The 72089-nt window shown below is 39.2% G+C and overlaps 1 long non-coding RNA gene across 1 annotated transcript; it reads left to right on the top strand.

Moving 5' to 3' along the window:
• Nucleotides 1-11811: 11811 nt before the first annotated feature.
• Nucleotides 11812-39189, top strand: LOC119851608. The gene is made up of 5 exons (XR_006278757.1): nucleotides 11812-11931; nucleotides 15774-15868; nucleotides 18514-18715; nucleotides 21947-22056; nucleotides 35932-39189. It is a non-coding gene; the product is annotated as an uncharacterized LOC119851608 (long non-coding RNA).
• Nucleotides 39190-72089: the final 32900 nt, after the last annotated feature.

Genomic DNA, 72089 nt, shown 5'->3' with positions numbered 1-72089 from the left:
GACCTGCCTCTAAGAAGCATACAATATGCAGACAAATGCACCACACCTATATTTCTCTACCAGCTTATTTCAGAGAAGAATGTATGTTAATGAACAATGCACAGATCGCTCCGAGTATATTATGAAAATATTTTAAATGAAAATTTATTCTGTATCAGTGTTCGTGTAAGGAAAAAAAGAGAGAGAAAGAAAACCAACCAACCAAACAAACCTTAGTTTTGTGACTAAACAGAAAAATAAAGGTTACACAAATTGTTTACATATACAGTTGCTTACTGCTGTCCTAAATTTTAATAAATCATACACTCTTTTTAAAAATATTTTAATTTTTTTTTTGCTGAATAACATGCATTTCTGACTAAATTATCCTCACAATACAATAACTGTTTCTTCTCGAATAGAACTCCCATTCAGGAATGCAATAGTTAGAGAAGCTATAATATGTGGCTTGCTCTGTTAAAATCATTTTAAAACTAACCTTACGTCAGAATTCCATATTTTTTCCTAGAATCTTGTTCAATATAGAGTAGAACCTTATTGTGAGTAAAACTATCACTAATCACAGATGAACAAAGATGTGTCCAAACATATTAAGAGCAGAAGCAGAGATATCCCAATGCTCAGATAATGAATTTTAGCTCTCTCTAGAGGAAAAGTTTTCCTGTCTATATTCTGGCAATGTTCCAAGACCGAAGAGAAAATAGTAACTCCATATGGATACTGAAAATAAGCTAGTGATGATTTAAACCAACAAGAAAAGAGAGACAGTTCATTTTTTTTTCGTTGTGCCAAAAAGTGTGAAGTGCAGCATTTAGATTTCTGCAAGGTTGTTGATATTTATAAAATACAACAAGGTAAAGAATTTGTAAGAATTTTTAAACAAAATTTGGAGGGTGGGCTTTACATTTTTTTAAAAATTAATCAACTAAGCCATTTAAAATGGGGGGTTTTGCCTTTCCTGAGACAAAATAAATAAAGATTGATTTTTTTAGGTTGTGAATTTATGTTGCATGACAACCCAAATCCATTTAAAAATAGAGATTACTGGATAAAGCAAAATAAGTCACATTTCTCAATATTTATTTTTGTGTCCATGTTTTTCACAGGTGCTCTTATACCCTGGAGAGCCATTTAGGTTGCCAAAAGAATATGAGATTTGGTATTCTTATGGTATACTGTAGCTCTGGCACCCATAAACTGAAATACCATTAGAAAACCAGATCTCACATTATTTCTCTCCAATGAATGGCTCACCAAGGCATTAAAAAAGCCTGTGAGGATCATAAACACAAGTATATTAGACCTTGTACACCTCCCTGTATTTTCATGATATTATAGTAGCAAGTGTTTTAATCAAGACTATAATATGCTAAATAGGTGTGGTGTTGTAAATCACTTTTAAATATGTAAATGTATATTAAAATACAGCTAAGGATTTTGGCATCTGATTCACAGTTTCTTGTACTGGTACTCTGTCTTTCATGCATGTTTTTTAAGTACAGAAAATTTTGGAGGCTGGATGTGTATGAAAATATTCAACTAGATTCAAGTCCTAAATAAAATTTTCAGTATTGTTATTTATATTGACACAGCACCCCAAATGTACTAATTTTTTTCCATGCTATGGTGCATTACCCTATAGTGCAGACACAGCCTAGACCAGGGTGCGCAAACTTTTTGGCCTGCGGGCCACATCTGGGTATGGATATTGTATGGTGGGCCATGAATGCTCATGAAACTGGGGGTTGGGGTGCAGGAGAGAGTGAGGGCACTGGCTTGGGGTGCGGCTAGAAATGAGTGGGGCCAGAAATGAGTTCCAAGTGCAGGAGGGGGCTCCGGGCTGGGAATTGAGGTGTGGGGGGCAGGGTTGAGGGCTCCAGCTGGTGATGCAGGCCCTGGGATGGGGCTGGGGATGAGGGTTGGGGGTGCAGGAGAGTGCTCCGGGATGGGACCAAGGAGTTTGGAGGGCGGGAGATGGATTACGGCTGGGTCAGGGGGTTGGGGCACAGGACGGGGTGAGGGGTGTGGGATCTGGGTGGCGCTTACCTCAAGCAGCTCCCAGAAGCAGCGGCATGTTCTCCCTTCAGCTCCTACGTGCTGCCCTGTCTAGGTGCCGCCCCTGCAGCTCCTTTTGGCTGTGGTTCCTGGTCAATGGGAGGTGCAGGGTGACACTTGGAGTGAGAGCAACGTTGTGAGCCCCCTGGTTGCCCCTATGCATAGGAGCTGGACAGGGGACATGCTGCTGCTTCTGGGAGCCACAGCACACACGGAGCGGGGCAAGCCCACAACCCCACTCCCTAGTGGAAGCTGAAGGGCTGAATTAAAATGTCCTAAGGGCCAGATGCGGCCCCCGGGCTGTAGTTTGCCCACCCCGGCCTAGACTGACAGAAGGGGTTTCTCCACTGATGTAGGAACACGCCTCTGATCAACATAGTTAGCTTGAACCTAAATTTTAAATGTAGACCATGCCACAGCAAAGTCACAGCTTCTGCTCTGCAGAATATACATTCTAAAAATTGATATGAGTGGGCTTGATTTGGTTATTGAAACAACTGAACTGAAAAATTTTCTTCCCCTTATTACAGTGGTCACTTCTAAAATCTAATTGGTCTTTGCAACTAAATCAAATTGCCACGATATTTGCACATGGTATAGGGAATACCAAGAATAACACATTAATGATATCTGGTTACGCCTTTCAAGGGGAAAACTGGAACGTTAAGGGCAACCAACTGTATTTTAGAAGTAACTAATTTTCCTTCTGTAAGAAAGGAATCCCTGATATGCTTGATGCTTCCTACATATAGGATGATGGCTTCTTTTGAATATATTACTATTGATTACATTTTAGGAGATCAAAATCAGTTAAATAATAAATGTGCCCAGTACACAACATAACATACTGTAAGTAAAATTTATAGCATGCTGCTGCTTACTTGATACAGATTTGTGACGAGACAAATCATATCATGTAGAGGGCCAGTATAGTGCTATATTACAGCATGGTTCCAATTACAAAGTAAATTGTAACTCTGCAGTGGCCATTTTATTCTGCTAGTGCACTGGATGTGTGAGGAGGTGGGGCAAATCTCTGCCTTGACCCCAGCCCTACTCACCCTGCTGTTGTGGGGGATGGGGATGGCTGGTCGGCCAACTGGGGGGTATGAACTCACTAGTCAGAGATGCCATCTGCCATTGTTGGGTCTGATCAGAGCTGATTCTCTCCTCTGTCAAGCAGAGACAAGCATTTCTGTCCAACAGAAGACACTATTGCTTTCATTCAATCTGCAACCTTTATATAGTTTTGGTCCATTGGCATCTAAAAGCATTGAGATATTAGCTGGTGTAGGACATGGTTTTTGCAGACTTTCTGACATCCACTGAGTTACAGCTAACTCTTTCTTGGGGTTGAGAAGGAATTTTTTCTTGACCCTTGTGGGTAGGTTTGGTGCAATTTTGTTTTGTTTTGTTTGTTGTTGGTTGACCTTCTCTGGAGCATTTGGCATGTATTGCTAGAATAATAGGCCAAAGGGTGCCATAGTGGGTGTTTCAGTTGATGTTGCATTGCTTAATTGTGGGCAGCATTCAACTTTGTAGGAGTCCTGCAGTGGTAATGGTCTAAGATGTAGCCATAGTTTATGCCAAAAACAGAGTACGGACTTAGGGGATGGAAGGATGTGGAAGGCCCTTCCGTACTAGGCATAGGATGGTGTATCCTTAGTTTGTGCCAAATTCTTCAACGGAGGAAGAGACTGAGGGATTTTAGTTACAAGTCTTATACCATTGCATTCAGCCCATCTGAGATCATTGTTTGTTTTATGGGTGTGTTATAGGAACATTGTGAGGAGATAACTACATTGGACTAGTCTGACTATTGGGCAATGGGTGTTGAAATTTTGTTTTTGTTTAAGTAGATAATAAAAGTTACAGCCAGCTACTTATCTCATCATCTGTGTAGAGTATTTATTTGCTGACCTCAGCTAATACATTAAAATTTACCCAGAAAAACAGCCATGAATGTATTAAAGACCTTTTGAGTAAAGAAGAGCAGTTGGTATTATCACAAACAAAATTATGAACTCTCTGAGGCAAGATGAGACAAGGCACTAAAAGAGGTGTGATATTACTAGAACTGTTAAAACCACCAGATAGCTACAAATGCATAAAACCTAGGAAAGGATTCCAGTAAACCAGACTGCTAACTGCCTACCTCTTATTCTTTCACTTTTGAATTTAAATGTATAACCACACCTAGGCAAACATGAAAAGATAGAGAAAAGACTTTGCCTTAAAAGAAGTTTTTTTACCCCATAACAGAAATTGTAGTAGATACCATGGAAAAGAAATGCAAGAAAAAGCAGATGCCATGTGTCACTTTTACAGTTGTTGACATAAAGTAGCAGTTTGAGTCCATCGAGATTCAGTATTGTATGTTTATTTAAATGGTTATAATGGTATATTTTTGTTTCCTTAAATATTTTATTATTCATGGCATTTATGTTTTAGAATTCTACTCTTATGTCTTTTGTAATGTTTGATTTTTAATAGATTTATTTGTTTTAAGATGAACACAAATTGCACCTTTATACCACAGTTGACAGAAAGAAAAAATAATAGAGGAGGGAAGAATAAAATATGTTCCCTAGATGAGTAAATGCTGACTGCCAGCACCCTTTGGAGGAAGGTAGGCCTGGCACATGTCTACTCAGTTTGTTTTCTTCATAGGACTGCTTTTTTGCTTTGCTACATAAAAGCTATTGAATTGTCTGTGCTGCCTTGGCCAGGCCTGCAGGGCCTAATGAGACTGTTGCAGTGAATCCTGCCCGGGGGTGTGGGGGAACTGCCTCAATAAATACCGTGGACTTCTGCACCCTTCTTGAGTCTGACTTATCATTTGTCTTGGAAACTGAACAGTATGGTCACAGTGGGTATGACTTAATGAGATCTTATATTCTCCTATTATTGCAGCATATTCTCATATAGACCAAGTATGGAAACCTATGCCATGTCTAATGTTTTTATACAGACCAACATAATTTTTGTGTCACTTTTAATAAATTAGGTGAAAGATTTTATTTACAGCATTTTTTGTAAATTAAAAATACACTTTTGTAACCAGTGCCAGAATGAATTCTGCTGAAACAGAGTTCCAGCTGGGTGCCATAGGACTCAAGATACCCAGGGAAGCTGAAACTGTTTCTAAGCATTCTTTGGAAAATAGAGCAGGTGAACACTGCAGTGCAGTGCTGAACAGCTAGCCAAATGGTGAATCTCGTAAATGCTGAAAAAGTTGGGCTCTAATTTGTAGTTGTCAGGGTTCCCTCCCCACTCTGAACTCTAGGGTACAGACGTGGGGAACCACATGAAAGACCTTATAAGCTTATTTCTACCAGCTTAGGTTAAAAACTCCCCAGGCACAAATTCTCCCTTGTACCTTGGGTTTAAGTAATGCTGCCACCACCAAGTGATTTAACAAAGAACCAGGTAAAAGGACCACTTGGCGTTCCTCTTCCCCCAGCAATCCCCCCAAGCCCTTACACCCCCTTTCCTGGGGAGGCTTGAGAATAATATCCTAACCAGTTGGTTACAAAATGATCAAAGACCCAAACCCCTGGGTCTTGGAACAATGGAAAAATCAGTCAGGTTCTTAAAAGAAGGATTTTATTTAAAGGAAAGGTAAAAGAATCACCTCTGTAAAATCAGGATGGTAAATACTTTACAGGGTATTCAGATTCAAAACACAGAGGATTCCCCTCTGGGCAAAACCTTAAAGTTACAGAAAACAGGAATAAACCTCCCTCTTAACACAGGGAAAATTCACAAGCAAAACAAAACATAAACTATTCCGCCTTGCCTGGCTTACCTATACTAGTTGCAATATTGGAGACTTGGATTAGGATGGGTTGGAGAAGATGGATTTCTGTCTGGGCCCTCTCAATCCCAAGAAAGAACACACACACATAAACAAACAAAAAGCACAAAAACCCCTCCCCCCCAAGATTTGAAAGTATCTTCTTTCCCCATTGGTCCAATTGGTCAGGTGCTAACCCGGTTATCTGAGCTTCTTAACCCCTTACAGGTAAGGAGGAATTCTAGGCTACCCTTAGCTGTATGTTTATGACAGTAGTATCTAACATTGCCTCCTTGGCACCATCCCACAGTGGTGAACTGCCGTATGGCAGTCCGATTTGACATAGTCATGGCCTCCATCCCTGGGGAAGGACTGGACTGTTGAATAACAGTCAGTAACTGTTACCTGACTGCCTTAGCGGGGGATCTTGTAGATTACATGAAGATCCTCAGGATTCATGTTAGTTTTTCCAGCTTCAGAACCTAGATGTGCTACGAAGGTTCTAGGGGCTCAGATACAGACGTAGGCATTTGCTTCATAATACTCACTTAAAATAACTTTTAATATGAGATATTGGATGCCTTAACACTACATTTAAACAGTAAAGCACCACTACTTTCCTTTTATACACAAGAGAGTACTATTTTCAAAGAACTTCAACAATTTAACTAAGCATATTTTTAATGTGTATGTCATACTACTTGATGTAATGGTAGGGTTGCCAACTTTCCAATCACACAAAACCAAACACCCTTGCCCCACCTCCTATCCCTTCCCTTCCTGACACCCAACCCCTGCCCATTCTCTGAGGCCCCACCTCCTGCTCCCTCCTTTGCTCACTCTCCCCCACCCTCAATCACTTTCACTGGGCTGGGGCAGGGGGTTGGAGTGCAGGAGAGAGTGAGGGCTCCAGCTGGGGGGGTCCTAGGCTCTGGGGTGGAGCTGGGGATGAGGGTTTTAGGGTGCAGGAGGAGGAGAGTGAGGTGATTGGCAGGCTCCAGGAGGAAGTTTGGGTGTGGGAGGCAGTGTGGACTCTGGGGTGAGGCTGTGGATGAGGGATTTGGGATCCAGGCGGGAGCTCTGGGCTGGGGAAGGGGTACAGGCTCTGCCTGGGGGTGTGGACTCTGGGGTGAGGCTGCAGATGAGGGGTTTGGGGTGCAGAAGGGGGCTCCGGGAGGGAGTTTGGGTGTCAGAGGGGGCTCAGGGCTGGAGCAAGGGTTTGTGGTGTGGGAGGGGATGAGGGCTCTGGCTGGGGGGTGTAGTCTCTGGGGTGATGCTGGGGATGAAGAGTTTAGGGTTTAGGAGGGGACTCTGGTTTGGGGCCAAGTGGTTTGGAGTGCGGAAGTGGGTTAGGGTGTGTCATAAATGTAAAGGGAAGGTTAAACACCTTTAAATCCCTCCTGGCCAGAGGAAAAACCCTTTCACCTGTAAAGGGTTAAGAAGCTAAAATAACCTCACTGGCACCTGGCCAAAATGACCAATGAAGAGACAAGATACTTTCAAAGCTGGGGGGGGGGGAACAAATCTCTGTCTGTGTGATGCTTTTGCTGGGACCAGAGCAGGAATGCAATTCAGAACTCCTGTAAAGAGTTAGTTCAAGCAATCTAGTTAGATATGTGTTAGATTCTGTTTTGTTTAAATGGCTGATAAAATAAGTTGTGCTGAATGGAATGTATATTCCTGTTCTGGTAACTTAAGGTTTTGCCTAGAGGGATTCTCTATGTTTTGAATCTGATTACCCTAAGGTATTTACCATCCTGATTTTACAGAGGTGATTCTTTTACTTTTTCTTTAATTAAAATTCTTCTTTTAAGAACCTGATTGCTTTTTCATTGTTCTTAAGATCCAAGGGTTTGGGTGTGTGTTCACCTATGCAAATTGGTGAGGATTTTTATCAAGCATTCCCCAGGAAAGGGGATGTAGTGCTTGGGGGGATATTTTTTGGGGGGAGACGTTTCCAAGTGGGCACTTCCCTGTTATTTTTGTTAGACACTTCTGTGGTGGCAGCATAAGGTCTAGGGACATAAGGTAAAACAGTTTATACCTTGGGGAAGTTTAACCTAAGCTGGTAAAAATAAAGCTTAGGGGGTCTTTCATGCAGGTCCCCACATCTGTACCCGAGAGTTCAGAGTGGGGAAGGAACCTTGACAGGATGTGTGGAGGGGAGTGGGCTCCAGGAGACAGTTTGGGTGCAGGATGGGGCCCAGGGTTGGGGTAGGGGCTTGGGATGTAGGAGAGGGAGCGGGCTCCAGGAGGGGGTTCTGACCTGGGGCCGGGGATTGCGGTGGGGGTTTAAGCATGGCTGGTGCTTACCTCACGTAGCTCCCAGTCAGTGGTGCAGTGGGGTGAAGGGCGACTCCCTTCCTGCCCTGGCTCCACGTGGCTCCCGGAAGTGGCTGGCATGTCCAACTCCTAGGCGCAGAGGTGGGCAGGCAGCTCTGCACAATGCATGCTGCCTCGGCCTTCAGGTAACACACCTGCAGTTCCCATTGGCTGAAATTTCCATCCAATGGGAGCTGTGGAGCTGGTGCTTGGGGTTGGGGCAATGCTTGGTGCTTCCATGATTGCACCTGTGCCTAGGGGCTGCAGGAACATACCGGCCACTTCTGGGAGCCATGCAGAGCTAGGACAGGCAGCAAGCCTGCCTTAGCCCTGCTGCACCGCCGTCCAGAATTTTAACAGCCTGCTCAGCAGTGCTGACCAGAGCCTCCAGTTCTTGTTAAAAACCAAATGCCTGGCAACCCATGTAATAGGGAGTGGAGACTGGTAATTTACTAGTGTCTTATCTCCATTTTTGTGGCGCAACATACTGTGCTTGTTTGGTTTTAATACAATATGTGGTTAACGTGTTAGTAAGTGATCAGTGAATGCAATAAAAACAGGTTAAATACTAATCATATACAGTGTTTGTGTTTGAAATGTTCTGCTTGTTTAAAAGCTTTTTCTAGTTTGCGAGAGAAAGAGAATTTTTCTATACATATAATGGGGAATATTGGTAAAAACTCTCAAAATGGAAGAAACGTTTTAAGTCCATCTACATTTCAAAATATATACCAAAAAAAAAGGCTTCAACCAGCCCTGCAGAATAGTAAGCAGCCTAATTCTCAACAAATCTCTCTTTCAGGACCAATGCTGTATATAAAGGATGTGAGCTCTGACCCTAACTGACATATGTTTGCTTGCTGCATCATACAGCTCTCAATTGAACAATAAATGCATGTTCATCATTTTCTTATCCTTACAACGTGTCATAAAAATACTCCTAAAAATCATTTTGTTCATTTCTTTTCTTATATGGACTTCACAATTCATTAATATATTTTGCACTGTATGGACTCTGTACTTGGTCTGCCTTAAATGTCCTATCTTCTTTTACATAAAGGCCACGGCAAACCTGGTGCCTGAACTTTGTGACTTTGTCCTCGCCCATAACTATTTCACATTGGGGAGAATGTATATCTTCAAATCAGCGGCACTGCGATGGGTACCCGCATGGCCCCACAGTATGCCAACATTTTTATGGCTGACTTAGAACAACGCTTCCTCAGATCTTGTCCCCTAATGCCCCTACTCTACTTGCGCTACATTGATGACATCTTCATCATCTGGAACCATGGAAAAGAAGCCCTTGAGTAATTCCATCATGATTTCAACAATTTCCATCCCACCATCAACCTCAGCCTGAACCAGTCCACACAAGACATCCACTTCCAGGACACTACGGTGCTAATAAGCGATGGTCACATAAACACCACTCTATACCGGAAACTACTGACAACTATGCTTACCTACATGCCTCCAGCTTTCATCCAGACCACACCACATGATCCATTTTCTATAGCCTAGCTCTACGATACAACCGCATTTGCTTCAACCCCTCAGACAGAGACAAACACCTACAAGTTCTCTATCAAGCATTCTTACAACTACAATACCCACCTTCTGAAATGAAGAAACAGATTGACAGAGCCAGAAGAGTACCCAGAAGTTACCTACTACAGGACAGGCCCAACAAAGAAAATAACAGAACGCCACTTCAGCCCCAAACTAAAACCTCTCCAGCACATCATCAAGGATCTACAACCTATCCTGAAGGACGACCCATCATTCTCACAGATCTTGGGAGACAAACCAGTCCTTGCTTACAGAGAGCCCCCCAATCTGAAGCAAATACTCATCAGCAACCACACACCACACAGCAAAACCACTAACCCAGGAACCTATCCTTGCAACAAAGCCCGTTGCCAACTGTGTCCACATATCTATTCAGGACACACCATCATAGGGCCTAATCACATCAGCCACCCTATCAGAGGCTCGTTCACCTGCACATCTACCAATGTGATATATGCCATCATATGCCAGCAATGCCCCTCTGCCATGTACATTGGACAAACTGGACAGTCTCTACGTAAAAGAATAAATGGACACAAATCAGACGTCAAGAATTATAACATTCAAAAACCAGTCAGAGAATACTTCAATCTCTCCGGTCACTCGATTACAGACCTGAGGGTGGCTATCCTTCAACAAAAAAACTTCAAAAACATACTCCAACAAGAGACTGCTGAATTGGAATTAATTTGCAAACTGGATACAATTAACTTAGGCTTGAATAAAGACTGGGAGTGGATGTGCCATTACACAAAGTAAAACTATTTCCCCATGTTTATTCCCCTCCCTCCCCCCCCCCCCCCGCCGCTGTTCCTCACATATTTTTGTCAGCTGCTGGAGATGGCCCACCTTGATTATCACTACAAAAGTTTTTAGGGTTTTTTTTCTCTCCCGCTGGTAATAGCTCACCTTACCTAATCACTCTTGTTACAGTATGTATGGTAACACCCATTGTTTCATGTTCTTTGTGTATATAAAATCTCCCCACTGTATTTTCTACTGCATGCATCTGATGAAGTGAGCTGTAGCTCACGAAAGCTTATGCTCAAATAAATTTGTTAGTCTCTAAGATGCCACAAGTACTCCTTTTCTTCTTCCATACCAGAGGACCTGACCCTTGACCTAAGAAGTTCAACTATAAGTGATTAGGCTTCCTACAGGAACTTCTGTGTGAAACTGGAATGTCAGACTACATTATCACACTGGCTCCTTTTGTCTAGCAAGCTACGACTCCATAAAGCCCCACCATCTTTTAGGATTTTTTTTAACACATTGCTATTTCTTTATCCTCTAATTCTATACTGATATTGCTTAAGCATCAAATCTTTCTTTTAACATATTTCTACTATGGCCATCTTTTATCAGCTCTTTTAAGTTAATTGAAATATCCTCTCCAGTTAAGCCTGAAAGTGCCTTTTCTTTTACTAATTATTCTTTTCACTTCACAAATCTTATAGTATTGCAATTTGTTTTCAACTCATCCTCCTCAGCCAAATCTCATTTTAAAAGACTTCTGCATATTGCTCCTTTATATCCTTACTTAGACACATTGGTCTCTCTCTTGTCATTATACTTATATAGTCTTAATGCACATGAATATTAAATATTGTCTTCAATTGTTTCTTGAATATTTTCTCCTTTTCAGAAGTAAATTTCTCAAACAGAATAGAAATTATCAAAATTCCTTAGATAAAATGCTTTGGATCAACACAAACTAGCTATCCTTAAGTAAAAAAATCTACTTGGTTTCATTAATACTGGCTGCCATTTCTACTGCAGATTTCATTATAGAATGATCACTACATCCTAACATGATTTCTAAATTTAATATTGTATTATCACATTTCTAAGGATTAGGTCTGAAATATATTCTGGAAAAGTCAGCTGTTTAACAAACCATATAATCAAGAAATCTAATTTACTGTTAGAAATGTTGTGTTTCCCTTTTTAGTTTTCACAAATTTATCTAATTCATTACCATTGAAGTTAAAATTTTCTGATGACAAGAGTACTGGCCCACTTCCAGATTTCTGATAAATGTTAGGTATGTATTGATCTATTTTCTATATCTTTGCAGTTCATTGAGCTCTATTATATGGTTCAAAGCCATCCTTGTCTTCGTTACAGGGGTGAAGCCTGTAAAGTTCCAAACCTGCAAATTGCTCCATGTGGGAGGGAGAGCCTAGGTGAGTACAGGTCACAGCATACAATTCCCCATCTTGATTCAGATGACCTGACCCATAGTCTGTGTGGGCCACATGTCTGTATTAATGATGAGGGATGCTGAGAATTGTTCCATTACATGTAAAATATGTGAAATCCTTCTGCTCCTGGGAAATTTCTAATGCGGACCTTAGGTGGGCAAGTATCGGGCACCCCAAGCTGCATCAAAACTATACAATACACCTTGGATCCTTTTATTGTTTTAGCTACTAGCCATATTGTCTGTGCTATGGTAGCCAAAGCATTTATTAAATTTCTGTTTGCAGACTCAAAATGATGGCTTATTATTTGTATTCCTTGATGTGTTCTGTCTTTCTTTAGTCTCACCATGTGGTAAACTCTGGATCTATAGTATATATGTTTGTTACTTGCAGGAACATTTTGAACTTTTGAAACATTTCCAGTGCTTTTTGTTTTACTTACTAACTCCCCTTATTTCTCTGTATGGTAAGTAAATAGATGCAATCCACCTGTTTTAGGTGTTAACTTAGTTGTAGTGTTAGTTTTTTAAAGGTATAGTTTGGAGCTGGAAAACAGTGTTCCTATCCAGTGACATTTTTCAAGATTTCAAAAAAATTTCCTGTCCTGAATTGGGGTGAAAAGTAGAAACTGCACAAATTTGCATGAACTAAAAATCCAGAAAAAAAATGGACCAGGCCAATAAAATATTTGTTTCAATACTTTAAAAATGTTTTTTTTTCAATGTTCATATTTTTATGTATTTTCAACCTTTATTAAAACTGTAAATCAACTTAAATTTCAAAACAAAAAGGGGGGGCTGTTTTGAAAATTTCAGAACTTTAATAAAAATATTTTTAATACAGGAAATTTGTTGAAACCACCTCTATCCTGCAAACAGTTTTGATTTTGACAAATTCACACTTTTTAAACAAAGTTTATTTAGAAAACTCCCAACATGCTCTGGTATATGACTGCTGAATGTTTTCTCTAGATATATTTGTTAGACATGCTGAAACAATATTTGATTTAAAATTTTCTCACTTCTTGTAGATGCAGGTTTATAAAATATAATTGTAGTATTCCTCCACTTATCAGTGGTGATGTGCATCTATAATTCTTGTGTTTTGCACCCACAGCATGACTTTGCTGTGGAAGGTTTCAGAGTAGCAGCCATGTTAGTCTGTATTTGCAAAAAGAAAAGGAGTACTTGTGGCACCTTAGAGACTAACAAATTTATTTGGGCATAAGCTGTATTTTCCACTGAATGCATCCGATGAAGTGAGCTGTAGCTCATGAAAGCTTATGCTCAAATAAATTTGTTAGTCTCTAAGGTGCCACAATGTACTCCTTTTCTTTTTTGCTGTGGAAGTCTTTTAGGCAAGGTAAGTATAGTAATGCATTATGGATTTGTTGAAACATGAATTAGAAATTGTGCTTTTTGCAGTGACCTTAGAGGACAGCCTGGGATCCTGGATTTTATTATTTTCATCTTTATTCCCCAAAGCACAGCAGCAAAGAAAAACTTCAATAATTAAGGGGAAAACACACAGCATGGGTTTGTACAAGCAACATAATAACCCCCGTTCCAAATCTCCTTTCTCAGTTCCCATAGTTCTTCTTCAAGTGATTGCACATGTCCATTCCACTGTAGGTGTGTGCAGGCCTCGTGCACAGTTGTTGGAGATTTTTTCCTCTGCAGTACCCATTGGGGCAGTGTGAGTGCCCTCTGGTGCCTCGCACTGCTGCACACCTTGCCCCTGAACCCCCTCACTGTTTTCTATTGTCAGTAACAGTTGGAGCTGCAATCTCTGTATTTACATATCTTCCCTCCATTAGTGTACATAGTACCTGTAATGTTAGTTTTTAGTCTTGTATAGTATATCTGTAAATAGTTAGAATATGTTTTTAGAATATTATTTTTTAGCATAGTGTAATCAGTGCCTGGTTGGGTACTGGTCTTGATACTGGTCTAATGTCCCATTCTTCTGACTTCAAAGCCTGTCGTTCAGTAACAGGTCTATACCAAAAAAGAAAAGGAGGACTTGTGGCACCTTTGAGACTAACAAATTTATTTGAACATAAGCTTTCATGAGCTACAGCTCACTTCATCGGATGCATTCAGTGGAAAGATTTATATACACAGAGAACATGAAACAATGGGTGTTACCATACACACTGTAACGAGAGTGATCAGAAAAGGTGAGCTATTACCAGCAGGAGTGAATACCAGTGAGTGAACCACATCCCAGCTGCCTTAAGTGTCCGGGAGAGATGTAACAGTTGTAGAGTGTTCAAACCCTGCTATGAAAGTGACAGGGCTGCCAGACTTAAGTGCCTGCTTATGGAGTCTGTGTTTCATCCACTGTTGGAACCTTCCTACTCTGAATGGGTACTGAGCATGTCCGAGTTGGTTAAGAGTGGTGCCCCAGTTATGACTGAGTCCACAGGCAGGTCCACATTGGTGGTGCTTAAGAAGAGACTGCATAAGTCTCTTAAAGATTCAATACTTGGCACTGAGTGGACACAAGGACTCCGAGAGGCACTTAAAGAAATCTTACCAGGAGCTGTGGACAGCCGTGTCTGTGGACGGTCAATGTAAACAACCTGTCTCACGGTCCACCAGGGGATTACCCTGACAGGCCCCGTGCAGCCCACCACTGCATTACAGTCTTTAAAAAATGGCACACTCTTTAGAAATGATAAATTTGAGCTAGTTTTTGAAAAAATATCACTTCAGTAAGTAATGAATTACTAATTCCACAATTACTTTATGTGGGACTAGTAATACATTGCTTGTGATTTAAAGTAAGTAATTACTTCAGTCAAAATTCATTACTGAGTTATGTAATTCCTTACAGGCCATACTTTAAAATTCAAGTCATTTTTTTTGTTCGCTGTAATAAAGTAATTCTGGAATTGGTTATACATTTGTCACTCCTAAAAATAGCTATTTTTATTAAAAGTAGTTTTAAAAAGAGATTTTTGGCCATTTTTTTCAAAACTGGTTAGTGATTTTTTGGGTATCCACTCTGACCCTCTTGAAACGTGGAGGGCAGGAGCTAAACATTATCTGAAAACTGTGCCCTTTGAGATACATCAAGTTGAACAACTAAAAACGGAGGCACCCAAAATCATTAGTGACTTTTCAATATCTTGTCCTTTTTTTAGTATATTTGGTATGAGAGGGGAAGAGACACCCTTAAGGCCAGATGGCATCTGGCTCTAACATGGTGATGCAGTGGAATAGGAGGGAGTAAGGGCTCATTTATACAGAGACTTAGTGCACAGCAAGCCAGGGTGTAAATCTACAGCACCCTAGCCTGCCATGCTATAACTGGCCATGTGGACCCTGCTGCCACACAGGAGAAGTTCCATCGTGCTCTTTGACATAGTTCTATTTCAAATAGCAGTGAGTCAGAATGCACTACAGAACTTTTAATGCTCAGCAGCAAGGTCCACAATGGCCTTTTACAGCACAGCAGGCTAGTGGATTGTAGATTTACACCCCAGTTTCCTGTGTGCTAAGTCTCCATATAGACAAGCCCTAAGCTTTCCCATCATAGAATTTCCCACACCTTGGTTAGGAGCCCTCAATTCCTCTAGCCAGTGTAGTAACCAAATATATAAAGAAAAGTGTTGGTGAATAGCAGTGCTGTCACTTCGTGGCCCTTTCCCTTTCGGTGCATCACTTAATAGAGTTATAATAGAGGGATACTCACTTTCTTTACCTAAAAGGGATTGCATTACTACACTTTTTTTCTCGTCTAATATATTGACCAATATACCATTTTATGACCTCCATTGGCTCTTCCTCTTTATAAGACAGTATGCTCTCCACCTACAGGAAATTGGGAAGTGAAGAGAAGAATCCTCCATAGCATGCCAGAGGCCTTGGTGGCTGCAGACTATCTATGCTTTCTTTAGCATAGTGTAAATGAGGTGAGTGGTGTCCTCTGCATATTTAAAGAGTAAATGTTTTTCTCTTCTCTAAAGATACCTATTGTCATAACTAAGGCCCAGTCTTATAAATGAAAAAGCTCCAGTGTCTCTGTAAAAAACAAAACACAAAACTAGATCAGTGAGAATCATAGACAAGGACACTATACTTTGAACAATATTTTTTTTTAAATTGCAGGCAGGGCAGGATTAAGGCATAAGCACCCATGCCTAGGGTCCTAGCTCCTTGAGTCATATGATTACATCAGAATCTAAGCTTTTGTCTGAAAAAGTAAATTTCTACCACTCATGGTTGCAAATAAAAGGGCTCATCTACATTGGAAAGTTATATTGATATAACTGGTTAAACTTTCCTATGTAAGAAAGCCCTGAGTATAATCAAAGCAGCAATATCTGCCTGAATCTGCAGACAGCCTGAAACAATAGCTCTGAGATGTGTGAACTGTCCTGTATCTCAAAATGTACTGCTCCAGTGGGCCTTGCTAACACCCTCCCAATAAAGTACTCTGTGGAGAAGAAGAGTGCAGTGGTCCCAGCCCACTCAAGCAGATATACCTTAACTGTTGAGTTAAGTGTTAGTGGGGAGGAGGCTGCTGCCATCCCCACTTTTCTGGGGCCCCTATTTTTCCTGAGGAAGACACTGCCACCCTGGCAGAGTTAGGGGGCCTCCCTGCCACTGGAATGCCATGTGTGGGGTGGCTCATTATGTGGGTGCAGGGCTGTAAGTGTAAAACCAAGAAGGACCCTGTGTCATGGTGTTACTAGGACTCATTTTACCTTAATGATTGGATACAATTTAACTCTTAATTATTCAGAGATGCATAGCTTTTTTGGCCAAAATGGATCAGTGTGACATCTGGTCTGACCTCCTGCATAACACTGGCCACAGAACTTAAACCAGTGATTCCTACCTTCAGCATGTTGAATTCTAGATGAGTTAGAGCATATTTTTGAAAGACATACAGTGAGATTTAAAGATTTCAAGTGATAGAGAATCTACCACTTATTGTTCTCTGAAGATGTACATCACAACAGATCACCACTCACCCTCCTCACCACAGATTTGAAGATTCTGTAATTTTCAAATCTCTCTATAATTACATTTCTTTTTATTTGTATGTTAGAGATTTTATCTTCCTCTTTGAAAGGATTTGGTAGTTGAAGTACATCTGTGGCATGCGTTAAGATGAAACTGTCTGCTTGAACAAGTGATTTTGACAATATGTAAGCTAAGTAGTTTTTCCTCCACTACATTCAGTGGTGTAAGCGTGGATGGTGGTCTTTTGTGATATCTAGCTACAGACAAAAACAATTACAGGTAATTAATTCTTATTCTTTCTGATAAATGTTTTGACTTTGTTTATCTCAAGAGCATTAAAGTGTTAATTCAAATGTAATGTCAGCAGAAAGGTTGCAATGTCATAGAATCATAGAATGATAGAAGATTAGGGTTGGAAGAGACCTCAGGAGGTCATCTAGTCCAACCGTCTGCTCAAAGCAGGACCAACACCAACTAAATCATCCCAACCAGGGCTTTGTCAAGCCAGGCCTTAAAAACCTCTAAGGATGAAGATTCCACCACCTCCTTAGGTAACCAATTCCAGTGCATCACCACTCTCAAAGCCAGTGCTCCACATGAGGCTTGAACTCACAACCTCAGCACATCTGTCCAGGTACTCCTTCTCCATTGAACTGCAACTCTTCTGTACTAAAGAATCCTGCACTTCTGTAATCAATCCTCAGTCATAAATAGATAACTTGTTAGAGACACAAGTGCTACTTAATTATTGTGACTAAATATGAAAAAATATACTCTAAGGAAAAATCCTACATTGAAAGGAGATGAGTTGAACAAAATGACCTAATACAGGTTTTTCCATCTGTTGTTTCTATAATTATCATATTTAATAAGCTACTTCTGCAGTTGCATAACAATAACTTTTTCTACAACTCTTTTTTCAAAAGAAAGGTTTAAGAAGAAAGATCAGAGATTAAACAGGATTTTTGAATGGTATATGGTTACATGTTTGGAGTGTAAATTTTTAGGGGTAATTAGAGCACCATCAGTTAATGTCCACTCTCATCTTTTTTCTGGGGTTTGACTTTATTGGTAACTCAAAAACAGTAATACAACATTAATCTCAGCCTAACCTTCCTCTCTGTGTGTTTGTCATTAGGATTTCCCACCCTGTCCAACCTCCTTAGTTGTACCTACATTTCTTACATCCCATGTAAAGTTAACAAACCTCCTGTGCTATAATGAATCTGCAAAACATCAGGAGCTTTATGCAGGGTTCTAACACCCACTGAAAGGGTGGATCAAGAGAAGAAGGCCCAGCCACCCTGTTCAATGTAGTAACTATCACTATTACTAATGTTAATACCCCTTGGCATTAAGAACTATCCAGGAAAGACTTAGTTTCTACCCTAATGGAGAATAACACAGGAATTAACCTGAACTATTCAGTTTGAATACTTCTAGTTGTATTCATCCCAAGAAGGCACAGACTCACAGCAGATGACAACATAATTTCTGTAATTAAATTGTGGAGGATAGTCCATCAATCTTCAATAAGAAAAAAAGTTAAAAAAAAAGTTTAATTTTGCTGCTCATCTTTTCCACACAGGGCAGACACACTATAGATATAAAAACCTAAGCAACCATAAGTGGAAGTTTATTTCAAGAAGCCATGATTCTGGAAGGTGCTGAAATGACATAAAATTCAAGACTTTGGAATAGTTCAAAATCGGGCTTCCTGGAAATAATGGCAACTCATATTGAAGTCTGCATCAAAACTCAGTGATGAATTCTGGAAGACATGTAAAAATGTAAGTTGCAGTTAGGTAACTGATAAAGCAGTGTATTCTGCACCAATGTGACATTCAGTAGGTATGCAAAACAATACCATCCCTCTCCAATTAGTTGGTTTTCCTTGTACCCACACTTTCTGCCATCTCATCAGGCAAGTTTGCACATCCATTGAATACCATCTTTGTTGTTGTTGTGATGCATTACCAACTGTACACATCTTCCAATATACTTGATTGATTATGTAACTTACCCCACCATGGATACCACTGCATTTGGCCAGATATGTTGTCTTTGGACTGTTCGGTCACACTCTAGATGGGAAGGCCTTTGTTAATGCCCTACCTTTTTATTCTGTTACTTTGATTGAATAAGTCAAATTTCAATCATGGCAACTATTGTGAGTCAAAAACTGAGTGGTGATGAGAGCCTACTACATTGGTCCACAAACCTATATAATCATTAAATGCCAGAGCTGCTCTCCAGCTACACGTAACCTATCCTTCAGGAAAAAAAAATCTTAAAATCTGACAGGATTCTAAATGTATAGTATTGAACAGTTTCAGTTGTCGTGGGAACCCAGTCTTCAGTCCCTGCAGTGAAATGGCTAAAGTATTTGAAATTACTGCCAAAGTATTTGAAATGTGAAGCACCACATGTTGCAAAATGTGAGCCTTAGATTCGGCATGAACAGTTGTCAACTAAGATTGAGCCTTCTTTTTTTAAACTAAATTTGAATACCATGGAAGGAGAGAGGACCTATGTGCAGAGGGCTAATTTCAAAGTTCAAATTCTCTTAGGATGCAATTGAAAATGAATTTGATGTTTTAATCCTATTCCTCAGTTTATGTACATCAAAAGGGAATAGACTGTGTGTTCTTTTTTAGTATTCTATATCTTTGAAATAGGCAGTGTGTAGCTGAATTGGTCCAGGAGCAGTCCTTCTCTGTTCCACCTTGTTCCAGGGGGAAGTAATGTGCATTTTGCCTGTATAGATTGCTGAGCTCCCCCTACATCAGCTCAATTCCACTGGCACATTAGGGGTGGTGCAATCGGGACTCCACTTATTCTATCTCCCACTGTCCACTCACTTCCTCACAGTTGGGAGAGGTGACCCTGAAGAGCCTGATCTGTGCTGCGCACCCTGAGTGACAATTCAGGAAGGTCACATGCCAAGGGGGAGGAAAAAGTGTTTACTCCCAGTTACATCCCTGCATGGTACGGCTTGGTCCAAAGTTGCTACACAATACCACAGAACTTGTAATCTCTGCTTTACTAACCCAAGGGTTAGGATTGAGGTACAATGACAAAGAGAGGCTCGTAGCCATGTCTTGTGATAGGGTTTGCTCAAATCTCTATTATAAATCCTTCATTTTTGAGCTCCAAATTTACTCACAATTTTTTAACAAAGAAAACATTAGAGCACTGCCAAGGATTGTATTTCAAAAGTCTAAGTACAAATGTTTAAGATCATGCAACCCCTCAGTCTACTCCCAATGGAGAATTATTTTGTTTTCCATATCAGCTGGTGTTCTTTGTCTCTTTTTAGGCAGGACACTTCCTGCCTAAATATATTTACAATAACGTTTGACACAGCAAGTAGAGAGCAAGTAAGCATATTTTACGTTAAGCTAATTTCCCTTTTACATTTTAAAAATTTGTATTTGTAACCATTTTCCAACCTAGCAAATCACTGTATTTGTGTCAACATCAGTTTGACATATCTCCTTTGTCAGTACCTCAGGTAATCATAAATTGTCAGATACTAAGCCCTCTTTTCAAATTTCACATAATTACGAAAGCAACTAGAAATAAATCGTGTGGTTTAATCATACATGATAATGTTTTAAAAATCTTTAAATAAATAAGTAAATTGCTTCTGCAGCATTAGTGTAATCTATTATATAGTATTAATATGCATAACAGATAGCTCTCAGAAGAGTAAGAGGATATTATTTTGATTTGATTTTAATTAGATATATATTGTTTCTTCCATTATATATTATCCACACTAATATTGTAAGAGGCTTTTATGCATATTTAGAGATTTATTGCACTCAATACTTTTAAGCATCATTGGTGTAATACTATTATTTTGAACAATGTTCACAAAGCCATCATAATTTTTGGAGGAAATTTGTGTTGGTTTTAAAAATGATAAAATTGTATTCCCTGTTGAAGAAAGCCATGGTTTTAAGTGTGTACTGTCATATGAGTAAGTATATTGTTCTTAAAGAGCTGCAGATGGTTTGGTATTGAAACCATTTCTTTATATGGTTAATATAAATTATTAATTCTATTATAGCCAACTAGATTGTAAAGACCAATACTTTCTTTCACTTATTCTTCATATAAGCTTTAATATAGTGATCTGATGTATAATATGTTTCTTAATGAAGAATTTTATTACTAATCTAGATCTTTTTAAAAATTTTTTGTCTTCAGGACTAAAGGCTCAATGCTGCACCATTGAAATCATTGGGAGGTTTAGCCATTAATTTCAATAGCAGTTGGATCAGACCTAAATTCTCCACCTCTAGGAGTGAGAGGGACAGTGAACAAATTTGATAGCTGACTCTTTCAAGAGTCTGCCAGCAAGGATACCAATAGTGGTGTTTCTGTGATCTGAATACATAGCGATTAGGCACTGAACTGAGATTACCAATTCCTTTTACATAGGCTTCAAATATCTAGCAAATGGTCATGACTTTTGGTCCCTACTGACCTGAGTTTGATTCAAACTGATGATATAAAGGGAAATGGCTTGACATCCTGTTCCCAATCGCTGAGCCATCCAGTCCCATAGTATTCTAGATTTTATGTTCTGTTGCACTGTGCTAAAATACTTCTATGCTTTGGCATTCTTTGTTTTCTAAATGCTATGAACTAGCTTTAAAGAAAAACATAATAAAATATATAAAAAGTAAAAAGAATACAGGATTTAAACGGAAACATAACAAGCTGTAAACTTTCCATTCGTATAAAATAAACCTGATTTCAATTAAAACAACCTCTGGAGGTAGACTAATGTATGTTATAATAAACGGGTAAATGTAAGGCGTGGGAAAAGTTCAGACATTCCTTCCAGCATATTGAATCAATTAATAGCATGTACAAGGAAACCCTGATTATTTGAAGGAGTGGAGAAAAATGACTTGATTCTTTACAACTAGTACAGACTATTATTAGTATTCCAGATAGAGTGTGTTCTAGGGAGTCCATCATAAGCTTTGATCTGTCTGCATCCACAGCTGGAAACTTTGCACCAGGCTCTGGAAGCAGCACGAACTGACAACAGTCGCCTCCATGAGGAAAGTGAGTTAGTGGTTGCAAATGTTAATCAGTGGATCAAAGAACAAAAGTGAGTAAAATTGGGCCTTTTTTAAAAATCTGATTTCATTTCCTATGGACCCAAACAGTTAAAGCATTCATAAGAACACTCTTCTCAACTTACTCTTATACCTTTTATCTGGAGCTGTGCAATAGTTCTTTATATGTGTGCTACCTTTTTTTTTTTCATCGTGACTTTTATGTGCTTGAGAATTAACATAAATGGTCAAAATAACAAATAAATTATCTGTAAAACAGACCCCCAATTTTCAGTGTTGTTAATAACAAATGACAAAGTATAATAAGAAATATGTAGATAAGAAAAATCTATATATTCTTAGATTTTAGGAGTTTCTCACAGATTTTGCTTATCTCCAGAATTGAAGCTTCCATTTTTTTTAAAGTGAATTTTCTATCCCTTATGCTTCTGAAGTTAGCTTTGACAATGCAAACTGATGTGCTGTTGTCTTAAGTCTGCAAACAAATGAAAAAATGGTATAAAGTAGAAGTATAAACTTCACACATCAGCTTCATAGATATTTATGTAGTTGTATTTCTGAATATGCATAACAGTTTAAAATTAGACTGAGTATTCTTTAGATTATTTGAATAATGTAAATATCTGCCACTGTCTTCAAAAGTAAATTTAAAAGGCATCTGTAGTGCATACTTGTCAGGTATAATATGCAGTGTTGTTGTAGCCTTATCAGGCACAGGATATTAGAGAGACAAGGTGGGTGAGGTAATATCTTTTATTGGACCAACATCTGTTAATGAGAGAGACAAGCTTTCAAACAACTTAGAACTCTTCTTATGGTTGGGAAGAGTACTCAGCGAGGAACAACTAAATAATTAAATAGCTAAATAATTAATAATGGGTCACTTCACCTTGAAGGGTCCCTTAGAATATGTGCTTACTATTTATGCTAAACTATCTGTTGGATCTTGTATTTAGCTGACAATCGGGCCAAATTTACACTTACTGGGGATCGACGCTTCTGCGATCAATTCAGCGGGGGTCGATTTAGTGGACCAACCACAGATTGTTCTCCCATCGACACAGTGTGGTGTAGACACTGCAGTAAGTCGACCTCAGCTATGTAGCTGGAGTAGCATAACTTAGGTCAACTTACCCCAGAAGTGTAGACAAGGCCTCTGAGTACCTTTCCCAGACTTAAAGAAGAGCTCTGTTAGCTTGAAAGCTTGTCTCTTTCACCAACAGAAGTTGGTCCAATAAAAGATGCTACTTCACCCACCTTGTCTCAGATAAAACATAACCAGTTACTTTAGTGCAGTTCATGGCTTGTTGTGAGTTTCCATGCAAGTTTATCCAGAAACAGGAACACTGATCACTTTAACAAGCTAATTGAATAACCCTAGTTTTTCTTAAAATGATATCTAGTACTTGAAAGGATGAATAAGCCCATATAAGGAATAGAACTCTCAGTAGAAATTTCACATATTTGGAGAAAGTTTTTTGGAAAATCTTGTTTATGTTAATGCCTTGCCCACGAAGATTGGAAGATATCATGAGCACCTATGCAGTTTTTGGGAGGATTCTTGGCATAAATGTAACTCTTGACATGTGGAGCCAGGATTTGTCATACCCCTAGCAGTCACCAACTACCATACTGTAGTTTCTGTAGTATTTAAGAAATGTACATTTTAAGTAAGAAAATGGGAAAAATACAGTTTTCCAGAAAGTAGGCTAAAATGGCATTTCATGTAATGTCCTGTAAAATGTAGTGCTTCACTTTCACTAAACTTTCTTAACTGAATTTGAGTGTGTTCTAAGAGTAGAAAAGGCTTCCACTTCCCATTTTTATTGTATATTTGAAATAAACATCTCAGAGTAATACTGCTATTAAGCAAAAAACAGCAACCATTTGAAGGCATCATTAATACTAGCCTACTATCTTTACTGTTGTCAATCTCTCAGCTCCATCCAGCTAGTCCCAAACTTCTTATCATCCAATGATTTCTTTTAGACTTATTCATGCTACACATTATAATCCAAACACATACTCAGAAAGGTACAATTTCAAAAGTCATTTTCAAACAGATAGAGTCAAACTCTTCAGCATGCTGTGGCTGCTTTGCACTTTTCCAGTGATGCAAAGCAGTCTCAAGGTGCAGAGCAGTTGAAACAGATCTGTGCATTTGGTCCACAATCGTGGTGCTCTTTCTTATGCTAGGAAAGGAGCCTTCTGCCTCCCTTATCCTTTTTTTTCTTTTGATTGAGATTTCTTCCTCTTTTGCCTTTCCTATTTCTCCCCAAAACATATTCTTTGTGCTTAAAAATAAAACAGATACTTCATCTTTGAGTCCTGGTCCCTATGCATATTCCACATATGGGTACACATGCCGACCATGCACCTGAGATCAGAGATTTATATCAGATAGTGTCTGTTGGTCCATGTCTGCACAATTGTTCTCCTTGTGCTCTGAACCAAGGGTATAAAGGGCAGTTCCTTCTGCATGGCCTGAGTCAGAACCCTCTGTGTCCAGAGATTTTCTCTGTGCTTCCTTCTTCTTCAAACCTGTAAATAGTTTTTAGTATTTTAGTATAGTTAGAGTTTTTAATCTTAGTATAGTATAGCATATAATTTAGGGCAGGTCTACACCATGGGGCTAAATCCACCTAAATTACGTAACTCCAGCTACATGAATAACTGTACCTTAGGGCGACTTATTGCAGGGTCCACACCATGCTGGGTCAAAGGGAGAAACTCTCCCGTCAACTTACCTTATGATTCTCCTTCCAGTGGACTACCAGAGTTGAGTGGGTCTTCACTACCCCTGATGGATTGATCACCACACGTCGATCTCCTGATAAGTGGAGACAAGCCTTTAGTTTCTGCCCACCTCAGGGAGTGACACCTTGTGGATAGATATTATTTCCAGAGACCAAGGTTTAAGAATTATACATCCTGCTTCGTCTCCTCAGTGACAAGCACCAAAGCCACTATTGTCTGGGAATATTTGTTGCTCATCTCCCTCTCAAACCCTTAAGATATGAGAGCTCTGGCTGAGAAAATATCTTATGAGAAGGTTATGAGTCTGATTTGGGCAAGGGAGACCTCTCTGGATATCAGCCTTAACTGATGAGCAATGCCCCCGTGAACACAAGCTCAGGAGTGCAAGCTAAAGATAACCACGCCCAAGGAGTTGTCATTCAGGTCTTTTAATGAGAGTAAGAGGCATTCTGATACGCATAAGGACAGATCTCCTTCCAGGTCTGTTTCCAAAAGAAGGCATCCCTCCCAACTGCATCCAAGTTGGGTGAGTCCTCATATTCAGGACAAAAGGACTAATGCTCACTTAAACCCTCCTGAGGCCAATGTGCAAAGGAGAAAGAATCTGCCAGAACTGACATCAGCTCTAATTCATAAGCCTATGTACTGATGCCTACCAACATCATCTAAGAGCTCCCAGGTAGTCTCTTCATGAGTACCAACCTGTCCCCATAAAGGCCTGCCATCCATGATGACCGTGGATGCCAAGGTTCCATCAGTCCTGACTATTGGAATGCCCTGGACCCAAGAACAAACCAAAACTTACACTTCATTGGAGGATATGTTCTCCCTTCCTTATCTTCAGTCTCTTCTTCTTTTGGTTAGAAATTCCTGAGAGACACTGTGACAACAGAAAAGGAAACTAATTTGAAGAGACAGGAATGTTTCTCTCTTCATTCTATAGACAGGAGCTTTTACCCACTGGTACTGACAGCTCTGCTGATTGAGCATGAACTGACCTTCTCTTTGGAGGAGTCAGAGGCTCCAAATATTCCTTCACTCCCATGTAGGGAGGCAAGTTCGGACAGAGACTCAAGAAGATCTGGGATCCATCCTCCACCTAGATATGACTACCTAAGACGGTACCTGATGCTGTGGGGTTCCCCTCAACCAGTCGACCCTTCATATTGGCTTTACTGGGGCTCCTGTGATCCCTATGACAGACGTCCTGGTTCCATCCATAAGTCCCAACGTACCTCTCCCACACAACACCTACCAGTTCCATTGCAGTCAGAGGGAGAAGAGACCAACCTGGATCAACAGGTACCAATGGTTTCATCTTCCTCACCCGACGAGGCAGTTACCCCATCTTTGCCATCCCTGCCTGATGACGACAATAAGTATCAGGAGCCTATGGAGAGAGTGGCAAATTACCTCCAGGTACACTAGAGAATGTCCAGGATCCTCAGTATCAACTCCTTGACATTTTATAACAATCTGGTCCCAGTAGAGTAGCCCTTCCAGTAAACGAGGACATCATGGAACCAGCCAGGGTATCATGGAACCAGCCAGGGTATTCTGGCACAGTCAGGCCTCCTATGCCCCAACTCCAAAAAGAGCTACCAGGCTCTAGTTTGTATCAGCCAAAGAAGCAAAGTTCCCCTTCACATACCCAGCACCCAACTCCCATGTGGTGCAAGCAACCGCTGAAAGGTCTGGATTACAGCATCCCAAGGCTACACCAGCAGACAAGGAATCTAAGCAACTTGACCTTCTACAGAGGAAGGTGTTATCTTCAGTTTCATATTGCTAACTACCAAGTTTTGTTAGCAAGTTTGAACTTCAAGGACAAACTCCCTTAGGGGTCAGGGCCTAATTCCAAGTCCTCACTGACAAAGGCATACTAGTGCCCCACATGTCCCCTCGGGATTCAGTGGATGCAGCAGACACTGCAATTAAAGGATTACCATGGGATTAGTCATGAGGAGTGAGTCTTGGCTGCCCAAGGAGATTCAAAATATCATAGAGGGCTTGCCTTTCAATGAGTCTAATTTATTTAATGAGAAGACTGATGAGTCTCTACACACAATTAAAGACTCTCTAGAATAACCCTCTGCTCCCTGAGCATTTACACCCCAGCTCCAAACAGAAAACATCATAAACAGGTGTATAAGCCAAGACCTCTTCTCCAACTTTCTGTTAGCTTTTCAGACTGCCACCTCACTTTGAGGAGATGGTTTCAGAGAACTGTCCACAATGGCTCCAAGATTTCTTGCTTGACTGATAACAGCTAATTTAGACCCCATCATTTTGAATGTATAGTTGGGATTATTTTTTCCAATGTGCGTTACGTTGCACTTATCAACATTGAATTTCATCTGCCATTTTGTTGCCCAGTCACTCAGCTTAGTGAGATCCTCAGTAACTCTTTGCAGTCAGCTTTGCACTTAGCTATGTTGAATGATTTTGTATTATCTGCATATTTTGCCACCTAATTTTCCACTCTCTTTTCCAGATCATTGAACAGCACAGGTCACAGTACAGATCCTTGGGGGACCCCACTATTTGCCTCTCTCAATTGTGAAAACTGACCATTCATTCCTACCCTTTGTTTCCTATCTTTAACCACCTTTGAACCATAGAACAAGTGCCACCTTAGAACTTAGGGAAAGTGTTTTACCCTCCCTATTGCATAGTCTCCAAGAAAAATAGAGGATGGAGACCCATTCTTGATCTTTGGCAATTAAACATTTTTATTTGCAAATCTAAATTCTGAATGGTTATACTGGTATCAATAACCCACTCCCTACAGGAGGGAATGTGTTTCATAGCTGTTGACCTGAAAGACACTTATTTCCATATGAATATTCATCTGTCCCACAGAAGGTTCCTCAGGTTTCTGGTAGGACAAGCACACTACCAGTTCAGAATACTGTTGTTATAATTGGGCTTCCAAATTTACTTTAATTGTGAGCTCAACTGTACAAAGTATGTGAAAGCTCATAAGATGTCACAATAACAACAAATGTTGATAGGAAAAGGTACAAAAACGAGACAAAAAAACCTGAACTAGTCTAAACAAAAAGGCACTTAATTCACGGACTGTGTTAAGATCATGCTTGTTAAACAAGAAAATGTGGGTCTGCTAATGAATGAATTACCAAAATTGGTGTGTCTGAAACTAGGCCTAATTGGTGGACAAAGTAATAATAGGTTGGGCAATTCCACCCATCACTCCCTTTTGGGTCCCTAAAGAAAGAGACTTTGGGGCGGAAAATATGGAAGAACATATAAAGGTTACTTGAGTGAGCTTCACAATCAAGGATGCCACGTCCTCCATTTCCTAGTATCCCAGACCTTCTTCCCTAATCCTGTGGGACATCCTGACCAGATTGGACCAGAGAGAGGGACTCAGGTGATATTGCCACCACTACCAGCTACAGCTGAATGTTAAACACCACCTGAGTTGAAACAGGATCAGACTTTAACAGCCGTAGCAACAACAACTGCTCCAGCTTATCTCAGCTAACTTCTCTTCCCTTCCCTCCAAAAGAAGACAGTTATTACCAAAAAAGACAGACAAACAGGATTTGTTTGTTTCTCTAAAAACTCTCCAGCTAAAGGGAAAGGAAACAAGTGATATTGTTAAAATGAAAACCTTATTGAGTATGTTGCATTTTAAATGCTTAACTGGTTTTTCTTCTTTTGTTTATTGTTAATAAAATGTTAAAAGGATGTTTTATGGTGTGTTTGCCATGTTACTAAGCTGGCTGAGGTCTCTGTACACCAAACTGTGGACCTTGTTTAACATTGTTTAATGTTGGACAGTGACTGAGTTATGTTAATGCTTTTGGCCCCTTTATTCCATCTAAATTAATACAAGAGTATTCCCCATCAGGCTAGCAAGAGCACCCAGGGTCTTCATGAAGGTCTTCTAAGTTGCAGTAGCACAAATGAGATGTCATGGCTACACAGTCTTTCTGTATCTGGATCAGTGACTCCTAATGGGTTGCTCCAGTCAGGAGGTCCAGTTGGCAACTCTGTTCTTGGTCCATATTCCATTAGCCTTGGTTATCTGTGTCAACAAAGAAAAGTCCACTTTGACTCCCAAGGACTATAGACTTTATAGGAGCGACCCTAGGTTCAATCTCAGCAAAGGCCTATCTCCCTTTGAAAAGATTTTAGACCATGAACAATTTGATAAGTTTCTTTCCACAAACCACTTTCAAGGTCTGCCTTTCCCTACTAGACCACATGGCATCATGTATTTATGTAACATCATTCACAAAGCTTCACCTGTGTTGCCTACCGGCTCTGACCCATTTAGTCACCAGACAGAGACCACATGAACACCAGAGTAACAATTCCCACCAAGGTTCTCTTGCCTGGTGAATGAATCTAAAACAAGTATGTGTGGAAGTTCCCTTCATCACACCCATCTCCAATGTGACCATTGCCTCAGATGAATAAAGGATTGGATGGAGATCTCATCGGGACAACGACACTCCACAAGGCACTTGACCTCCTCAGAAGGCAAGGATACATATCAACCTAGTAGAGTTTAGAGCAGTCCATCTAACCTGCAATGCTTTGCTCTCACTGAATCGAACCTGCCATGTCCAAATAATGTCAAACAACATGACAACTGTCTTTTATATAAACAAACAATGTGGAGTATTGTTTCCTCTCTGTAGAAGCAGTCCTTTCCTCTCTGTACAAGCAGTCAATTTATGGAATTGGTGCATCAAAAACCACATAATTTTCTGGGCTACATACCTACCAGGCACACAGAATTCCTTAGCAGATAATCTCAGTAGGTACTTCTCCAAAAATCATGAATGGGAGATACACAGTCCTATCCTGAATGAGATCTTTACACAATGGAGAACACAATACTGGGAACCATTTGCATTCTAAATGAATAAGAAGTTCACCCTTTGTTGCTCCAGGCCAGCCCTGGTCTATGGCTCCAGGGGTGATGCCTTTCTGTTATCAGACATGCCTTTTCTTCCAGCCCTCTGTTACCACAAGTTCTGCAGAAGATTTGTTACAATAAATCTCACAGCATCCAACTGGCTCAGACAGTTCTGGTTTCGGGGTTTTCTATGAATGTCAATCCATCTTCCCATCAGCATCTGACTCTTCCCAGATCTATTAACTCAGGGTAACAGCAAGACCAGACAACCCAACCCAGACCCCCTTCATCTCATGGTCTGGTATTTGGAAAGGCCACAGATCTAGAACATTCATGCTTAAAGGCTGTTCAGTCTATTCTAAATCAAAGTATGAATGCCTCCATCAGAAAATGTTATCTAGCTAAATGCAGGCAGTAGTTTCACTGGGTGCAACATAACCAGTCATCTCCAGAATTTGCAGTAATCCCTGCTATGTTAGATTATCTCCTGTCGCTGAAAATTTCAGGGATTTCAATTAGAGTAGGCCTTCGGATCTGTCTAGAAGCAATCAGTGCCTTCCATCCTCCGGTATAAGGGCACTCTATTTTTACTCACCCAACAATAATTAGATTTTTGAAGGGTCTATTTAGGACCTTTCCACCAGCAGTGACACCTGCACTATAAAGAGACCTCATTGTGATACTGTCAATACTTACTAGACCACTATTTGAAACACTGACCACATGTTCTATAACCAATCTTCACATGGAAGTCACTTTTTTAGCTGCCATTACATCACCTAGAAGGGTGATTGAACTGGGAGCACCCATGGAGGACTGACATTATCCTATTATACATAGGGAGAAGGTTTCCCTTTGCCTTTAGCTGAAATTCATCCCAAAATAATTTTTGAGTTTCACAAAAAGCAACCTATCCAATTACAGGTCTTCTTACTGAAACCTCATGCTTCCAGTGAGGAGAGGACACTTTTTCCTCTCTGGATGTTAGACAAACTCTGGCATTCTATCTACAAAGGATGAACTTGACTAGAAAATAACCCAGACTATTTGTCTCTATTGTGAAATGATGGTGATGACATACATTATCTGCTCAAAGACACTCTAAGAGTATCTATGGCTGCATTTTTCTGAGTTACCAACTGGTGCGTATTCTTCCCCTGGGTAGGGTGAAAACCCGTTCCACTACAGCACAAGCAATCTCAATGGCATCTCTTCAAGAGTAGCTATTTTGGATATCTGTAGAGAGGCTACCCAACACTCCATACATATGTTAAAAAAATTACTCATTTGCAGATGTGGCTATTTGGATTGCAATATTACAAGCATCTATGCATCCTCACACACCCTGACACCAGTTTAAATACTGCTTATAAATCATGCATGTGCAGAATACATCTAAGGGCCCACCCTCAAAGAAGAAACTGAGGTTCTTCAGTGAATGGAGGTTCTTCAGTGCCCATCTGTATTGCACTACCCACCCTCCTTCCCTTCTGCTTCAGATTCTTCTGACTTGCAGTGAGAGAGGAACTGGAGAAGAGTCGGTCCTCATTGTCCCTTATGTCCTTGTTTCAGACCATAAGGAAAATATCTATGCAGGCATGGACCAATGCACACTACTTGCTAGAAATCTTCAATCTCAGGTGCATAGTATGCACATGTATCCATGTGTGGCATATCACATATTTCAAAGAAGCTCCATATATCTGTGATCCACTAATAATTACTCTAATTCCTCAGAGTACAAATGCCTGACATGCATGTATGCAATGGTCAATACATTATGCAATTCAATCCTTCTGAATTTTCCCATAGTTCTTTTTACATTTTTTAACTAGACTATTTTTGTATCACTGGAAGATTTCACCATTTATTGTCCACTTCCTTCTCAAAAAAAAAAAATAAAACAAATAATGATTCTGATACAGATCCCTGCAATATTCTGCAGGGAACTTCTCTTCATTCTCGGGAACAGCCATTTATTAAAAATATGCTTCCTGTTGCTTAACCAGTTTTTAATTCACAACAAGCCTATATCTCTTTTGCTATGGTTATTTATTTTCCTTAATAGATACTTATCAATAGCCCTTGGAAAATATAAGAACATTTTATCCATTGGGTCATTTTCTAGCCACAGCTTTATTAACTCATTCAAATAAATGGTACAGGTTAAAGAGTCACAAAGCTGTGTTGGTGTCTGACCTTATCAATTTATACTTATCCAAGTGTCCTATTAGTGCCTGCAACTCTCAGTGAAGCCAGTCAGTGTAGAGAATACATTAAGTCAACAATGTGACAATGTCTCAAAAAAAGCTAATGATACTATTTTTTTTAACAGAACAGAGAGAGAGAGAGAATGTCCAGATCTGTGCAGCAGGAAACACAGTACCTCTCGGGCACCACAAAAACTGTTTTAAGGGTGCACACACAAATATGGGAGGAGACTGGATGAGCCAAGGAAAGATACAGGGAAGCGGTTCTCAAATTTCATTGCACCATGACCCCTTTCTGACAATAAAAAAAATACTACATGACTTGGCTGGGGGGGAGGGGTGTTATACCAATAAAATAAAAACCAGCAGGATCTTATTAAAGGGGGTAAGATAAAATATCACATTTATTGTGAATACAAAAAGACTCATAGTAGGCCGTCAGTTATAGCTATAACATTTCATTCAGTTTCACATTCATTCACACATTCTTTCATACACACACACACAGGTTCTGCAGCTGCTGTATAGTTACCAGTCCTGAATGTAGCTTGAGTTCATGGCTTGGGTTCATAGCTTGTGGCAGTTAACTGGCCAGGAAAGCTGGACACAAGGAACAGCTAGGTCTCTGTTGGGCATGCACCGATGCCCTTCCATGTTGGCAGCAGAATGTTACCCTTCAAAGTCTTCCATCTCACCCATCCTTTTTGTAGGCTTTAGTTTGAATCCAGAGTCTATAGATGTTGCTGTGTCACTCTGCCTCTGGGTTCGGTGTGATTGATCACCCTTCAATTGCAGACATGACTTTCAGCCTAGGACCTGGCTTTGGTGTTTCTTCAATTGTACTTTTGTTCTTTTCTTTTGAGGATGGACTCCTCTTACTTTGTTGTCTGCACCTTCAGCCCTTGGGTTTTTATTACACTTTATTTCATCAGGACAGGCTGGGGCTGGAGGTTGATTCCATCATCCTTACATACCTCATTCACACATCTAAACTAAACTAATAAGATTATGGCAGGGTTTTGCAAAAATGAAGGTTGCACCAAGCTTTTACAAAATGGAGTGAGCATTTTAAAATAGAGTTTGGGATAAGTTAAAATGGAGTTTGAATTACAATATGGACAAGTATAATGAATGAGAAACAGTGAGCAGAAGTTACAATGTTGAAACATTGTAAGTTTCGGTGATTTAAGCAGCAATTGGATTGAAAGTGAAACTCAATTAGCCAGGTTTCAGAGTAGCAGCCGTGTTAGTCTGTATTCGCAAAAAGAAAAGGAGTACTTGTGGCACCTTAGAGACTAACAAATTTATTAGAGCATAAGCTTTCGTGAGCTACAGCTCACTTCATCGGATGCATTTGGTGGAAAAAACAGAGGAGAGATTTATATACACACACACAGAGAACATGAAACAATGGGTTTATCATACACACTGTAAGGAGAGTGATCACTTAAGATAAGCCATCACCAGCCGCAGGGGGAGGAAAGGAGGAAAACCTTTCATGGTGACAAGCAAGGTAGGCTAATTCCAGCAGTTAACAAGAATATCAGAGGAACAGTGGGGGTGGGGTGGGAGGGAGAAATACCATGGTTATTGGGGTAACTGGTTTTAGAATCACAGGTTTCAGAGTAGCAGCCGTGTTAGTCTGTATTCGCAAAAAGAAAAGGAGTACTTGTGGCACCTTAGAGACTAACAAATTTATTAGAGCATAAGCTTTCGTGAGCTACAGCTCACTTCATCGGATGAAGTGAGCTGTAGCTCACGAAAGCTTATGCTCTAATAAATTTGTTAGTCTCTAAGGTGCCACAAGTACTCCTTTTCTTTTTGGTTTTAGAATGAATGTTGTTTCAGTCATAAAACTTTGCTTATAATGTTATATTAATAAAATGAACAATTAAAAACATTTTAATTGATCAGTTCTACAGGGGGAGGGGAATGAAGCCAGAGTCCCGCTGCCCTGGAAAGGTAGGAGGGGCCAGATCCTGAGCCCTGCCGCCCCAGGGTTAAAACCCTCAGGCTTCAGCTTCAGGCCAGGGTGGCAGAGTGAAGGCTTCGGCTTCAACCCCAGGCCTCAGTGAATCTAATCCTGGCCCTGGCAACCCCAATGAAGTGGGATTGTGACCCACTTTGGGGTCCTGACCGACAGTTTGAGAACCACTGATGTAGAGAATATGGAAGGGATATTCTTTCCCCGCTTCCCCACTCCAACCCTGCAGTAGTTCCCTTGAAAATATCATGCATCTTATCTTTCCCACAAAGCTCTCCCCAACGGGTAGACACAAGCAGAAGTATGGCTCCAAGAAAGCACAGGTCAGCAGTTATGTAATCTTATAATGATATATTTTTGCAGCATACTGGCACACATGCAAGACAATACATTAGAATAACACTGAACAGTAACAAGTCAGGTTTTATTAATACATTGATAAAGCTTTTTAAGATAATAGATACATTTTCTAAGAAACAATGTTGGTGCCTGCTTTAAGGGAATGTTGTTTTTTTCAAACTGTTTGGGATAGAAACCCAAAAACATGCATCAGTTTCAGATTCAGGAATCTGAAAGCAATAGACTAGATGAAATGAGGGGGCGTGACCTCAGTTTGTTTTTATAAACATGAACATAACTTGGTATCAGCATATTTATATAATTAATATTACCAACTTCATTAATTAATTGATTGTGGATGTAAGAAAGATGGTTCCAATATGTTTTTAAAGTACAGATCTACAGAATTTGTTTTTGTAAATTGCAGGTATTGCAGAGTTCATTTAGGGTACATCTTCACTGCAATGTAAGCTGGGCTCAGATTCAAGCTTGAACCCAATCCCCTCCCTTCCATCTACACACAAATTTCTCAAACTTGGGCTTAGACTTGGCGTCCTAGGATCCAGCAGGTATGGAGGGGCCAAGCCTGAGTCAATACTAATGTGACTAATATAGGAATGGGAGAGATTTCCATTCTATGAACCAATGCAAAACTTGTTAGAAGCTCTGGCTAGCAGATTGTATCCTTGTAGCAGGAATCTACCATGCGGCATTCAAAATGATGACCAGGAAATGCAAATAGTAAAAATGCCTTGAAAGTGATTTGTGTGTGTGTAAAGGCACAGATTTTTGCTAGGGCATTCTTGTTTCTTAAAAATAATAACCTTACGCTGCCATACTTGTAAGCATGTCACTCTGTAACGATTCAGTGGTGTAATGAGTTGCCTGGAACAGTGAACTTTGTTGGGGGTGGGGGGGAGGAAGGGTGTGGAAATGGGTTCCATTCACAAAGCTAGTCCATTTCAGGGAAAAGTTATCCATGCAGTCCATAGGTGACAAAATAATTTGTCCCAAATTCGACTGGTGTTTGAAAATGTGCCAGGTGGAAGGGGAGGAGGCGTAAGGGAATGGCTGTGGAGTTCTGTGTGTTTGCATACAATCATAACCAGCTAAGCTATGTGGAACCTAGCACAGCATCCTGCTGATTCCCTCATGAATTCTGACCCAATCCTGGACGACAAAAGATGCAAACTTTTCCTGAAGCAGGAACTCCAGATAGGTAGTTGCATTTTGGGGAAGGGTGTATTTTCCAGGGCCACCTGGGCACCAGGCCACTCCATGCATAGATGAGCTGTTCAGTCACTGTACGTTTAAGTACTTTGGATGTATACTCTGCAGGATTCCCACCATAGGCTTGGAATGACATCTCCCTTTCCCAGTCAGGCACCACAAGAACTGTTATGTCCTTCAAAAGGTGTAAGGCCTGAAATGATAGAAAAAGCTTTTGTAGCAAGGCCACTGACAGCCTCCCACGAGGGAAGTGTTAGAAAACAAAAAACAGCTTTGAATTTTTAGCTTAGCTTTGTCTCTGCACTTCTTTCACTGCGATTCACCAGGCTATGTCCAGGTAGCTTCTGTGATTTGAAGCATCTCTCTCACAATATACTGAAGTTCAGCTTGGAAAAGTAACATTTTATGTCTTAGAAATTCCACAAGGATTGTTTCTGTGCTCCTGCCCTGAGCTATTTGAGACAATAACCCTCTGTGTCTTTTTCTATTTTAGATCCCTCAGCCTCTATTGATTGCAGTGCCTTCACAGAACACTGCAATGCAAACCTAGTCCAACATACCTTCATGGACCATTCCAATATGAAGCATTTGCATGATGAACTTATGGTTGAAGTTCTGGACAGGGCCACCAAGTAGTCCAGTATCAAAAACAGAAGGACCGATGGCTAGAGCAAAGGCATGGCAAGAGACAAGGCTGAGACTGGTTGCACAGCTTGAGGACAGGGTTCAGTGTGGGAGCAGGCACTTGCTCCACAGTTCCTAGAACAGGAAAGGTGGCTAAGAAAGGAAGACAGAGCTCAGCAGAAAGAACTGTTTGAGTGGCTGATATCAATTATGTCTGCAAGATTACCTGCTTCTGCTGCATCACCCACAACATAGCCTGCCTGGTATTTTGGGATTCAGTCCAGAAACAGCTTGGAAAACTTCATGGCTGGGTAGCCCATTCAATCGGACTCCATGACTGGCTGGGCAGGGCAACTTTGCCCCATGCTGTCCTCCATATTTGCCTCCTACTCTGTGGATGCTTCTACCCTCTCCCATCATGTCAAGTGCACAGCAAATGGAGAAAGAAGGGAAAGGAGAATGGGGAAGGGAGGCAAGGAATGTGCAATGGTAGGGGGTTTCCATCTTGTACTTGGTTTCGCTGTTTACACTTGTTCAGGCACTTTTTGTTTGTTTTGTTTTTTCTGTTAGGTTGTGTTGTTACTGGTGTTTTAGTGTGATAATCACAGATGGCCTGCCTAGCCATGGTTGAATGTTGTACTTTTTCTAATACTTATTTATAAGTAAAGCTTTTTATGTATTGCTATCACTTCCTATATCATAAGTGTATTTAAAATAATAAAAGTAAACAAATGATCTGGAACAATTAGAAATTAGTATGCAAACCCTATTCCTCTATACAGTTAGATACCTCAGTCCACACACCAATCACTTCTTTATATGAATCCATACTGTAAATCCCCACCACCACCACATATTTCATAAATGGCCATATCATTCATAAGTATATTGCATGGCAATAAAGCCCCCTCCCCAATGAACTGAACCTGCTTCCCAAATTAATGATCCCCAGACCCAGCTCCCACAGGTATGTTATTAAAGATATTCACCCCCTCTTTCATTGGGCCATGCAAGTCCATAATGTGGGGGCACAAAGCATCTCTGACTTCTGTGGCCCTGGTGCATCCAGCTCCAGCTATGGTAGATGCACTTTCTAACTGAGTGTATCAATTCAGTGACCCCTCACTGTCATAGGTGCATTCAGGGGGAAATGGCTCACCTCTGGCTTCATAAAGATTGTGAAGAGTACAGCAAGCTGCAGTAATTCAGACAGCAGTGATGACACTGGCATCCAAACATGTCCATAAATATCTCAAATGAGATTTCAGTCTGCCAAAAGCACATTCAACAACCGGTCTACACCTGCTGAGAGCATAATTAAACTGTCTTTTGCCAGGGCCTCTGAAATTAGGTTTCACAAGCCCACGCAAAAGGAAGTACATGGGATCCCCCAGTTACTGCTGGGGACAGTAACTCCATTTATAACAATTTAATTTGATCAGATTAGTCTTCCAGCCTGTCCATGAATGTAGACATCTGCTCAGCAAAAAACCCTGGCATAATGAACTTTCCCAGTGCAGTCCATGTTTATATATATATAAATGGATCTCTGTGGTTTATGGGGACCTGTATAAGAATGGAGTAGTACCTTTTGCAGTTTATGTACCATGTGTTCCTTGAAGAGGGGGAACTATAGGCACATGAGTCCCACCAAGGGCCCCAGCACAGTCTGGAAACCCTATTCTCACAAAGCTAGCAGTTACTTCAGGAATATCCTTTATGCCTGCCACCTTAGGGTAAACTGCACCCCTGATTGCCTCAGAAACTTCCAGTACCACTTTACCCAGAGGCAACTTCTCAACCCCAAACTGATTAGCAACAGACCCATAGAAGTCAAGGGTAGCCAGCTTCCAGACAGCTATAGCAGCCCACTTCTGGACTGGCAAGGGTATCCTCATGCATGTGTCATTATGCTGGAGGGTTGGGGCAAGCTGCGCAGAAAGCACCAGAAATGTAACTTTCTTCCTGTGAACATTCTGGTTGCACTGCTGGTCATCTCAGGTCGGTGTGATGATGTGATCCCACCAATCTATGCTTCTGGCCCTGCAACATATCAATTTGCAGTGTTAGTGCTCGCTTAGTGGGGGTTTGATGGAGTAGTACCATTCTATTTACTTATTCACTCATCTGTTCATTCTTCCTGTTTTTGTTTTATTTAATATATCTTTTTGTTCTGTTTACTATTCTTTTACTCTGTGATCTGTGGAGGTAATTAAAAAAATTAAGAATGCTAAATCAATATTACCAATGTGGTTGAATTTTGCTTATGATATTAACTGTCTTTTAAAGGTTTATACTTCATATACATTGTTGTCTTTTTATTTGGAAAGTCATTTAAATGTCTTCAAAGAACTGCTGAATTGTTTATTGATCTCATAATTATATATTTCTTGGTACTTCTGATGACTTTCTCTTTGCGTTACATTATTTTAAAATAATGTAATAAAATATTAAAGAAAAAATGAAAATAGAGGCCTAAGAATAGATCCCTGAGGCTCCTCCATTTGAAAAGCTCCTATATCAGAGTGGTTGTGTACAATTCCTCAAGTAATCTGCAAACCTCTTCATGGAGTCTCCTATGAGCCTACAGTCTCTGAGTATTGGCGTATTTATGGTTGATAAAAATTGCTCCTGCAACTATGTTCCTCATCTATTGAATTAGAGATGTCATTGGTGATGTTAAGTCGAGAGCTGTATCGGTAAAATGAGAAGCTCTGAAGTTTGACTATGTTGTAATCAGAAGAGTCTACAACTGCAGGTGTTTGAGATCTGTGAACATGATCTTTTTCAAGTATTTTTTGTCAAACCAGAATGTGTGTCTATCAATACTGTTTGTTTTTGTTTTTTCACTTTTTCCTTTAGATCAGGAACTGTTATGGCCCTCTTCCAAACAGATGAAAGATCTTGCTTGAAAATGGGAGCAATAATTTAAAAATATCAGTTAGTGCCTTAATTATTGATAATGAAGCCAGTTTAAAGAACTTCAGAACTCTAATCATATGGAGTACTGTCATGGATGGATATAAACTGTTCAAGAAGGACAGGCAGGGCAGAAAAGGTGGGGGAGTTGCATTGTATGTAAGAGAGTAGTATGACTGCTCAGAGCTCCAGTATGAAACTGGAGAAAAACCTGAGAGTCTCTGGATTAAGTTTAGAAGTGTGAGCAATAAGAGTGACATTGTGGTGCGAGTCTACTCTAGACCACAGGACCAGGGGGATGAGGAAAAGCTGGACAAGCACAAGTCCATGGGGCCAGATGCGCTGCATCCAAGAGTGCTAAAGGAATTGGCGGATGTGATTGCAGAGCCATTGGCCATTATCTTTGAAAACTCATGGTGATTGGGGTTGGTCCCGGATGACTGGAAAAAGGCTAATGTAGTGCCCATCTTTAAAAAAGGGAAGAAGGAGGATCTGGGGAACTACAGGCCAGTCAGCCTCACCTCAGTCCCTGGAAAAATCATGGAGCGGATCCTCAAGGAATCAATTCTGAAGCACTTAGAGGAGAGGAAACTGATCAGGAACAGTCAGCATGGATTCACCAAGGGCAAGTCATGCCTCACTAATCTAATTGCCTCCTATGATGAGATAACTGGCTCCGTGGATGAGGGCAAAGCAGCGGACGTGTTATTCCTTGACTTTAGCAAAGCTTTTGACATGGTCTCCCACAGTATTCTTGCCAGCAAGTTAAAGAAGTCTGGGTTGGATGAATGGACTATAAGGTGGATAGAAAGCTGGGTAGATCGTTGGGCTTAACGGATAGTGATCAATGGCTCCATGTCTAGCTGGCAGCCGGTATCAAGTGGAGTGCCCCAAGAGTCGGTCCTGGGGCTGGTTTTGTTCAATATCTTCATTAATAATCTGGAGGATGGCATTGATTGCACCCCAGCAAGTTTGCAGATGACACTAAACTGGAAGGAGAGGTAGATATGCTGGAGGAGAGGGATAGGATACAGAGGGACCTAGACAAATTAGAGGTTTGGGCCAAAAGAAATCTGATGAAGTCCAACAAGGACAAGTGCAGAGTCCTGCACTTCGGACGGAAGAATCCCATGCACTGCTACAGACTAGGGACTGAATGGCTAGGCAGCAGTTCCGCAGAAAAGGACCTGGGGGTTACAGTGGATGAGAAGCTGGATATGAGTCAACAGTGTGCCCTTGTTGCCAAGAAGGCTAACAGCATTTTGAGCTGTATAAGTAGGGGCACTGCCAGCAGATCGAGGGACGTGATTGTTCCCCTCTATTCAACATTGGTGAGGCCTCATCTGGAATACTGTGTCCAGTTTTGGACCCCACACTACAAGAAGGATATGTAAAAATTGGAAAGAGTCCAGTGGAGAGCAACAAAAATAATTAGGGGACTGGAGCACATGACTTATGTGGAGAGGCTGAGAGATCTGGGATTGTTTAGTCTGAGGAAGAGAAGAATGAGGGCGGATTTGATAGCTGCTTTCAAACTACCTGAAAGGGGGTTCCAAAGAGGATGGATCTAAACTGTTCTCAGTGGTAGCAGATGACAGAATGAGGAGTAATGATCTCAAGCTGCAGTGGGGGTGGTTTAGGTTGGATATTAGGAAAAACTTTTTCACTAGGAGGGTGGTGAAGCCCTGGAATGCATTACGTAGGGAGGTGGTGGAATCTCCTTGGAAGTTTTTAAGGTCAGGCTTGACAAAACCTGAGCTGGGATGATTTAGTTGGGGATTGGTCCTGCTTTGAGCAGGGGGGTGGACTAGATGACCTCCTGAGGTCCCTTCCAACCTTGATATTCTATGATTCTATAATTCTATGTGTGGCCCTTCTGTGTGGCTTTTTGTATTTTTCTGTCTCTTTTAAAGATGAGGAGATACAAATTGTTGCAGTATTTAAGATGAGGACATACAGTGCCATTGTTTTGTTCCCTTCTCAATACAGTCTAATATTTGATTAGTTCTTGACTGCTTCAGTTCTTTGACTGAGTTATTCACTGACACCTTGTTCTGTTTTTGAAAAGTTTTAACTAATTCAGAACCCACCTGTGTGTATGAGTAATTTAACTGGTTCCCTCTAATGTGATTTACTTTGCTCTTGATTATGTAGAATTGCATTTGCCATGTGTATTTGCCCAAATACTTAAATCTGTTAGGTCCTCCTACATTTCCTCACAAACTTCTCTAATCTTGATTACCTTTCTTTTTGGATGTGGTGTTCACTGAAATTCTGAAAGTGCTGTGAGAAATTAATTTCACAACCTAGGGTTTGGTTCCATATATTTTTTTTTGGCTTCTGAAGACCTGAGAGGAAGTACTGGGTCTGTTGCTAACCCAGATAATGCAGTAAGGCATCTTCAAGGATTTCTGTTTGACACTGGCATGTGACGGGAAACTAGGTAGTTGAGGGTCAGTTCAGGTGAAGTTGAAGTAATGCTAGAAGTCTGGAAGAAGCACCAGAAGACATCAATTTCTTGATTATGGGTATGCACCTGCCTTCAGTTACAGGGGTTCTGTTAGGTCTTCATGCTATCTGAAGGTCTGTTAGTCTGAACAGGACTAATTCCCCCCCCCATTTGTGCTTGGTTAAATGACTGCAATGATTTCTTATATGGATCTCACTCTCATTGCCCATACTTTGGTCAACCTGAGATTAGACTACAAACTATTTAGCTATCACCTCGGTATGTATTCACCAATATCATAAACTCATTTGGAAACTTAAGGTAGTGCAGGACATGACTGCCTTTTTAAGTGCATTATCCTGTGACAATATAACACCATTTGTATAGTTTCTGGGTGGAGTTTTAAGGTTTTTTTTTTTAATTTATAAATTCCAAGCAGACTGGGATCTGCCTACTAATAAAAACACCAGAGCAATGATGACTAGAAAACACTAAGAATTTAGAATTTCTGCATCCCAGCATCCCCCACATTTCTGTTATGTCTGAGCTGCTCACACCACTCTACAGTTTTCAGACGTTGTTCAAAGCTATGGCACTGTGTATGCTGACCATGCCGTCTCCTCCTCCTGTTTGCCACCATATCTTCTCCTGCCTCTCTGGCATTAGTCAAGTGGTGATGCATTTGCTTCCTTTTCTTTTGCTTTTATTATCCTTTAGCCATTTTGGTGCAGCAGTGAGTTTTTTTCTTTGTTCCAAGCCTCCTCCTTGCTTCCTGGTTCAGGGTTCGTGCTGTGTCATGGCCACCTAGACCTTCACTAAAGCACCTTACTGCTAATCTTTGCTGTCCTCTTTGGCAGAACAGTTGTGCAAGCACCGGGCAAAGTCCAAAAGTTGCTTTATATTTGAGGGAACTTTCCCAGGCTCAGCAGAGGACAAATTCTGCCCAGCTTGCTCCCAGCCAGCTGACCTCAGCTAGGGCACAGAGTTTTGAGGCAGACAGGCATGACTCTTCCACAGAAAAACATGACCAGGATACACAGAGCAGAACAGGGAGAGGCTCTTAGGAGGACTTCATCCAGATGACCCACGAGTTAAGTCCTGGGGTTACATGGGGCTGCAGACCCCTGTGGGGCTACCAGTCCCTCCTTCCCAAGTCTTGAAATCAGTCTTGAGTGCCTTGGGAGGAAAATCAGAGTTCATCGCCTGCCCCACTTCCCTCCTAATTTGAGTCAGGGAACTTTGATAATGAGACCCTTTCCTCCCCCACTCAGGTGGAGTGGGACCCTGAAGGGGAGGACTCAGAGGAAGATGTTTCTAGAGGGCTCTAGGCTCTGTACAAGCCAAGCTGCAAAACACTGCACTCTTGACCACAACAGGGCAATAACACCCACAAAGTGCTCCAAAATTTCAAAAAAGCCCAAAAAGTATAAAGGGGGAAGTACAATAGTATAAATAGTACAATAAATACAGGAAGCACTTGTCCTCTGACTCAGACTTTTCCTCCTCTACTGAGGAAAGCACTTTTGAGGACTTGGAAAAAAATGCTACAAAATTTTCCCCCTGAGAATTTTGAGCCCACATGAAAAAAAGGTTGTGGCCACAAACAAATCTAACCTGAGCAGAGTCCTGAGGACAAGCCTTAAAGTGAATACTTTCCCTCAAAATCATCCCACGAGACAGCAATTCCCCTGAACTCCTCCTCTGAGGAAATGATCAGGGAAAAACCTGATACAGGTAAATATATCAACAAGCACAACCTTAGGTTCTACAAACTGCAAGAACCAAAGAATGCCATTACGAAGTCCCAAAAGTTGATGCAGCAGCAAGCATTCCTGGTTGAGGACATGGAAGTGGAAGCCACCCTCAGAAGGGATTTCAAATCTTCCTCAGAGTGCCCCTCACAAGCATGTACATTGCAAGAGCTTTATTCTCATGGCTGGAGGACTCTAGGGCCATGAAGGACAGAGTCCACCCAGATGCCAGCTCCATACTTAAGAAAATTCCCCTGGCAACGGCATTCATGGCTGACACTTCAATAGACGCAATGAGATTCTCTGCCAAGGTCTAGGACATCCATCTCAGCAGCCAGGAGGTATATATGGCTCCACCCATGGAAGATAGATGCTCACTCCAAACAAGTTATGTGCTGCCTTAAGTTCACAGAATCTCTTCTCTTTGGAGAAAAGCTAGAAAAAATAGTGACAGAAAATGCTGAAAAATTAAAGCAGGCCCTCCCTTCTGTGCTAAGTGCTCTAAGAAGGGAGTACAAACCCACTTTCAGATGGAGATGTTCTTTTAGCCCATCCTCCTCACAGAAGAATCAGAAGAACAATAGCTGATACATCAAGATCAAGTCTTGGAACCGAGGCTTGAGCAGAAAGCCCAGAGGTGGCCTTGCATCCTCCAAGAGCCCAGCATGACAATGTGTGAATGTGCCTCTGCTCAGAGTTGACTCTAGGAGGGAGAATTTCCCACTTTTTAGATAAATGGTCTGCACTGACTACAGACAAGTGAGTAAGAGAGAGGGTGAATCAGGGATACTCCCTCAAGGTATGAACTGCATCCCGTCCCTTCTTCATCCATTCTCCAACTTGGCAACTCTGCCAAGTGTAAGCTGATCCAGAATGAGATCTGCCATCTCCTGGACTTAAGGAGTTCCTTCTATTGCTCCTTAGAAGAAAGATGATCAGGGTTCTACTCCATCTTCTTTATTACTCAGAAGTGCACTGGTGGAGTCCCTGACTGCAACAAGAGGCTGAACAAGTAGATGAAGAAGAAAAAGTTCCAGATGGAGACCGTAGCTTCCACAGTGTCATCCCTATTGCAAGAGGATCTCAATGGATCTGGTACATACATCTTCATATTCCATTCATGCCATCACAATATTCTGGGATTTGTTTACAGCACAGACCATTACCAGTACTGAATGCTCCCATTTGACCTCTCATAAGCCTTCAGGGTCTTTAGAAAAATGCTGGTGGTGATCAGAGTCAGATTTAGATTGCAGAGTACTCATCTTTACCAGGGCATTCTGATTAGAGCTCCAACCCAGACTATGGGTCTGCACACACCATGATTCAGACACTGCATCTCCTTCAGATGCATGACTTCATAATAAACATCATGAAGAGTTCCTTGATTCCCTCAACAAGGCACCTGGGAGTGGACACCTGGGAGTGGACATCTTGGACACCTCAGTGGAGAAATTCTATCCATCACTCAAAAGATTCCAGAAGATCCATGATCTCACCTCCATATTGCAACAGTGCATGAAACCAACCATAGTTCAGCAACTTCAGATATTTACTGGGCCTCCTAGGGTATGTCTACACTCCAACTGGGAGTGAGTGTCCCAGCACAGGTTGACAGACTTGCACTAGCATGCTAAAAATAGCTTTGTAGACATTTCTTTGACATTAGTAGTTTTCTAGTTGCAGGATCTTCGGGCTCTTTGGTAGAGAACACCCAAGTACCAGGCTCCTCAAAGAAGTCAACTTGGCCAGACTGGCTGTCAGACCAATTTCCAATGTCTGACTTCAATTTCAGCATTGAATCTCTCCATCCAAACCTGTTGTCTGGTTACACTTATGTCTGCTACACCAGTGTCAGAGCTGGCAGCTTTATCTATGGAGCTTTACTGCATGCTCCATGATGACAAGGTGGTGCTAAGAACTCTGCATTCATGTCTCCCCAAAGTGAACTATTCTATCCATGCTCCTGAGGAGATTATCCTTCCTTCATTCTGTTCAAGTCATCTGACCAAGAAGCTGTGGCAACCTTAGAAATCAGAAGAGCACTAACAATTTATACTTAGTGTACAGAATTCATGAAATTAGACACATTGTTTCCTTCCACCCAAATTGTCAAGCACTCAGAACTTCCAGGCTTTCCGCTGCATTGTGTAGGCCTATAAAGCATCAGGCAACCCTATTCCAGAATGCATCTCCTCAATTCTACCAATCCTGGCTTATTAGCCATGGGATCAGCTTTTATTCTGAAAGTTACCGCATACAGTTGCCTGCTGTACATATGTAATGAGTTAGCATTTGATTTTGTTCATATCCTTCTACAAGTTCTACATGGTTTTGGAATAACTCCTTTGGCAACAAGCAAAAGAAGGAGGCATGGCCAGTACATGCTGTACTGCAGCTTTGAACTGCCTCTGGAAACTGAAGAGTGGAGCTGGAGCAGCCCAGATGTAAGGGAATTCTGGGAGGCCCTGCTAGCAGAAAGAAAAATATTTGATAAGAAATTTTCCATTCAATCTAGCCAGACTGAAAGAGAGTGATATAGAGAGCAATGGATGAATGTGCATCCAAGAAAAGATTATAAATTAATAGCATGAACAGGTTAAAAATGAACAGCATGAATGTTTGGTGTGTGAGAGGGTACTTGTGTGGCCCATAGGGCATACTTCCCAGAAGGTTCCCACAGCACAGTGGCAAAACTCAAATAACCACAGTTACCATATCAATTAACCTTTTTTATTTATTGCAACAGGCCAGCAGAGGGAAAACTACCATATAAAGTACTTTTCTAGATGTGCTCAATAAATGGCAGATTGCTAGCATTCATGTCTACATGGTTCTCTGAGAAAGCACTGTGAACATGGTGATGGTTTTATTGACTGAAAAGTGGATTACTGAGGTTACCTTGTAACTTTGTATTGATAACATCTCATTTAAGCAAGACTTTGGGAGATACATGCTTTTGGTCATTTGGAAATTGCTTGGCTGTTTAAAAAATTTCTTTCATCATTGTTTCCAGACCCACAGGTTACCTGGTGAACTGGCTGTTTCTGTGAACTATCTTTCTAGGATAGAGAACAATGTGGAAATCCACATATTACATGCGGCAATAACTGCGAGAGAATGAATGCATTGTTTTGCATACACTAAAAGTGAAAATCAGTGCACTGACTAAGGCACACTGGTTTCTATTAGAGACTGCCATCTACATATTTAAGCCCTTGGAAGAGTTTGCCCATCAATATGGGACAGTTGAGCTAAGGCCATGAAAAAGACAACTTTATATTCTGCTTCTGAGCAGTTTACCGATATGAGAAGTAGGGAAAAAATATGGTCGCTTACATGCTCACTCTTGAATTCAACTTCTGAAACTCACCACAGTAATGCCAGGGCTTCTGCACTTAAGACTGGCTGAAGAAAAGTAGAAAAGAACAACCAATCAAACACTAGGAAAAAATGCAACAAAGAAAAGAAAGAGACTGTCGTCATCCTGCAACCTGATAAATAAAGCCTGCTTTGAAACTTTAAATGTGTGCAGCTTCTAAGAAAAGATCATGATCATTTCTCAGACCCTGATAACTAAAAAGTGCTGCCTAGACTAAACTTGCACTACACCTTACAGAGCCAATTATGGTCTGGACCCAGCTGAGTGGTAGATGTATAATGCTATCAGACTTCCACATCTTGTAAACCTGGCTTTGTCTTTTCTCAGAGCTCTGCCCAGCAGTGTTTCCTCTGAAAGGCTCTTAAGTTATTTAGAGAATGTTACATCTGACAACAGATGCCAGCTTCTGCCAGAAAATGAAAGAAGGCTTGTCTTTTTGAAATGTGATCTACCCACACTCAGTTTTAAATACTATTAATGGCTATTATTTGTAATTTTTCACCAGATTATTCAATTTTTCTGTCTACTTTATTGCACCATAAATTTAGTCTTCTGGAAAGCTTTCTGCAGTCATTACTGATTACAGAAGCATTTACAAAATATACTGCTGTATGTTTTAAACCAATCTGCTATCACTTTTAAAACTACCTTTTTTACAAGTTTTTGTACAATTTTTAAGCTATGTTCATCTCAACTGTGCCATGTGGTGATATATTGTATTAAACAGATATTTAAATTTATGTAAGTAAATATTTAATATAAATATTCTTCAAAAATTGCATATTTTATTACTTGAATTTTGAGTAATTTACAAAATTATCAAAATATTTACTATCAGTCAACTCTAAAGAAGATGGTCACACTTTTAACTCAGTTACAAGATGGTCTCTTTAAGGAAAAAAGCCTGACTTTTCCTATATCATATTTAAAACTATTTGGGGTTTGATTAGGAACTCATTTTGATGTAGGAAGGGACTGCATGTTGGGACAGGCTTTCCAGCAGGTACAAGAAACTCATTTTACCAGTAGGTTGCCAGACTAAATTTAACTGGAAGAAAAATGAAAATAAAAATACTTTGCAGTTATATAGTGTCTTTCATCCCAAAATACAATTAATACTTTTTCCTATTTACTAGCGCACACACTGCACATCCTGAATATAATTTTCAAGTGTATTTTTTCAGTTGTGTAGCAGGATTTACCTGTATGAATCACATTGGCAGTAATAGAAGTTGTGTGACTAAATCCTGGCACAGCGGTCTGAAAATTTACCTGTGTCTTTTCAAGAATAGAAAATACATGTCTGATTTAGGGCCTGATCCAGCTTCTAATGAATGGGAATTAGAATAAACCCTTAATGAACACATTAAAAAGAGAAGTAGAAACTTCATTGACAAAGTGTAGACTTTTTTTAAAGTAAAAAAATGGTATCTCTTAAAGGAAATGTAGCCTATTTTGAGTGATGCTAATAGAATGGAACAAACACTAGTCTAAGGAAATCTGTAAAACAAAAAGGCAAAGGTATTTAGTAAAGATAAGTTATTTTAGTGTATCAGAAGTAAGAATCTAATGGGAGAGTCAGTATAACTACTTCATCTCTAGAATGTAAAGGGGACAATCAAATCAAGAAGTATCTTCCATAATTAGCACAACTACTGTAAGCTACACACCACATCCACGGCTATGGGGCTGTCAGCCATCCAGCATCCCCTTTTGCCAAATTCTCCCTATCCCACCTCATGAAATAAAACACCAACATTCCATAACTAATATTGTTTTGGAGTAGATAGATACATTGGGTACTGGAAGGCTGTCCCTCCAGGTGAAGGTAGAATGAAAGTTTTGTATGCAGTGTGGACTATGGTAGATGTGTTAGCAGGAAAGTGTGTGCTTGTGAATGGGAAGAAAAAGTATTTATTACTAGGTGACTTCACTTTTCATTACCTTTCTTTTGTGGTTTTGTGTCAGCTATATTATTACACTTTGAAAAATCGGTGCCAATAGATGTTGACTAGTTAGCCACCCACTAGCTGTGAGACTGGTTCACCTGATCCTCAGATTTGTTTTTAACCTTAGTATATGGTAATTCAAATGTTGCAGCACATTTAAAGGATAAAGATACAATATTGGAGACATATACCCAAATAAATGGCACCCAAATATATGTTCGTCTTTGAGGAATTGCTCTTCTGTACCGATAAGGCATTGAAACATTGTTTTTAAAGTACATAAGAATTCTTTATAGATGTCCATAATATGGTATTTTTATCTTTACTTTTTCTTTATTGTAGTATGTTTTACAATAGTTAAGATTTTAATAAGGTTCTGAATAACCAGTTGTTAAAACTGCATTTTAAGTAGATTTAAAATCTTTCCACAATGTGCCTAAAATATCCACTATTTCATCTGATACTGAATGTTTAATATAGCTTGAGTAAGCCTAAGTATAATTTCTGTGAATAATAAAAGCACATTCTCCATGTTCTTTTTTCAAAATTATGGCAAAAATTTGTAATTGGTCATTTTTTTCATTATTGTAGAAAAGGCTACACTCCATTGTTTTGCAGTACCAGTAGATTGCAGGCTCTATATCATCATGGGGTTGATTGGCTAGTAATATGACTATTGTTGTGGTTTTTTTCCTCCAGTGATATGCCCCAATGTTGCTTTGTTTGTTTTTTCTTTATTTAAAAGAGCTAGCATACAACTATTTCTAGGAAGCTTAAAGAATTCCCTCTTCCATATTCACCTTTGTAAAAGACAGTACTATAAATCTATTCAGCAAATTATGCCTTTTTGTTTTGTCAGGTTTTATAACACCAAATTATCCATTTATCTGCAATAAATGTTGGGGTTTATATTTGATTAAGCTAAAGGCATTTTTTCCAAAACTTCTATGGAAATATAGAATGTAAATTGGTTAGTATGGATTGCCTATAGCAACAGATCTTTCTAATGAAAATGTTCATTGAAAATAAAGTCAATGGATTTTATACACAGCTTTGAGATTGTTCAAATCACCAGCAGTCAATATTTAGTTGTCTTAATTTTTATACCTAAGAGCCTAATTCATTAGGCGTGTTTTCATAGGTTTCCCAAATAACTACATGGAAAGACTGCAGAATATATAGTAGGTGTCCATATTACAATCACAAGCAGTTTGAGATTCAAAAAACTTCTTTTCATGATTTATAAAATACAAGGTTGTGTAACCCTTAAAACAGATATCCAACTGAAAGGAGATTTTGAGTCTCCCAACAGAACATACTATATGTGGAATCATGAAAAATATAATTAAAAATTCAGCATTTGTACATTTCTCAGCACCAGTGTTGCTATAAAACTAATGCACTATTTATCCATTTAGCACAATTATTTACTGTTCAACAGATATACAGTTACCATAGCAACAACTACATTTACGGCTCCAGAATAAGTGAAAGGCCTAATCTTCCCACCAGTTATAGAAAAAGCTTTTTAAAATGCAGTTTATCTGTTGACTCTGTAATAGAGATTAGTGGTACTCAAATTATGAACCATGATCTGGTTGCAGCCTGTCAGCTTTGGTCTTGTAGGCCACTTTGACACTTAGGCCATTGCCTGACTGCACATTCAGTTACTCCTTCAGTCAGTGGTAGTGCTCTAGATCCGTATCTAGTTTTAGTCTTTGAAATGGTAATTAATGAAGCCTTGAAAACCATTCTGAATCAGTGGTACCAAAGTTTAAAATGAGAGACTCTACAGCCAGTTATTTCTGACTGTTGCAACTGGCAAAGTCGTTCAGTGTTAAAGAGGGAATTCTCACGAATGCACCTGGCAGTAATCACAATGGAATGCTACTACAAAATAGATTTTATTCTTATTAAAATTACAAAAACTGTTAATTTTTAAAATTAAAATTAAGAGAAGATGTTGGTTCCTTAAAAAGAAATAGATTACAAATTTTTCAAAGCAATTTAATATAGAACTATGTTGCATTCCACTTACAGCATTTCTGTTAAGGACTTGTCTATATGGGAAGATATACCACAACAGACCACTTGGACACTCTGTTCTGGAATAAAAGTCACTTATTCTGGAATAAAATAACTTTTATTTTGAAATAGAATATCCACATGGGAGCTACAGCTGTTGCAGAATACTTTATTCCATAGTAGTTATTTTGGTCAGTTTCCCTTTGCAGACAAGCCCTTATTCTCTTTTCTGGGACTTATCACTGCAATAGCAAGCAGTTAATCTGGTTGTTGCACTGGTGGGGTTTGTTTGTTTTTTTTGGTCAAGATCCTTCCCTCAGTAGAACTTTCAAGAGTTGTGTAGGTTGAATCCCTCCATCTGGAAAACAGCAACACTCCAACCTAATCAAGATCCCTGTAATAATTACAATGATCTGATTGTGCATTTACTTAAGTCAATGGCAAAGCTCACATTGACTTTGATAGGAAAAGATTCAGGCCCTTAATAAATGTATGTGTGCATGCACGAGTGTAGCTTTTTGTTGTAAGGTTGATTTCTCCATTATTGTTGCAAATGGCCAAACATGACATTCATCTTCTAAGCAAGAGTGAAAACCCACAGTAGAAGCAAATGGTAGACTGCATCACAAGATGCTCAAATCATATATTTGAAAGGGCATTGTCTGATGATGTGATAGCTCTACTGACCTTTTACATCAACAAAGAGATATTCATGAAGGACCTTGTAGATCTGTGAGCAATCCACACATACCAGAATGTTTGCAAATCTACAGTTATGCTACGCAGCCGCCTCTTAAGCCAACAATAAATCTGTTCTTGTGAGAACCTAACATGTTTTTTAAAATTATTTCCTTATCTCTGATGGTTGTTTTCGATTTCTAAGATATGATCCTAGGATGTTGTAGTATTAGGACTTGTCTACATACAAAAATTGCACTGCTTTAATAAACTGATATAGTTAAAGCAGTACAGCCACCCTAATGTGGATATAGTTATAAAAAGGTGCCTATATCCATATAAATTATTCCCAAAAGGGAAGAGGAATAAGCTATATTAGGGTAAGGCACATTTATACAGATTTAACTGCATCTACATTAGGAGTAGTATCAATTTAAGTATTATGGCAGAAAATTGAACCCCAGAATAGTTAGATCAGTACAAAAACTGGGAGTAGACCCAGCCTTTACCTTATCATATATATTAAAGCCTGCTTACTAAATTGCTGCAGGTCTGATTTATTTGAAATGAAAAAAGACTTCCAGATAATCTATTTTGGATTACATATTTTAGTTTTAAAGGACGCTTTCAAGAATACATTTCAAAGCAAATATTTATTAATTCTATTAGAGTGATGACTAGAGGTCTTGATCAAGGATCAGGGCTCCATTGTGCTAGGTATTGTCCAAACATATATTAAAGAGACAGGTTATGTCTTAAAGAATTTACAGTTTGGTTAATGACAAGCTGCAACACGTAAATGAAATAAACAGGTAGGGGCTGGGGATGAATTAGTCTAAAATTTAACTTGGCTGCCTAGTTAGACTCCTAAATCTGTACATAGATTCCTGAATAAACATGGCAAGACTTTCAAAGGTGCTGAGTCCCTGTAGATCCTATTGTCTTCAGTGGGAATTGTTGGTGTTCATCACCTCTGAAAACCAGTCCACTTTTCTTTAGAAACCTAAATATGGCCTTAGATGCCTAACAGAAAGACACGGAAGTTTGACAATTTTGATCATGAATGCTAAAATATCACTAGAGGTTTCTTCTAATATTCTTGTTTCTTCTTCAATGTATAGCTCTAATCCAACTAGTTAGACTGAGAATTTACCTCTCAATAGCTTCTTTAGCCAACAACAGTAAAATACTTTCTCAATCCTCAAAGCTCAGACAATTATTTAGATTCCATATCAGATAATTGGTCCATCTAGAGCTATAGGCTGCCTCCACTAATACCTTATTTTTCAGTAGAGACTTTAAAAAAGCCACAATTCATCTTGCCAGTTGTGGAGTGCTATATAGAGAATACATGTTTTCCTGATCCCTTCAAGCAATCAATTCCCACTCTGCTTGATAACAAATGAGATTTGATAACGCTTATCATTTTTTTATTTTACAGTGTTAATAGTGATCACAGAATAATCCACCCTTTTGAAATTTGGCAGTTAAATTACCTCGTAATATTATCATTTTGAGTATTATTTTTTTATTCAGGACTTCAAAAGCCTGTTCTTTCACTAGCACAGTCCACCTTTTACGACTAGATTTTGTTAATCTAGAAGTTGATCATCTTTAATATTTACACAAGATTCTTCAACAATTCTAGCAATATTTTGACAGCACCAAGTTAGGAAACTAGTCCCAGTCCAAACACTTGTGCACCTTCTTAACTTTAAGCACATGAATACTCCCTTTGAAATCAATATGGCTGTTCATGTGGTTAAAGTTAAACACAGGCATAAGTGATTGTAGGATTGGGACCTACTCTGTGTGAAGAGAATAGTTTACATGGATTTACAAATTTTATATATTTTTTTTAAAAAAATTAAATAGGTTTCATCTTCATAAGCTTTAAAGTAACTTCTTTGTCAAGATGTAGATTTCAGAAGATAAGCTGTTGAGCTATAGCTAGCCTTGGCAAAATTTGTTTTCTTTTTTATACAACAGTTAATTTTAAGCATTTGTTTTCAATTTTTATCAATTTAAATTTTCACAGCTGGGGAAAATTGTGTGGGGTCAGACTGTAATTATTTAATGACAGTAGATACTGAGATTCAAAAAGTTAAAGCTTGATAACGGTTAAAACACAAATTGTCAACATCATGTCAAAATATAACAAATAAATATCCTTCAACTCTAAGTTCTCAAACAGTATATATTTTTTTACTTTTCCTATCTGTAAATTTTTATTATTACTGATGGAAATATTTCTTCATCGGTTTATGGGTGTACAGTGAAATTGACATTTATTGACATCTACCAATAAAACATCTAATCCTTCCAAGTTTACCTATACATCAGTTGCAAAATCTAAAGATAACTGAGTTGCCTTGTTTGCAAGAAGAAACTGGAGATGATGAAACTAATAAGTTTGATCTTATTTTAATTTTGCTGATGAATGAATGTTAAAATATTGAGTGGCTGGTTTTGTTGCTAGGGTTTTTCTAATTAGCTGTTTTTAAGGATTTTATATTTTTTTTTATATTTTTAGATGTCATCTGAAAACCTTTCACCCAGATAAGACCATGCCAGCTTCCTCAAAAGTGATTTCTTGGATTTTTTATAATTGAGGGGAGTAGTTTGTCACGATTTACAATCTCTGCAGTATGTACTTGTTAAAATTGCTGATTTTAGTAGGACTCTTCCAAACTGACAGTCACTAAGGATTACCTAATTCAAACCTGATTGGATCAAGTTGCATGGATCTAAGGTAGGCTTCACACCTGATTTGTCTGAAGACCTGGGAGGGAGACGCTGCAAGTCTGAATAAGCAAAGTTTATAGAGTACAAGAACCAAGGGTTCAGCCTTTGCCTTAAAGCCCTGAAGCTTTGCCTTTCATGGCTGTTTGAGAGGAGACTGACCTTCCAGAATCTCCCAAATTGCTCATTTTGGAAAAAGGAAGTCACAGAAGAAACAACCAATCAACTCCAGTCCTTGACCAGTCTGTCCCTGCACCTAAAGGAAGCTGTGCAATAGAACATTCCTGTCTGGCTCCTTGACTACAGTGCCAGATGGGAACATTGACGGTGGGAGCTGAAGAACTTGTGAACCTCCTATTATCTAAGTATCTTATTTTTTCCTTTTTAATTTTTATTTATTTCTCAATTTTTTGCTTTAATTAGCTGGGAGACATCCCAGTCTTCTTATATTTTAGTTTTAGGGTATGAATGTGTGGCTGTGTGCATGTGTATGAGCACACCCATAAAACCCACACAAGGAAAGTGCCAGAAAGAAATGTTCCACAGGTTTAAACTGCCCTAACTATTGTCCGGTAAAAATAGTCATCTTTTTTAAGAGTCCTGAGGGATGCGAAATTGTCAACTGTAATTTTTGGTAAATAAAAGTTGCCAAATTGCTACTTATCAAGAGTGGTCCATTAAAGTCTGTATTATACTGTATGTATTATATTGTTGGGGATGGGAGGTTAGCCAACCCCCATAAGAACTGAAGTCTAAGGAGGAAGGTATATAATTGGCTCTAAGGTATGGTTTAGATATTCAGATAATAATTTGATTTCAGTATTAAGATACTTAACCATTCAAATAATATATTTGGTTGACTTTGGTGAAACTCTTTAGTTGGGATTTATAATCAGACTGACAGCCACATTCTTAGACTGTATAAGGTTTGATTATTTTCAGTATTAATTTGAGTTAACTAATGTGATGACATACTCAGTAATGGATTGGAGTTAACTTGTTTGTTTTTTGTTTTGATATTGATAGTTGAATTGCTTTATTTTTAGTTTAATGGATAGTAGTTTAGCTTTAGTCACATGTTCTCTTGATTTTTATTTTTTGTTTAACTGGTTTATAAATGTATAAAAGTTACTAAGTCATGTTTCTTTTAATAAGCAATATGGGTCCAAAGCCTTTGAGGGGCTGGGGTGGATATCACTCCCAAAGCCTGACCAGTTCCACCAAATTAGTCCTTAGTTCTCACATCTCTTACCTTTGTCCAATCAGTTATGACTGAGACACCTTAACCTGCAGTTGCTTCATCTCTCTGTGGTTCTTGCTACAGAAATCTTAGGGCTAAATTATCAGTTTCCAATCCAGCCTATAGTAAGGGATAGCCTGCCCATGCACTGCCCCTGGAGCAGCTTGGGAGGAAGACTGTTGCAGTCACCACGGTCTCCGTCACAGCACATGCTCTCTATGGATTTAAAGCCCTCCTCCCTCCCTCTCACCTTTGTGTATGTGTGAGATAGGGGTGCAGAGTTGCTTGTATGCGGGAAGCAGTGGTCGGTCTGGAATATTAACATAAGGGAGAAAGTAGGTGCTTCAGGCTCCTACTACTTCCTGTGTCAGCCAGGGGTGCTGGAATAATTTGCATAGTGGTGATGAGAGTGGTGGTGCTGAAAGCCACTGAACCAAACTGCAAATCCTGTGTATGAAGGAAATCACTTCAAGCCAGGGAATGCTTCTGCAGCCCCCACACCCCTAGTTCCAGCACCTGTGGTGTCAGCATGCAGAATGGACCATGACCTGGTCCTTAAGTGGTACATATTTTTAAAACTCTTTTCTCCAATCCTGAGTGTTTCACTGGTTCAAATAGTTCATTGGTTCTTACAAATACCATTAAGTGAATCCTGAAATCTTCTAACAACACTAGTATTTATTAACTTCATTATTCAGTCTGAAGAGATGTAATCATTTTACTGACTTCGGGAGAATAAATTCTAATAGAAGACTATATTAAGCTCATCCTAGTCATGAAGAAGATTGAGGCAGAAACTGTTCTTGGCAGGGACATGAAATTGAGTCTTAAAAGTCTTTGACTCTCACCCCTTTCAAGTGTTGTTTGTTAAAGCTTTCTGGTTATGAAAGTGTTTTCTATAAAGGAAAATGCCTCTGATCACATTTACATAAGGAAAATATCTATATTCATAGCATCTGAAGAAGGCTGTAATATTTTCAGTCCCGTAAGTTCCTGATAGCAGTTCCCATGCACCATTCTCTTCAGGTAAAAAGGCAGAAAGTGTAATCCGCAGAAAGTAGTCACTGTTAGCAGATGTACAGAACAGCACTGATCTTGAAATAGATTGCTAGCAGCTTGCATGTTAGCCAGTTTGGTTACTGTTTGGTAGATATTTGACAGATTGTTGGTGTGACACTGCACCCCATATTCTTCACAGTGATATTATTATGATATGATTATGACACAGTTATGATTAATTTTTTGCAAGATAGGTCATGTGAGATATCTTTGGAAAGGTTCTGATTTGCTGAATATGATTATCCCATTTGTATGTATGTATCATTTTTGTATCTGAAATTATGAATATTGACCATATATCTGTATTTCAAATGTAATTACAGCTGGGTAACACCTACTGGACAAGATGTTTTCATTCTGGATAGTGGGTCGGTAAGGGCCTATTCAAGGCAATGAGGCATTAGGGAAAACAATAGGCCTTAGGAGAAACTTATCTCCCACCTGGGGAGCCTTCCTGAGAATTCTACAGACCGTGTCTGACTAATGGCTGCTATGACTCTACAAAGACTTGTGATGTGATCACATGTCTCTAGACTCCATCTTGGGATGTCAGTATTTTTCCACAGACTGGTCTGGGAACCAAGCTTTGAAACAAAGGGTTCCTGCCATATGCAAAAGCTATATAAAGTGGGAAGTGACCTCATCTGGTGTTCTTTGCTCCCCACAAGAAAAGACTCCTGGAAACATTTGAGGAACAAACACTGAACTGGAGGGAAGTGCTGTACTCAGGCTAAAGGGATTTTTAGCCTGTGAATGGAACACCTGGGGATTCCAATCTGTAAGCAAGTGCAGTTGGCACTTAAGAATCTGCAGCCTGCTTGTATCATCTCTTAGGGTGAGAATCTGCTATTCATAACCAATCTATTTAGTATATTAAATTTAGTTTGCATTTTTGTTTATTTGCTAGGCAATCTGCTTTGATCTGTTTGCCATCACTTATAATCACTTCAAATCTATCTTTTGTAGTTAAATAAACTTGTTTTTGCTTTATCTAAACCAGGGTGTGGGAATTACAACTCAGGGGCAAAAGTCTGTTGCATATTCCTCTCCACACGGGGGGGGGGGATGTTACAAGCTTATACTGTACAGTTCCTTGTGCAGTGCAAGACTGTATAATTTTGGGTTTATACTCCAGAGGGGGTGTGTGCCGAAGGAGCTGGGAGTAGCTTTCCCATGCAGGGGCTGGTCAGAGAGCCTGCTTGAAACTGCAGCTGGGTGTGTCCTGGTGTGTATGCTGGTGAAAGTGGTAGGCTTTGTAGCTTGTTACAGCAATACAGTATGAAAGGGAGCCCAGGCTGGTGGATCAGGGGGCTCAGTGGTACCCAGGTTCCAGCTGGCACCCCAGGGGGAACCCATCACAGTTGGATATAAGATTTTTAAAAAACAGGAAGTAAACAAAGATCTTAAATCTTAACACCATCTGCTTTTGGGACTCCCACAAAATGTGTTTTTTAACTATGTAGCTTTTTTAATGGCAAGATGTATCAAACTTGATGAATTTAGTACCTTGTTCCTATCATACAGATCTAAATATTTCTTTCAGATTTGCTATTTTTCTGTTTCAGAGGCCATATTCTCCAGTCCCTTATCAAGCAAAACCCATTGACTTTAATTGGAGTTTTGCTCAATTAAGGAGATCTGTCTCTTTGTTCTTAGTCGTTGTATATTTTCAGTCTCTGAAATTCACTCATTTATATCTAGTTGTAGATTTGGGTCAGGTATGCTCTGAATTTCATCAAGTAATTTCTCTCTCAAACTTGGTTGTCATACATAAATTAAAACACTTACTTATAGAATTTTTATCTTCATCTCTTTCCCTTTCTCAGTATAACTCTTGTTAGTCCCTAACTGTCAATTTTGATTTCTATTATTGCTTTGAGGAAAAACACCATAATTATCTAGACCACTGAATATGTATTGGTTAGGTTAACATTTACATTTAGTATCACAGACATTAATATTAATAAAGGCCGCCTCAATTTAAAAAGTTTAAATTTATTTTTAAATATGCTGATCTTATGTTTGAACTTCTAGCAAAGATTCCCGCAAAATGATTCATGATTTGTTCTTTTTTTAATCAGAGATATAAAATAATCTTATTACAATCAAGATTTATAATACAAAAAAGAAAATGGCTAGTGATTTGTCAACAACAGCAGTAAGACAGCATTCAATAGTAATTAATGTAACAGAAAGTTTACTCCTTTGTGTAAGCCCTGGATTGATTTAGTGATTCAAGTTATTAACAAATAGATACAGGTTCATCCTAGAATATTCAAGTTAATGCATCTTCCTTCATTCTAGTGATACTTTTTCAGTGGAGCAAGCATGTAGTTATCTTTTTTTGAAAACTCAGAGACCTGTGGGGCAAAAAGGGACCCTGAGAAGTCTTCTAGTTCATCTCCCAGTCCAAGGGAGGACCAAGTATACCTAGATCGTCCCTACAGGTATTTGTCCAACCTGTTCTTAAAAACCTTCAATGATTGGGATTCCACAAGCTCCCTTGGAAACCTATTCCAAGATTCAACTATCCTTAAAATTAGAAATTTTTTTCTAATACCTAATTTAAATTTTGCTGCATATTATGAGCTGGACTACACTGAAATGTAATATTGGCATAACTATATCTCAAAGAGGTTTGAAAAATCCACACTCCTAAAATATAGTTACGATGACCTCACTCCCAATGTAAACAATGCTAGGCCAATGGAAGAATTCTGTCAACCTAGTTACCATCTCTCAGGAAGGTAGACTATCTACTGTGACAGGAGAACTGCTCCCATCGCTATAGTAATGTCTACACTGAAGCACTGCAGCCTAAGTCGATTACTTCCTGTCCTTCATTCAGCGGACATGGAGAACAATTGATCACCATCCTCTTTATAACAGCCCTTAACATATTTGAGAGTTTTATCAGATCTCTCCTTAGTCTTCTTTGCTTAAGACTAAACATGCCCAGTTTTTTTAACCTTTCCTCAGAGGTCAATGTTTCTAAACCTTTTATCATTTTTTGTTGCTCTCCTTTGGGCTCTCTCCACTTTGTCCACATCTTTCTTAAAGTGTGGCACCCAGAATTGGACACAGTTCTCCAGAGGAGACCTCACCAGTGCCAAGTAGAGCAGAAGAATTTTCTGCCTTGTCTTACATGTGACACTCCTGTTAATATACCTCAGAATATTAGCCTATTTCACAACTCTGTCACATTGTTCGCGCATGTTCAGTTTGTGATCCACTATACCCCCAGATCCTTGGAGCAGTCTACCACCTAGCTAGTTATTCCCCATTTTGTAGCTTTGCAATTGATTTTTCCTTGCTCGGAGTAGTACTTTGCACTTGTCTTCATTGAATTTCATCCTGTTGATTTCAGATCAATTCTCTAATTTTTGAAGGTCATTTTGAATTCTAATCCTATTGTCCAAAATGCTTGCAATCCCTCTCAGCTTGATATCATCCACAAATTTTATAAATATACTATCCAGTCAATTGTCCATGGCATTAATGAAAATATTGAACAGTACTGGATCCAGGACAGACTCCACTAGATATGCTACCCCAGTTTGACAACAAATCATTGATAATAACTCTTTGAATATATTTTTTATCCAGTTATGTACCCCCTTACAGTCATTTAATCTAGACCATAGTTCCCTAATATGCTTATGAGACTGTCATGTGGGAATTTATCAAAAGCCTTACTAAAAATCACATTATGTCTATTGCTTCCCCTGATCCATTAGGCCAGTAACCTTGTCAAAAAAGGAAATTAGGTTAGTTTGGGTTGATTTATTCTTGACCAATCTTTGTTGGATATTACATATTACCCTACTATCCACTAGGTGCTGACAAAATGGTTGTTTAATAATTTTGTTTGAGGATATTTCCATGTATTGAAGTTAGATTGACTGATCTATTATTCCCTGGGTCCTCTTTATTCCCCTTTTTAAACATAGGTATTATGTATGTTCTTCTACAGTCCTCTGGGACCTTAATTGTCCTCCAGGAGGTCTTGAAGATAATCATTAATGGTTCAGACATTGCTTCAACTAATTCCTTAAGTACCCTTGGAGGATTTCATCAGGTCCTGCTGACTTGAATGCATCTAACTTATCTAAACATTGAACCTACTCTTTCCCTGATTTCCTTCTCCTTTGTGATTAATATTAATTGTGTTAAGCATCCAGTAAAATTAACTTGTTTAGAAAAGACTGAAGCAAAATAAGTATTAAAAACCCAGACTTGTCGTCCATTATTAGCTGTCCTTTCCCACTAAGTAGTGGAGCTATACTTTCCTCTTGCCTTTCTCTTGCTCTTAATGTATTTAGGGAATCTCTTCTTATTTTTTCTTATGTCCCTTGCTAGGAGTAATTCATGTCATTTAGCCTTTCTGATTTTGTCCCCTACATGTTTGTGCTAGGGCTGTCAATTAATCGCAGTTAACTCAGGTGATTAACTCAAAAAAATTAATCACAGTTTGAATTGCACCATTAAACAATAGAATATCAATTGGAATTTATTAAATATTTTTGGATGTTTTTCTACATTTTTCAAAGATATTGATTTCAATTACAACACAGAATACAGACTGTACATTGCTCACTTTATATTGTTGTTTTATTACAAATATTTGCACTGGTAAAATGATAAAAAACCCAGTATTTTTCAATTCACCTCATACAATTCACCTTGCACAGTAGTGCAATCTCTTTATTGTGAAAGTGCAACTTACAAATGTAGAATTTTTTTGTTACATAACTGCACTCAAAAACAAAACAATGCAAAACTTTAGAGCCTACAATTCCATTCAGTCCTTCTCATTCAGCCAATCACTAAAACAAACAAGTTTATTTACATTTACGGGAGATAATGCTGCTCACTTCTTATTTACAACATCACCAGAAAGTGAGAATGGGCATTTGCATTGGACTTTTGTAGCTGGCATTGCAAGGTATTTATGTGCCATATATGCTAAACATTTGTATACCCCTTCATATAATCATAGAATATCAGGGTTGGGAGAGACCTCAGGAGGTCATCTAGTCCAACCCCCTGCTCAAAGCAGGACCAATCCCCAACTAAATCATCCTAGCCATAGCTTTGTCAAGCCTGACCTTGAAAACCTCTAAGGAAGGAGATTCCATCACCTCCCTAGGTAACCCATTCCATGGCTTACCTCAGCCTAGACCAATCTACACAAGCGGTCTATTTCCTGGACACTACTGTGCTAATAAGCGATGGTCACATAAACACCACCCTATACCGGAAACCTACTGACTGCTATATGTACCTACATGCCTCCACTTCCATCCAAGACACACCACACGATCCATTGTCTACAGCCAAGCTCTAAGATACAACCGCATTTGCTCCAATCCCTCAGACAAAGACAAACACCTACAAGATCTCTAGCAAGCATTCTTGAAACTACAATACCCACCTGCTGAAGTGAAGAAACAGATTGACAGAGCCAGAAGGGTACCCAGAAATCACCTACTACAGGACAGGCCCAACAAAGAAAATAATAGAACGCCACTAGCCATCACCTTCAGCCCCCAACTAAAACCTCTCCAGCGCATCATCAAAGATCTATAACCTATCCTGAAAAATGATCCCTAACTCTCACAGATCTTGGGAGACAAACCAATCCTCACTTACAGACAGCCCCACAACCTGAAGCAAATACTCTCCAGCAACCATACACCACATAACAAAAACTCTAACCCAAGAACGTATCATTGCAACAAAGCCCGATGCCAACTCTGTCCACATAGTTATTCAAGTGACACCATCATAGGACCTAATCACATTAGCCATGCCATCAGGGGCGCATTCACCTGCACATCTACCAATGTGATATATGCCATTATGTGCCAGCAATGCCCCTCTGCTATGTACATTGACCAAACCAGACAGTCTATATGCAAAAGAATAAAAATGGACACAAATCTGACATCAGGAATCATAACATTCAAAAATCGGTAGGAGAACCTCCCTGACCACTCAGTAAAAGACTTAAGGGTGACAATTCTGTAACAGAAAAGCTTCAAAAACAGACTCCAATGAGAAACTGCTGACCTTGAATTAATATGCAAACTAGATACCATTAACTTCAGTTTGAATAGAGACTGGGGGAGTGGCTGGGTCATTACACATATTGAATCTATTTCCCCATGTCAAGTATCCTCACACCTTCTTGTCAACTGTCTAAATGGGCCATCTTGATTATCACCACAAAAGTTTTTTTCTCCTGCTGATAATAGCTCATCTTAATTAATTAGCTTCTTACAGTTTGTATGGCAACTTCCACTTTCTCTGTATGTGTATATATATATATATATATATGTATATATATATATTCTTACTATATGTTCCATTCTATGCATCCGATGAAGTGGGCTGTAGCCCACGAAAGCTTATGTTCTAATAAATTTGTTAGTCTCTAAGGTGCCACAAGTACTCCTGTTCTTTTTCAGATACAGACTAACACAGCTGCTACTCTGAAACCTGTTATTATTATCTTACTATTCTTCCTGTATTTCCTTTGCATGGGGATAGTTTGTTATTATGCCTTTAATATTGTCTCTTTGAGAAACCACCGTCTTTTGTGAATTCTTTTTACCGGTAGCTTTTCTTCCAATGGAACTTTACTTACTAGTTCTCTAAGTTAAAGTCTGCTTTTCTGAAGTCCATTGTCCTTATTTTACTGCTATCACTCTTTCCTTTCCAGAGTATATTAAGCCTATCATTTCATAATCACTTTCCCTCCAGTTGCTTTCCACCTTCAGATTCATGACCAGTTTCTCCTGTTAGTCAGAACTACTTGCTTTAAAACTAAAAGCAAGAGCTTTTGAAATGAGAGCTTCAAATCCACTACTTTAACATATTTTATACTTTTAAAAGAGAAACTTCAAACTCGAGAAGACATTGATATAAATAGTAGTTAATATCATGATGATTATAATAATTATGATAGTTAAGGATTGATCTTCCTGTGTTATTTAATAGTGTTGCTTTCCTTGGTTGCTAAACTACCAAGCTTTCTGTGTTTAAACAAAAACTTTTTCCCCATAATCTACTTTTTCCTAGTTGATCCTGTAGTGAAGTTATATAATGCTGAATTTGTAATACCACAGTTTTTATAACCACAGCCCAACAAATTCAGGAATGTGAATTCTCTGAAAGAGTGAAAAGAGGGAGCCTTGACTTTCTTAGCAAAATGTGACAATAACAAAGCACAATGTGTCATGAGGAAAATCCCTGAGAACAGGGAGGAGAGACTAGATAACATATTACAGGTTTCAGAGTAGCAGCCGTGTTAGTCTGTATCCGCAAAAAGAAAAGGAGAACTTCTGGCACCTTAGAGACTTTAAGGTGCCACAAGTACTCCTTTTCTTTTTGTAGATAATGTATTGGGTCTTTTAAAAAAATCTTCAATGTTTATGATTCTGTGAAAATAATAAATGGAGAAGTAGATTTTAAGAAAAATTCTCAAAGACAAAATAATTATACTTATGGGATGAAATCTGTTTCACAGTGGATGAGTTCAAAAATAAAGTGTTTTTTTAACTCACTGAGAACCAGACTTATTGAAATTTAAATTACACAGAATGGAATAGATAGATAAGAGTTAATAACATATCTAATGGCAGTAATAACATAGAATAAAGATTCTTTCACTAGCAAGGAATGCTATGAATAAAATCGTATAAATTGGTGGTTATTTTTCTTTGACTGAAATTTCCAAATCCATATTTTTAGAGTCAAATTCTGATTCTGTTAAAGTCAATAGCAAGGATTTGGTCCTTAACTCTTAGAGATTTTCCCCAATATATGCAAGTGAATTATCTTCTACAGTTCTGGGGATCTGATATGTAGTTGCAGTGCAGCTATTTCTAAATGCAACCATCTTATAATTTCTCTGTTAGCATCCATTTTTAATGTAAAAAACCAGTTCCTCTAAAATAAGTGTAGCTATATTTTCCAAATTTGCTATATACTGAATGTTACAGAAAATAGAAAAATGCTTCCTTATTAATCACATCAAATATTTTTATTTGAGTTTTCTTCAATTTGAGGTGCAAGTTTAAAAATATAAAAATAAAAAATCTGTCAATTTGGTGAAGGGTGATTGTGAGGTTTGTCAAGCAAGCAAAGGAATCCTGCTCTTTCTCAGTTAGGTGTATTGGATCACCAGTGGCTTCTTTCTAATAAACTTGCTTCCTTTAGGAAAAAGGACTGGTCACCAGTGGCTTCTCCTCCGTCTGTTGTTTCCAGCTGGTTAAGGGTAGTTACTGGCAAACTTTCACTTAAAAATGTCTACTGCAGCAGAACCTGATGACATGTACCATCATACTTGAATGCAAGTCATTTTCTGGTATGCCATTGTACTCTGTTATCATTATGCTACTCTCAAATGCAATTATATAATTCAGTTACTGTCTCATTTTAAAGTAACCTTAATATATGCACACACTGGATACTGTCAAATTTACCGACTATGTCCAGCAGAATGAACATACTGTGTTACTGGCTTTATCTGGTTCATACTGATATTGTATTGATTTCATTAGGTCATCAATATAGCAGGACTGGAGAGTGGTGACCAGTGACAAAAGAAAATATGGGACTCATTATTTATGTTATTTAATAGAGCATTGCATTTTTAGATTTAAACACTGTCAATATTAGTATATAAAGATTCAGTTCTCCCCTTGAACCACAGAAGATTTTGGCATGTGACTCCCCAACCTTTGATGGGAGAACAGATCCATTAGTCTTTGAGAGAGTGCGCTGTAAGAATAGCCTTAGATGATTCTTGCAATAGAATCATAGAAATGTAGGACTGGAAGAAACCTCGATAGGTCATCCAGTCCCATCCCCTGCACTGAGGCAGGACTATTTTACCCCTTTTTTGGAGTCTGATTTGTCGTGTATACCCAAGTTTCACCTCACCTTCAAAAATTACTTGCTTATAAAATCAGGCATAAAAATACATGTCACACTGCACTATTACTGAAAAATTGCTTACTTTCTCATTTTTATTATATAATTATGAAATTAATCAATTGGAATATAAATGTACTTTTCAGTGTATAGTATACAGAACAATATAAAGAAGTCATTGTGTGTATGCAATTTTAGTTTGTACTGACTTCAGTAGTGCTTTTTATGTAGCCTGTTGTAAAACTAGGCAAATATCTAGATGAGTTGCTATACCCCCTGGAAGATCTCTGCGTACTCCCAGGGTACGCGTACCCTGGTAGAGAACCACTGATCTAGACCACCTTGGCCGGTGTTTGTCTTCCTCCTTTTCTCTTGGGCATCTGCTGTGCTCTCATGTACTTCAGTAATTTTTTTTAATGAATTAAAAATATTTTCAAATGTAGTGATCATAGCTGATGATTACCTTGATATCTATGTAAGGACTGAGGCCTCCAACTCAGATCACAAGAGACTACTGAACAGCCGTCAGCTGAAGCAAATTTCAATTACTAGCAACCAGAATGCAATTGAATCAATGACAGAGGTGAAAGGTTCTGTATCCCAATACCAATACCCTGAAGCATTCAGTGTATTTTCTTTATTCTTTTTAAAACAAAATATCTATTGTGAAGACAAAACTACCACTCAGTATCTTGGTCATTTAACTTAAATTGTCAAGTTTCATTACCATTTGTCTCAAGCTGCATCATCTCCTGTGATTCAGATAAAGCACTATAATTATGATATCATATGTGAAGGCTACATAATTATAGCTTTTCTACTGAAATCACTGAAATAACACATACTTTTTCTCACTAAATATTAACTTATTTTCAGATGTTATTATGTTATGCTACTTAAGGAACTAGTTTCTAAGCAGACCTCTATTTCAATTCTATAGTTTAAAACTATATAATAAAACTTTTGGGGAGACATTACAAAAGTAGCTATTCATATAGTTTCTCCTATAAATGTTCTTCAATTTTAAAAAAATACTTTTTTCCTGTTTTTTTGTAATTTTTAATGAATATGAAAATAGGACTTGTACCAGTCCCACTATTGGCCCATTTGTTTCAGAATTTTAGCAGTTCACCAGTACTGAATGATTCAGAGGAAAGCCACAATCACCTAAAGTATCATGAGATATGGGGGGAGGGGTTACTTCTCATGCAATCAACATTTTACACCCTCAAGAATGAAATCCAATTTCCTAAATCATTATCTTACTTTGCATAGATAAATGTTGTTCCCAAATTATCCTGCCCTTTCAGATTCCAGCAATGGTGTTTGACTTGATCTCAGGCAACAGTAAGCACCATCCAGAGGCAATTTGCTGCATAAGACCTCAGTTCAGGGAAACACTTAGGCTCCAATCCACAAAGGGACTTAGGCATTGCAACTAGCCACTCAGTGGAATCCACACACCCTGTCTGGGCTCCATATACTATGTATGAGAGAGAGATGAGTGCCTAGGAATGAGATCCACAAAAAAACAGCAGGTGAGGCAGGGAGCCATCTAAGCTAGCCAATGGCAGATAAGGAGGAGAGGGGTGTGTCCTAAGCCCCGTCCTTCTAGGAGAGTTAAGGGTCTGTCTCCCCAGAGAATCCACAGCCAGAAACTGGAGACAGGCACTTAAGTCATTCTTGCAACAGCTATAACTTAAATAAATCAGTATATTTCACAGATGAGTCTCTATTTTTCTTTTTTAAATCAATTTGTCTGTGTTTTAAATCAAGATAGAACTACATCACTTATAGCCATGCCCTATGTGGATTGCATTAAATATATACCAATCTATGTTTATGCATATACATGCTAGAGAATTAAATGAGAAAATCCCTCTCCCAACCAAAACAGAACAAACAAAAAGGGGGAAGTCACATATAATAATCTGTGACAGGTTGTCACCCCCAGGGTGCAGTGTGGGAGCTGTAGGAACTACTTTGCCCCCTAACCATACAGGTGGGCTGGTCTTTCTCACACTGCTCTGCTGGTGATTCAGCCAGCCTCTTGAGGCCCTGTTATCACCCAACACAGTAGCAGGTGCCGCCACACACCCAACTGAGCAACCTGAGTGTTTTACCTAAGCCACTCAAGGATGACAGAAGACAACAGTCAATTTCCCAGCTCCCCAGCCTTACACCCTTGCTGACATATAAACCCAGAAATACAACATCTTTCACTGCACAGGGATCTGTACAATGCAAGCTCATTAATATATTCGCTTCCCCCTCAATGTGGGAAAGATATGCAACAGAGCTGTTTACAGAGCTGAGATTTTCCCAGAAGCTTCACTCAAAACTGGTTAAGATAAAACATAAAACACATTTATTAACTACAGAAAGATTATAAGTGATTATAAGTGATAGCAAACAGATCAAAGCAGATCACCTAGCAAATAAACAAAAATGCAAAATGTAAGATAGATAGGATGCGAACTAACAATTTCTTACCCTGACTGATGATACAAGCAGGCTTGAAGATTCTTAAGGTACAGACTGCAATTGCTGTGCAGCTTGGGTTTCCCTACCCCCTTCCAAGTCCTTTGTCTTTCAGTGTTTCCTTCATTTGTTGACTTGTGCGGGAAGTGAAGACAAATCATAATGTCACTCCCCACCTTATATAGATTCTCTCTATGGCCAGAACCCTTTGTTTCCAGCTAAGTTCCCAGCCCAGGTTGCAGAAAAATACAGGTACCAAAATGGAGTTCAGTATCATGTGGTTTGGTCACATGCCCTTTGATCCCTTGCTGGGTCATAGCAGCCATTATTCCTAAGCTGGCTGAAATGTTCACAGGAAGGCTAAACACTTCCATGGTCCATTGTCTTTGTTGATGAGCCATTAACACTGTTTAGTTTCTTCACTGTTGTACCTGAAAGGCTAGTTGTGGGTATTACTCAGAGCAAGCACATTTGAACTAAAGATATATTGTCAATATTCATAATAGGGCTTTCAAGAGATTAAAAAAAATTAATCATGATTAATTGCGCAATTAAAAAAACATGCTGTTAAACAATAATAGTATACCATTTATTTTAATATTTTTGGATGTCATCTACATTTTGAAATATATTGATATCAATTACAGAATATAGAACAGGCCCAACAAAGAAAGTAACAGAACGCCACTAGCTGTCACCTTCAGCCCCCAACTAAAACTTCTCCAATGCATCATCAAGGATATATAACTTATCCTCATCACTCTCACAGATCTTGGGAGACACGCCAGTCCTTGCTTACAGACAGCCCCCCAACCTGAAGCAAATACTCACCAGCAACTACACACCACACAACAAAAACACTAACCCAGAAACATATCCGTGCAACAAAGCCCTTTGCCAACTCTGTCCACATATCTATTCAAGGGGCACCATCAGAGGACCTAACCACATCAGCCACGCCATCAGGGGCTCATTCACCTGCACATCTACCAATGTGATATATGCCATCATGTGCCAACAATGCCGCTCTGCCATGTACATTGGCCAAACCAGACAGTCTCTTGTGTCTTTATTCTTTATCCTCTCAAAAGAATAAATGGACACTAATCAGACGTCAAGAATTATAACATTCAAAAACCAGTTGGAGAACATTTCAGTCTCCCTGGACACTCAATAGCAGACTTAAAAGTGACAATTCTTCAACAACAAAACTTCAAAAACAGACTCCAACTCGAAACTGCAGAACTGGAATTAATTTGCAAACTGGATACCATCAAATTAGGCCTAATAAAGACTGGAAGTGGATGGGTCACTACAAAAACTAAAAACTAATTTCCCCATGCTAATATCCCCCTAGTGTTACTCACACCTTTTTGTCAACTGTTTGAAATGGGCCACCCTGATTACCACTAAAAAAGTGTTTTTTCCTCCTGTTGATAATAGCCCACTTCCACTTTAATTGAATCGTCTCAGTAAAACTGATCCCCCACTTGGTAAGGCAACTTCCATCTTTTCATGTACTGTGTATATATATTCTGCCTACTGTATTTTCCACTCCATGCATCTGATGAAGTGAGTTTTAGCCTATGAAAGCTTATGTCCAAATACATTAGTTAGTCTCGAAGGTGCCACAAGTACTCCTTGGTGTTTTTGCTGATACAGACTAACATGGCTACCATTCTGAAACCTGTCAGAATACTAAGTGTACCATGTTCACTTTCTATTTTTATTACAAATATTGGAACTGTAAAAAACAAAATAAATAGTATTTTTCAATTTCCCCATTAGAAGTACTGTAGTGCAATCTCTTTTTCTTGAAAGTTGAATTACAAATGTAGAATTATGTACAGAAAATAACTGCATTCAAAAATAATGTAAAACTTTAGACTACAAGTCTGCTCAGTCCTATTTCATGTTCACCCAATCGCTCACAGAAACAAGTTTGTTTACATTTGCAGAAGATAATACTGCCCACTTCTTGTTTACAATGTCACCTGATTGCTTTGTTTTTGAGTGCAGTTATGTAAAAAAAATCTACATCTGTAAATTGCACTTTCACAATAAAGAGATTGAACTACAATACTTGTATGAAATGAAATGAAAAATACTATTTCTTTTTTTTTACAGTGCAAATATTTGTGTATATGTGCTAGAGAATTAAATGAGCAGACCCCTCTCCCAACCAAAATAAAATAGAAAAAACAAAAAGGGGGAAGTCACATATAATAATTATTAATTTTTCATCCCTTTTGATTTACTGCATAAAGATTTATAAGGAAACTTATATTTTGTTCTGTAAAGGAATACCACCAATTTAAGAACCGCATTTTGGTATGAAAATGTGTACCTACTTGTTATAAGAAACGTCTAAAATTGCTATAACTGAAAGCTAGGAAAAACCTATTCTCTAGCTTTAAAGGTCTTTTACTTTTTCGCAAATGAATATACTTGGTATACAGTTAGTTTCACTATTTCCCTATGTAATCAGTCAAGTCCAGATTCAGAAAAAAGGCACTTGTGCATGATGAAGCACAAGAGAAAAAAATAGTGTTTTGATTTATGCTCCAGGAATGAAGTGCTATATTATGAATAAATGTACAGAGACTTTGTGCTTTGGTATAAACGTTTTAAAGAACCAGTAACCAAATAGCCACATCACTAAAATGCACTGCTATTGCACTAACTCTACCTGTGCCTACAGTGTAAGCAGAGATGTCAGGAATTAATAGGCATGGACAATTAACTGCTCCCTCATTATTAGAAGTGGTTCCTTGAGAACAGGATTGAGGGAGAGGTGGTAAAGTATTGGTAAACTTGCACGGCGACTGTCTGCACTGCATCTAGTTTGTAGATTAATAAAAGACTTTATTCTCAGCCAAGTCTCTTAATCTGTGCTGTTTCATGAGCCCTAAATTCACTTTTTTTAAAAAAGCACCTTAAATTAGACTTCAAGTTTATAAAAGGGTTCCATTATTTTTAAAGTTGCAATAAAAATAGCAGGCACCACAAAACGGAAAAGGAAAAAGAAAAATATATCCCACCCAAAAGATGTATTTCTTATAACAGTCATTCAATCAGTGAAACAAACATTACTGAAATTACAACCCAAGGAGTTTTAATTTGCCAGAAGTTTTAAATATCCACGCTTGTGTACGAGCAGCAGAGTTGGGGAAGGAGGAGGGGGTCCTGGACTATAATGTTGAAAAAATAAAAAGCAACCTGGCAGTATTTTAGATCTAAATGTGTCGACAGCCTGCTTTCTTCTCTTGTCTGTGCTCCCACCTTTATTTATTCAAATGGACTATGAAAGTGCCAGGTGCTTGTACAAATATAAAATATAAAAAACAAATGACAGACCTCTAATAGAAGTCTTGACTACCATTCCCATCTCTCTGCACACAAATTGTCCCTTTAACTATAGATCACTAATAATTATCTCTCTCGTTTGATAACCCAATACTCCCCAACCCATTCCTTCCTGGAAAGAAGATGGATAAGCCTCCCAATCCCTTGTAGTGCTTTCAGGATCTCTGTTTCCCCTTTGATTTACATCCTACACCCTTTAAGTCCTTTGTCACAGCTACCATCCTCTTGGTCAAGAAGAACTGGACAGGAGTGTTCTTGAAGATCAGAAAGCTAATAATGAATTGGCTGAAAAGTCACTACAGTGGGATATATCCAAAGCCTGTGCAGGCCCTTTGTCTATGAATGAGAAGTGCTATTTTTGGCAGGGTGGAGTTTATCTCTTTGCTTACTACTACCTTTCCCTTAGCTTGAATTCTCTTCTATTAAGTATTGCCGTCTTCCACTTGCCCCCTTTACCTGTTTTTTTTTTCTTCAGTTTTCTATTGTGTTATTTCTTTATTCCCTGACCTCTCTACTTGGAACTGTTTTTCTGTGGCCTGGTTCTGTCAGTAAAGATGAAAGAGAACAGTCCCCCCTTGTATGTATACATATTAGGTAGCTGGCAACCAACTACAGTCCTGCAGCTCAGACTAGCTCCTCCACTTTCTCTCTGTACAGCTACAGGGTGCTCCCTATCTGAGAAAGAGCAAGTCAGACAAGGAACTATTCTCACTGGATCAGAGAATTCTTGCATTCCTTTTTGTTGGGCTGAGCCATTTCTTTAGAAGGCAGACTTATTTTATTTTAGAAGTCTTTTCTTATTTTTCTCAGTAGGTTAGCTGTAATTGACTTCAAAAATCATGTATCAAAAGGAGATCATGTCTGTTACGATCCAACGCTGACCCATTCGGCAGGGACTATAAGAAGGAATATATGTATGTTAGTGACAGGGGTGTGGCCTTCACCGAAGCTCATTGAAGTCAGTGGAATCATTGCCACTGATTTTATATTGGTCTCTTTATCTTTGGGAATCTTCCTCTATTTTTTGTCCTGTGCTTTACATTGGT

This window comes from Dermochelys coriacea, chromosome 2 (genome assembly GCF_009764565.3).
Source record: "Dermochelys coriacea isolate rDerCor1 chromosome 2, rDerCor1.pri.v4, whole genome shotgun sequence".
Taxonomy (NCBI): Eukaryota; Metazoa; Chordata; order Testudines; family Dermochelyidae; genus Dermochelys; species Dermochelys coriacea.
Note: the sequence above shows the minus strand (reverse complement) of the source record. Positions and strands in the feature narration are given on the sequence as shown.